Source organism: Mytilus galloprovincialis, chromosome 14 (assembly GCF_965363235.1).
Source record: "Mytilus galloprovincialis chromosome 14, xbMytGall1.hap1.1, whole genome shotgun sequence".
NCBI lineage: Eukaryota > Metazoa > Mollusca > Bivalvia > Mytilida > Mytilidae > Mytilus > Mytilus galloprovincialis.
The window spans coordinates 17816359-17887546 of NC_134851.1; the positions used below are offsets into that span (position 1 = coordinate 17816359).

The following is a 71188-nucleotide window of genomic DNA, read 5'->3' on the forward strand; positions in this document are numbered from 1 at the left end:
AAAAGTATAATATCAATACTAATTTGGTAGAGTTTTATGGTATTTTAAGCGCTATTCCAAATATATGGAAAAGTAGGATAGAAGGTAGTTCTAAACTTGATAATATTGAAAATAAATTAGTAGATAAAGTTAAAAAAAGAACCAAAATCTTGTAAAATTTTTTATAATTTATTTCTGGAGGATGGGAAATAGACTTAAATTTACAGATTGAAAATTCGAATGCTATTTATTCCACGCCCTTCATTTTAACCAAAAATTCGTTTTTACAAAATTTTCAATTTAAGATTGTTCATAGGATTTTACCATGTAATTCCTTTTTTATATAAATATAATTTAAAAGAAACTGAACTATGTACTTTTGTTCAGAAGTTAGAGAAAATATTTTCATATTTTTTGGGAATGCAATGTAACACAAAACTTCTGGTTATTCATTATAGATTGGATTAGAAATTATGAAATCCTCTTCCCTTTTAGTGCAAAGGAGGTCATTTTAGGTGTGTCTTAGGATTCTGTCAACAGTAAAACAGTTAATACTATCTTGTTGTTACTTCAATACTATATATACAAATGTAGATTTAAGAGTGTGTTGACTACAAAATATGGTGGGATAGAATTTTTAAAGTATTGGATTAAAATACTCTGTATGTTTTTTTAACCCCTACACAAAAAATAAAAATGGATCAGAAGTGGCAATTGTTAGAAGCAGCATTAAATTAACAAAATGAATTGTAATATTTATATCTTTTCAATTATACCATTATGTTTTAATCGATCTAACAAGTATTAATCAACCTTTTATACTTTGTGTCTAATAGTGTATTATGTAATTTCACATGTTTCATCTTGAAAAATAAAATAATTACCAAAAAAAATATTGTTGTCCTCTTCTCCTTGAAAACTTGAACTTATTCTGTCACGAACTTTACAAAAGACATCTTTTTGAGGTTTATTTAGTTTGTAAGGGACCCCTTACTCAATGTATAAGTTGAAAAACTAAAATATAATAACGTTAACACCTATATGATATAATATTGAATCTTGAAGAATTTATCGTAAATAATTATCAAAGGTACAAGAATTATAATTTAATACCTCAGAAGCGAGTTTTATCTACGTAAGACTCATCAGCATGATAAGTGACGCAAAGATAAAAACAGTTATAAAGCCAACCAAGTACAATGTTGAAGAGCATTTAGGACCCAAAATTCCAAAAGGTTGTGACAAAGATAATATTTATATATTATAATTATAATATTCCTGGGATAAGAACATCCTTAGTTTCGTAAAATTCAACATTTTGTAAACAGGAAATTTATGAATATGACAATATCATTGATATTCATGTCAACAACGAAGTGCTGACTACTAGGCTGGTGGTACCTGGATATAGAAACAGTGCAGTGGCGGATCTTATGGGGTGCCGGAGGTGTAATATTGTTACATTTTGGTAATTATATCTCAATTTGAGTTCAAGTTATACCCTATTGTATTCAACAAATTAGCTGCGGTGAATGAAACAATCTTTGTGTTAGTTTACCTTCATCACTAATGATAAAATTATATTGTGCACATGTGCATTATTTCACTAGCCTATCGACACTGAAGTTGTGAGTTCGAAATCCTGCAGCCTGAATTGTAAGTTTTCCTGTCTTAAATCGGTGGTTCTCTTCTGGCAATCCGGTTTTCTTTACAAATAAATCTTACCCAACAACATCACTGAAATTTTCGTTTAATTCCATATATCATTCAATCAAAAATATAACTATTTATTAGATATAAGAAGACGAGTGCCAATGGGAAAACTCTCCATCGAAGTCACAATTTATAAAAGTATACCATTATACAATGTAGGCTTATAATAATATATGTAAAAGATTAATAAAAAGAAAAATGGGTGTTCATAGGCAAAATTGTTTAATGCAATCTAAGGGATACAACCAGAGTATTTCGAAAATCTGATAAAAATTCCAAAACATGATGAGCAAATATCCTTAAATATGTGTTTTTTTCTATTTTAGATATCTGTCTGTCATTTATTCCCATGGATACACTCTTTTTATTACTTGATACTATCTAAAACCTCAATACTAAAACCATCACCACTTCTCAGTCGTGAATTTAATATTTATGAGTCTTTCTGTAGCCAGGTGTATTACGAAGTTTTCGAAGTGCAAGAAAAACAAAACAACTATAATAGAGATTTGCCATATTGTGCATATATATATAAACAGTGGAAACTTCGTTCAGAAAATCAGAACTTTGTGGCCAATATATTTAAAATCTACAGACTTGAATAAAGAGAATTTTATTATAGAATTTCAACCATAGTTTACTCATTTTTTTTTTATATCCTAGCGTTGTTTTATTTTGCACAAAGTCATTAACAACCATTCAAAAACAAAGCTCGTAATAAGTCACTAAAGTCGAGCGCACCCTAGAAGGGGTTCTTTTCTACATATAAGAAAAAAAAAAGATTGATTGTTGGTTGCTTAACGTCCAGTGGCAAACATGTCATACATGTTCAGGACGAGAACAAGTTGACAATAAATACACTATGTAGGTGTTGTCAAAATAGAGGCCATTTGGTATGAAAGTTGGGGAAATTTGGACTGCTCTAGAAAATGAAGGTATATTGGATAGGGACAGAAATTTTGCCTTTCAACAGGCCACCTTTGGACCCCTCAAATGGTTCTTAACGTGCAAAGAGCGTGGCACTCCCTTTACACGAGGCATCGGATTTAACGTCCCCATCATCACCGGACGTAACTGCGAACTTGGTGCAGTAATCAATTCGACTCATATGATTTGGATGGTTCAATTCCCTTTAGGGAGCTCAAGGGTACAAAACAAATATCAAAAAATTAATCATTTGTTTTTTTTCATTACAAATTTTATTTATTACGCTATTAGTTATTACTATTTATTTATTATGAAATGGTACAAAAATCACACAGACAAATCGATTTGGGTTGTCCGCTTGATGAACGGTTATATTGCAGGGATACATGCCATCCTCTCTATCTGGCAAATGACTTCATAACGGTGCGCATAATTGACAAGTTTTTGTCCCATAACTGACAAACTCGATAGTGGTCTATTGAATAATAACCCATATATACGTTAAGATACGTCAACGTTTCAGATACAGATACGATACGTCTTTAAATGTCCCAATTCTAGTTAGAGAATTAGCGCTATAAAACAATGTTCAATCCACCATTTTCTACATTTGTGAATGCCTGTACCAAGTCAGGTATATTACAGTGGTTGTCCATTCGTGTGATATGTTTATCATTTGATTAAGCCATTTGACTAGGTACTTTCCGTTTTGAATTTTCCTCGGAGTTCAGTATTTTTGTTATGTTACATTTTTTCACACCGAACAGCAAGCTTTAAAGGCCCCCCCCCCCCCCCCCCCCCAAAAAAAAAAAAACTAGCATAAAACCATACAAACGAGAAAGCCAACAGTCAAATCTATATAAAAAGACAAGAAACACTTATCAACCACATCAACAAACGGCAAACCTTCAGCCTTATCTGAAACAAAAGTGCAACATCACAACATAGAAAGACACACTATAAAATATCATCTGAAATGGCTTAACTCATTCAAAAGACATATTTAGTGATAATACTTAATTATCACATATAAGAGACATATTGCTTGTTTATTAATTACTCATTCTAATTTTATTAATGTTTTTTTACATCCAAAAAACATGTGCAAAATCATACAATGTGTACACTCATTATTCTTAAAATGTTATAATTGATAGAAATGTTACCCGATTTGGTCCGTATCAGAATACTTTCAACTGAAACACTACAGTGCATTAAATACAAACATTAAGGCACTTCACTTATTTTAAAAGCTGGAACAATTTCTTTTCAAATGAAGGAAACAAATCCATACAATACAAAATACGACCACATGAACGAGAAACGAATTCAACATAAAGAAGAATGATTTCAGATGCGCCTAGACTTTTAGCAGATGATTAATAATGAATCATAAAAAGACGATCAGTGAATGGGTCGAATATTTTGAAGGAAAATTGTAATTAACATCATCACATAATGTAAACGATTAAAAGGTTTGCCTTGCAACAGGTCATTTTCAAGCGTTACATGTATTTAACGGTTTTAGTTATCGTGGATGAGTGTTTGGAAAGTAACAAAACCTGACGTTCCTATGACAACAGAATAAACAGTTGAAATATGTTCAAGCACTCCTCTTTGTTCATACTATTTTCCAATTTTCGTTTCAGGATAATGATGTTAAGGATTTACTGACATCAAAATCGATAAACTTGTACAGTCACCTGTCTAAACCAAATCATGCCACATAAACCACAAACCTGTAGACACTAATCATATTATTAAGCCCCTTCATATCAAACTGTTTGCGTTGTGAATCTGATAAAACCAAACATCGGACAAAACGGAATCAAAATTTATGTCCCGAACATGTTCGGTTTAAACACGTTTCACTGTACAGTTTTACTTTTATAAAGCATTTCGTTAACATTTTCCCCAATAAATTTGATTTGCATTATTGAAAAAATGTATGCATGTTTATGATATAAATGCAGTATATGTAGTTTACTTGTAGGGAATATGTCTAACTAAAATGTGAGTGTAATAATTGTCAAAAATAAGAGAACAAAATCTGTTTTGGTTTTTCTTATTGAAATGAATCTTTCGAAAGGATAAGATTTATCTGACAGAATCTGCATAAAATACAAACGATAGTAAACATATAGTAGTGGCAAGGTTCTTCCAGTGTTTTATAGTTGATAAATTGTTTTTCAATGATGACCGACAAAGAACGCTAACCTTATTCCATGATGAGGACTAGGTTTAATTTACTTCCTCTACAAAACACAGGAATTGTCTTCTGTCAGAGAGTTTATAAGAAAATTAAATATGTATTCATTATTCTCAAGATGTAAAGATTTCATTAATTGCCAATGAGACAAATATCCACAAAAGACAAAAATGACACAGACATGAACAACTATAGGTCACCGTACGGCCGTCAACAATGAGCAAAGCTCATACCGCGTAGTCAGCTATAAAAGGCCCCGATAAAACAATGTAAAACAATTCATACGAGAAAACTAACAGCCGCATTTATATAAAAAAAAACGAAAAACAAATATGCAACACACAAACAAACGACAACCACTGAATTACAGGCTCTTGACTTGGGACAAGCACATACATATTTAAAATAATGTGGCGGGGTTAAACATGTTAGCGTGATCCCAAACCTCCCCCTCACCTGGGACAGTGGTATAACAGTACAACATAAGAACGAACTATAAAAATCAGTTGAAAAAGGTTTAACTCATCAGATGGAAAAAAATACAAGTGGACGTGGCCGGGTACTTTTTTTACTACTCACAAATAACATAATCATTCATTACTGTTTACGGTTACTACCTACTTACCCGTTTTGGAGATCATATGCAAATTACTAATTACTAATTACTAAGAATCAATCGTCATGATAGAGCAATAACCCTTTATATGTTAACACCCTTTTATACTCTATTCTTCATTTGTTTTCCCTCATTGTGAACTTTTTAATTTCTATTCTGTAAAACTCCATTCAAGCTCTCAGATGTCGTCTTTTTATGTAGCGGATCTTTACATTCAACGACATCAACATTACATTTGTCCCTAAGACACCAAGGCCAACTCGCTGTTTATCTTTTCCAATGATTAGTGAAATCTAGATGAAACCCATAATTTGGCATACCAGTATATACATTTGAAAAAAAAATCACACGATAAAGAACGTTGGCTCTTAGTTTCAAGTTAATGTGACCACAACTTACAGTTTTATTTCAATATGATATTTTAGCTTTGCATAAACAATGTGAATAAATAAAGATTTAATATCAAAATTTCAAATGTTGCAATATTTTCTCTACATTTTAAATCCACTACTTATATTAGCATGCAAGACTACATAAACAGCATACAGTAATTTCAATTTCAATGCTCCAATACAGAATTTGACACGAATTAAAGAGAACAATTTGGTAATATGTGAATTTTGTGCTTTTTTGTTTCCTTCAAAGAATAAAATTAAACTGATACACATGAAACCAAAATCATAAAGTGCTCCATAATTGAAAAGATTTGGAATAAAAGCTATCATTATATTCTAACTATACAGAATCTACTGGAGTGTAGCGTATCAGAACATCGGATTAATTGGAGTGTAGCGTATCAGAACATCGGATTTTTATGAGATTGATCTTTTCACAAAAAAATCTAACGATTGAAATTGATGGTTAGGTAAACTGAAGCTGATATGTGTATGACTGTTTTCTCTTGAGGATGTACTAAGTAAGGTTTTGGAATTAGTGTCAAATGTTCGGACTCCTTGGTGTTTTTCCATACGATACAAGTAAAAATATTTTGCTCCATAACACCTATTTATCTTTTAACAGAAGACTTATATAGCTCATAAAAGGTCATTTGACAAAATTTAAGTAGATACTTGATTTTCTTTCTTTTGATTTGAGACCCAAATAATACCAATGAAAATATAAGGTAAAAGTCCGAGTCAGCCTTTTCCCGCCATATTTTATAAATCAAATATATCGAAATGAAGCTCTATGACCTATAAGTATTTTTAGCTTATCTTGATCTTTAACTAAATCTCTTCCAGCCTAAAGTTTCAATTGTGAATTCTTGATTCATATAACTTTACCTTCGATCAACTAACTTCATCCTTACGGTGTTTTGTGAAAAGAGTTCGTCAAATATCACTTTTTATACTTAAAAAAAAAAATCTTAATATAAATTGAGACATTAATAATGTCATATTTTCTTAAATTCATTTACTCATCTCTTAAGAGTGTATAGACCATGAAACAAATAACTGTTTACCAGTCAAAGAAGAAAGAGGTTTATTTATGTTTCCAAAAACAAGACACTATAAATTGAAAAGACATAATATGTACATACAGATATACAGATATACAAATTCAAAAGTGTAAAACCTAATCTCCTCCAAAGAGATATTCCATCAGTATACATTCAAATATCACGTAAGGTATGAAATAACAAAAGTAACAAACTCCGAGGAAAAGTTCAAACGGAAAGTCCATAATCAAATGAAAAAAATAAAAACTCATTAAACACATCACACGAATGGACAACAACTTTCATATTCCATACAATGTACAGGCATGTTCTCAATAGAAAATGGTGAATCAAACCTGAACTTTAGCTACATAGCTCTCAATTGTACGACAGTCGCATTAAATTACATTTTATTGACAACAATGTATGAACAAAACAGACAGACATAACACATAGGTAGGTTAAAATGTCAAAAAAAAAAATTGTACAACAGTCAACATTGTGTTTAAATCTTAATCACTATAAAGCAAAGAAATATGTAGCAAAGAAGCACGAAAAGGCTTATAGACAAAGCTTATTAACAAAATGAAATACACTAAAACAGACAATAAGCATAACAGAATGACGGGATTGACAAGTACAAAGCCGATCGCTGTATTTCAAAGAGTTTCAAATCACTGCTGAATCTTTTTTATTCGTTGAGTACAAATTATCGTGGGAGGGGGATGGTGAACCACAAGTCCATGTGTTCCTAGAAATGCTGTTCCCTTTTCTCTTGTGTGCAACGGTACCAAAAAGTAAAATCACAAAAATACAGAACTCCGAAGAAGATTCAATCGGTAAGTCCAAAAAGGCAAAATCAAATGACCAAACACATCAAGCGAATGGACAACTGTCATATTCCTGACTTGGTACAGGCATTTTTAAAAGTAGAAAATGGTGGATTGAACCTGGTTTTATAGCGCTAAACCTCTTACTTGTACGACAGTCGCATAAATTTAAATAATATTAATAATGATGCGAGAACAAAAAAAAGACAATAGGTAAACATTTCACAAATAAAAGATAAAAAGTCTAATTTGGTAGGTTACACTCCTCTAAAGGGGACGGGACTGCAGTAACGACACAATGAACACATCCGATATCATCTTTATAACAGATATTTTATAATGGTCAATCAACTCGTGATGGCAAACGTAAAATTATACAGCAGTCATCAATGTGTTTCAAACTTTAAACAAACAAACATTAACAAAAAAATCACCCAAAAATCTATCAAATTAAAAAAACACATTCACTACTGTGCGTGTCTGACGTAAGAAAATGTAAACGTCAAATAGAAAGAAATGTTGTCGGTAAATGTTAATTCAAATCAATTATAATTTCACCGGGAAAATGGTGGTATACAGGTTTAAAAAATTAAAAGTTATGTTAGAATTAATTTCAGGAATAGACTGAAAATTGTCCATACGTTCTTCGGAATTTTTAAAAGTCCATATACGGTTAATACTTCTACGCGAGTACAATAGTTTTATAGTTTGTCGTTCAAGGTATTTTTCAATTTATGATAGAACAATAACATTATAAATTAAAAACCAATTGTTCAGAGAACAATTGAATGTCTTTCCATCAAAACAATGTATTTTGATATGAAAGTTGTGGAACTAAGTCATTTCAATCGTCAAATGATAGCTTCTAGTACGCTGATTCCAAAAATATATGGTTTACATACATTTTTTTTTTTAAATAAGAGAGATAATTTGTTACTTCCGGTTTGAAAAATGTTACTTCCGATTATATTTGAATATTTACTTGAGACTGATTCCAAAATTATCTGGTTCTATATTTTATATTAATAAATTACAAAAAATATCTACTTCCGGTTTACAAAAGGTCACTTTCGGTTGTTTTTTTCAAGGTTAAATGGTTTGATACCTTTTTCCAAAAGTTTCATGGCTTTTATCATGTATACATTTAAAATAAAAGCAAAGGTCAAAATCTAGAACGTCAAATTAAGCTATGACCTTGAGATGAATTTCAAGGTCATAAACCAAGGATCTTAAAACAAAATATCGTTGGTCTTAATTATATTTGGTTAATGAGTTATATTACTAAACGCATATTTTTAAATACAAGAGGGGAGAAAACTCCCTTTTACGCTCAACATACCCTTGCAATCAAAATTTACATGTTACGATATGTCGCAACTAACAATTTAGTAAAAATAATTTGCTGATATATTATACGGTCTTTGGGAATAGGTGAACATAAGCCAAATTCAAGTATTAAAATATTACCTTGACCTTTGACCTTGACCTAATTTTCATTTTTTTGGACCAATGATCTCAAATCAGAAGGTCCTAGATCTCTATTACTTATGGTTTATAAGATATAAATGCATATCACTTATATCAGATACATAAGGGGAAATAACTCTCCTATGGAGCGTTCATATTGATTCAGTCAAAATATGACCAAAAAAATAGCAAATTTGTAAAATAAATTTGTCATAATCTTTTACGGTTGCGAAGAAGTTGTGAACACAAGGAAAACAGTGTTTGGGGAGATAACTCCTACAAAGTTAGTATTCGGTTACGCAGGGTAAATATCAAAAGCGCATAAACTGTTCGATATCATATACCAAATATCTAAGCGACATATTGCGAAGCAAATGTATATCGCAAGAACAAAATTAGGCGGAAGAAAAAAAAAATCAGAAGAAAAACAATAGGTCTTTCCACAGAAAAGTGGAAAGACCTAAATATATTAGAACAATAACATAATGACAGGATATTTTAAAGTACAGAGTCACGTTATAAGAACCAAGGAAACACAAAAAGTCATAATGTTTGCCCTGTTACGTGTTATAAAAGAGGGACGAAAGATACCAAAGGGACAGTCAAACTCATAAATCTAAAACAAACTGACAACGCCATGGCTAAAAATGAAAAAGACAAACAGAAAAACAATAGTACACATGACACAACATAGAAAACTAAAGAATACACAACACGAACCCCACCAAAAACTAGGGGTGATCTCAGGTGCTCCGGAAGGGTAAGCAGATCCTGCTCCACATGCGGCAACCGTCGTGTTGCTTATGTGATTACAAATCCGGTAAATAGTCTAATTCGGTAGGTCAAATTCATGAAAGGGAAGGTGATTGTAGTAACGACGTAAGGAACATATCCGATATCATTTGTGAAATGGTTATTCCATAACGGTCAACCAACTCGTGATGGCGTCCGTAAATTTTACGAAGGGATGATTTCAACTTCACCATTTGGAACTCTTGATTTAATAGATTCCTTGTGAACAGTAACCCTCTATCAAGAAAATCATGATAGGAAATGCAAGCACGGGAATATCGTATCAATTGAGAGATATATACCCCGTATGCAGGTGCTGCTGGAATGTTGCTACTTAGAAATGGAAAGTTCACAATTGGAAAGCTGAAATCATCTCTTTTGTCGTAAAGTTTTGTCTTCAACCGACCCTCATTGTCAATTTCTAGATGTAAGTCAAGATATGAAGCTGACTAAACTGTATCTGTAGTATCCTTTATCTCCAATTCGATGGGATAGATGCGTTCCACATAGTCACCAAATTTTGAATTGTTTAGTGAAAGAACGTCATCTATATAGCGGAAAGTAGAGTTAAAGGATATTGCTAACTTCTTATATTTCTTCCTAAGAAGTTCCTGCATGAAGTCAGCCTCATAATAATAAAGAAACAAGTCAGCAAGTAGAGGGGCACAGTTTGTTCCCATTGGGATGCCGACAGTCTCTTGAAAAACACGTCCTCCGAACGTAACAAATATGTTGTCAATCAAGAAATCAATCATCTTGATAATATCGGTTTCAGAGAATTTTTTGTTTGAATCAGAGTGATTTTTACAAAGTAGGATTTATCCCTCCCTAAGACAAGATACTTGTATCTACGTTGGCCATTCTTTTTTATGAAGCAAAGTAATACCAACTCTTTTAATTTGTCTTTAAGTTTGGAATGTGGAATACTTGTGTAAAGAGTAGAGAAGTCAAATGTTTTAATACTGTTACAAGATGAAAGAGAGTTAGATTGTATGTACTCTAAAAGATCTTTGGAATTTTTAAGTATCCACAAAGATACATGCTTGTTCTATTTGGGTCCCAATTGTCAAAATCTTTGCTTTGTGTCGGGTTATGGACATACATTCCCTTTCTATTTGGGTCCCAATCATCATAATATTTACCTCGTGTCGGGGTATGAACATACATGCCCTTTCTATATGGATCCAAATCGTCATAATATTTACCTTGTGAAGGGTATATACATGCGTCTGCTTTCTTTTTGGAACCACATCGTCATTATCTTTTATTTACAAAACAGAATAGATTAGAAGATGTTTATACTCTTCAACTTCTTACTTTATTTGGCTTTTTAAACATTTTTTTATTCGAGCGTCAATGATTAGTATTTTGTAGACGAAAAGTCTGGCTTTAATATAAAATTTCAAACCTGGTTTCAATGACGAGTGTATCTACATGCTACATGAAAAATGATGTATACTGTCAAATGCTGTATTATAGATTGTTACATGTGTATAAAACGAAGGTTATTATTTCGACCTTGATCATTTATGAAGGACATGTATGATAAGGGAATTGCGAAATACAAATGCAATCACAATTGTTTATTTGTTCTCGTCTTGAACATGCCTTAAACGTTTGCAACAGAGCTTTAAGCAACCACCAATCAATCAATCATTTAATATGGTACATACTAGCAGCTACATAAAACCAGTATGCATACAATACATTTTCATCGTTATCATGAATAAATTTGTTGAGGACATTTCAAACACTGTACAATGAATAAATGTGAATACAAAACTAAAAACATCAGCGGAAGTATATTTATCATATATGATTTGTAACACGTTAGTTAATAAATAATGATAAAATTTCAGTATTCATTCCCGTCATGCCGTTTAACTGTATCAACTATCCGTATAATCACTAAAAGTCACACTGCATGAACAAAATCCAGTTTTTCCTTTTTATTTAGTTATTTCCTTTGATACATCAACGTTACCGGTGCGATTCGATACGTTTTCATTGACCCGAATTAATGTCACGAATCTTATTTATTTTGTTAACCATAATGCATCATTGATTTGAATATAAGTGTTTTGGTGAATGTACTTCTTGATGAAGATAAAATGGAATTATTGTTTTTGATTGAAATATTTCACATCATCTTGATACACGGTATGTACTTAGTTACCAAAAAAAAAATGGTCCTATAAACTGCAAGACAAATTTCTTTAAGAACAGTATGAACGCTGTCCATTCCAAAAATATTAATACAAGCCTGTCCACAAGGAGAAGTCTTTCAGAAGATAAATGTTGTTAAGGTCATACATTTACGACATACACTTTTACCTTTCAACGTTTTAACAATAATACCAATTAACACGATCAATATATAAAAGTTAGTTTTATACGCCCGTCGTCGACGGGACTTATTATGGTTTACCGTTGTCCGTCCGTCAGTCCGTCTGTCCGTCCGTCCGTCCGTCTGTCCATGTAGGTCCGTCCGTCGTCCACACTTCGGACAATAACTCAAAAACACTTTCACCAATTTCCATGAAACTTTGGTGAATTGTTTTTATCTATTGACGTAAGCTCCCTTTCGTTTTTTTTTAATTTCAGATTTTAAGTTTTGGATTTATGGGGCTTTATTCATAAAAAAGGTGGATTTTCAACATTTCGGACAATAACTCAAAAAGGCTTTCATCAATGTCCATGAAGCTTTAGTGAAGTGTTAATGTCTATTGAAGTAAGCTACCTTTTAATTTTTATAAATTTCAGATTTTAAGTTTTGGATTTATGGGGCTTTATTCATAAAAAAAGGGGGGATTTTTAACACTTCGGACATTAACCCAAAAAGGCTTTCACCAATGTCCATGAAACTTTGGTGAATTGTTTATATCTATTGATGTAAGGTCCGTGTAACACTTATCAATTCAAAGTTTTAAAAAGTTTTGAAATTTTAGACTTTTGGAATTTTGATCAAAGTTTTAAAATATCAAAATTTCAAATTGTGTAAAAGTTTTGAAATTTTGAAATTTTAACCAAATTATTAAAACATTAAAATTCTGAATATCGTTTATAAATTTGATAGTTTAGGAATTTGATCAATATTCTAAAACATTAAACCTTACGTGCAATTTTGATTTTTTCACTTTTTGAAAGTTTGATTTTTTAAACTTTTGATTAAAATATCAAAATAGAAAAGGGGCGAAAAGAGGGGTACCTGTAAACACTGATGTAAACACGGCTCCGATAACAATCATTCTTAGTTATAAATAAATAGCACGAAATATATCAAATCATTTTAAATTACAAAATAAATAATGAAAAGAAGTCAATTTTTTTTCTTAAAACATATTAGACATCACATGGGATAACAGTATCCTGAAATTTTAAGGTTGTGCATCTATATAAAAAAAAATAGTAAACCTATTTAAACCGGAATCAAATAAGTTGATTTAAAAGGCGTATTTGTTAGTGCAAAACCAGTTTTAGTTTGTTAACTTTTCATTAGTTAATGAGAACCAGTTTGAAAGTTCGAACCTAAACTGGTTTGCCGTTTGTTATTCTCAAACCCAAACTGGTTCCAGAAACTATTCAAACCATTTCCAAGGATGGTTTGTGGTTTCGGTTTAGGTTTAAAATGGCGGCAGAAATGTTGATGCAGTGTAGTAGTCGCGAAAATATTTATGCAGATTCTATGGTCACATTGATTTTTTTAGTGGATTTTCTAGTATAACCTTTTTGTGTTTGGTGGTTTTTTTTAACTTCACATAGTTTTTTATATGCTATTAGATCATTAATTTTAATTCGGAACACTACATGTATTTGTTTGGTCATTTATTTGTTGCTGTTATTGCTATTTTTCTCAGACTGGCAGTTGTCTTCTTGTTTTAATTGTAAATTGTTATTTGTTGTAAATTGGAAAATACTGAGATGACGATTAATGTTTATGAGATAACAATCCGATAAAAAAAAATTGTAAACATTACTAGAACTCATAACTGTGAAATAAATTGAAATAGCCTACGAGAACAAGAGCTTATGAAATTGTAAGAATTGTTAAAATTTGTGATTAAGTCGTCATTTCTAGGTCAGTGATTTTTGTAATATCTGTTGTTGCACAACTCATTGTGAAATTAAAAAAAATGGCTCCATTCTCGAATTGGTATGAACACTGAAACATTTGACAGGTACCATGTTGAACTTAATTGTGATTAGGTATGGTGAACCACCATTGATAATTCATTGATATTGGTATTACTCAAGTTATTTCACTTGACTGGGCGGAGTCAAATATGAAGTGGATGTAAGCAACTATATTAGGCAACTTTAAGGCCTTCAACAATGACAAAACCAGATCTGTAAAGCCGTTTTAAACGGACATGAGAAGTATGAAACAATTCAAACGAAAAAACTTACGGCCTAACTATACAAAACAAAACAATTTACAAAAAATCTAATATGAGTTGACACATGAACCAACGACAACCACTAAACAGGTTCATAAAGAATATGGTAGGGGTTGATATAAAAACGAAGTTGTGGTATGATTGCCAATGAGACAACTCTTCAAAGAGAAAAAATGACACAAAAATAACAGCCATATAGGTCACCATTCAGCCCTCAACAATAAGCAAGTTTCATACCAAATAGTCGGCTTTAAAAGAACCAGAAATCACAAATGTAAAACCATTTAAAGGAGAAAAAATAACAGCCTAATTAAAGTACAAAATAAAGAGAACGAAAAACAAATAAGTAACCCAGTAACAAACGACAACCACTGACTTGCAAGCTCTTGACTTGGGACAGGCACATACATACAGAATGTGGCGGGATTAAACATGTCATCGGGATAACAACAATCCCCTAACCTGGGACAGTGGTGTAACAGTACAATATAAGAACAACATGCGCTAATCATTGCAATTAGACAAAAGAAACCGGCCAACTAACATTAAGACAAAAGACTCAACGCATCGAACTAAGAGCATTTGCAATTACTGGAAGTTTATTCAAAGCAAGTGATACTAGTACAGAAATAAATCTTGTTTCCCCAGACTGAAGTATCATCAGTACATAACCAACTGTTTTATTAAAAAAAAATCTAGTAACTGCTAGCTTTATATATAGTCCTTTGTTAATTCATTATCATTGTCATTTTGATTAGTTTCTTTTGTTTCCTATTCTGACATATGACTTGTATTTCCTTTTAAAGTGCGTTTTACTGTTCATATTACTGTGTGTTTTTCATTCTTTATTTTTTTTTTGATAGATGCACAACCTTAAAATTTCAGTATACTGTTATCCCATGTGATGTCTAATATGTTTTAAGAAAAATAAATGACTTCTTCTTTTCATTATTTATTTTGTAATTAAAAATGATTTGATATATTTCGTGCTATTTATTTATAACTAAGAATGACTATTATCGGAGCCTCGTTTACATCAGTGTTTACAGGTACCCCTCTTTTCGCCCCTTTTCTATTTTGATATTTTAATCAAAAATTTAAAAAATCAAACTTTCAAAAAGTGAAAAAATCAAAATTGCACGTAAGGTTTAATATTTTAGAATTTTGATCAAATTCCTAAACTATCAAAGGAGTAGGTCCGGTAAGGCCCCTTTTTGGCCCAAAAAAATAACAGTTTTACAAAATTGTTAAAATGTAAACTTTTAGTTATTTATTGGACAGTTGAATGCTTCTGCTACATATATATGGGCTGTTTTTGACAATACAATGCACATATATCGGGTTGTAGCACCATTAAGTCATGCTAAATTACTGAAATCTTCAAAATTCTATCATTTTAGTTAAATTTTACACGGTTTCCGTGTAAAACGAAAGTGGCCGCATTCGTGTTCATCCTTAATATTGCAATGTAAGTTGTATTTTATGATAATACATAACATATACAAAGGTTGTGGATCAACACGGATGCGGCCACTTTCATTTTTGACAAAAACAATCTGAAAAGTGACGTATTTTGGCATATTTGAGAGATTTTTCATATTTGAGCTTCAATCGGATCGTTTTTAATGACTTAATCAGTTAACATCTTTCACATAAACTAATTGAATCAAGTGAAATAGACACTTAAGTGTTTAAAAAGTGGTCAAAATCTTTCTTCAGATGAAACTGAAATTTGAGGCCAAAATGAGTCCTTACCGGACCTACTCCTTTATAAACGATATTTAGAATTTTAATATTTTAATAATTTGGTTAAAATTTCAAAATTTAAAAACTTTTACACAATTTGAAATTTTGATATTTTAAAACTTTGATCAAAATTCCAAAAGTCTAAAATTTCAAAACTTTTTAAAACTTTGAATTGATAAGTGTTACACGGACCATGTAAGCTCCCTTTCAATTTTTTTAAATTTCAGATTTTTAGTTTTGGATTTATGGGGCTTTATTCATAAAAAGGGGGATTTCTAACACTTCGGACAATAACTCAAAAAGGCTTTCACCAATGTCCATGAAACTTTTGTGAATTGTTTATATCTATTGATGTAAGCTCCCTTTCAATTTTTATGAATTTCAAATTTTACATTTCCGTGTAATGAATTTTTATGCTTAAAAAAAGGGGGATTTTCCAATTTTGGGACAATACATTTAAAGCATAAAAGACAAGTTTAAAGAGCAACGGGCGTATCATGCGCCAAACCGCAGCCCTTTATTTATTTGTGTACTGTTCTTTTTAAATTCTGATAGCATTATCTGTATGCAGAATTTTTTTATGTTGAAATAATTGATCATGCATTTGGCCATATGTCAGTTATCAAAAGCATTAATGCATGTAAACATTTCTGAATATACAATACTAGCTATTTCAAACACGAATTATCGTGTTATCAACGTGTAAATATAAAATTGAGAATGGAAATGGGGAATCTGTCAAAAAGACAACAACCCGACCATAGAAAAAAACAACAGCAGAAGGTCACTAACAGGTCTTCAATGTAGCAAGAAATTCCCGCGACCGGAAGCGTCTGTACATATATTACAATTATAATGTCGATAAAGATACTAATCTGAAATGAGACAGCGGTTTTCCAGGTTGATTTAATAGACCGTTTTGTTTTTTCAGTTTTTAATATTTAATATTAGTTAATTCATGAGATAGTTTTCCATTACATGTAAGAGATAATTCGTGAAAGCCATAGATTTGTTGGAAATTTACAGATGGCCTAGGTCGTAATATTCGAAATTAACTAATATCACTACCCAGACCATGTGCAAATTCACATCAAATCTATGGCTTCCATGAATTATTTCGATTCTAGTAGGACAACTACGAAAGCCGATAAGGGCCATTCAAAAAAAAAAATTATGTCGTAATTACGACATAGCATGTCGTAATTTCGACATAACATGTCGTTATTACGACATTGCTATGTCGTAATTTCGACATAACATGTCGTTATAATGACATCACTATGTCGTTATAACGACATCATTATGTCGTTATAACGACATAGCTATGTCGTAATAACGACATCGCTATATATATAAAAGAATATGTATTGTGATTGCCAAGAGACTAAATGACACAGAAATTAACAACTGTAGGTTGTCATCACACTGCTGTGTGGCAGACAGTGTTATTAATTAATTATTAGCTCCCTTGGTAAAACTCCAAATTTCATATTTAATGTATTTCATTAATAAATAATTTACATGAATCTTAATAAGTATAATATATTTGTTTATTCCATAGCTTTTGCTATTTGAATTCATTGGTTAAAGATATTTATTTATATTGTAAAGTTTAATATTTGCATCGTCGCAAAATGTTTGGTTACCTTCTTTGGTTACCTTCTGTGCGAAACTTATATATTTTTATAGATCCCATAGAAGTGTAATAAGTAAGCAGCTGTATAGCTAGTCGAGGTGGATACAATATGTGAAAGGATAGGAGGATTGACATGCGGTCCTAGTCCAAGGCAAGCCAAGCTTTCCATCCCCTTTTAAATAAGCGCAAACTACATGGCTTCTTGTAATAAGGATGAATTGAAGTATTGATTGCTTTAACGTTTGGCACGATGTTCCTACAAAACGACGTTACATTTAAAATGCGGCGTCGAAGAGGGTTTTTGACTTTCAATTTTTTGATTAATTTTTGCAAGTTTTATTCGGTTTGTAATATGTTGGTTGATTCTGGTTCTGTTCGTTTTGTGATTTTATTTTATCATAAATTACCTCAAGTTGTGGAAATCGATTTAATAATGTTTACCCTTTTTCAACTAAAAATGCAGTACTGTCGCAAGTAATGAAGGAAGGAAAGATGGGGCGGATGTACATGTATACGGTTTCCCATAAAAAAAAATGTTTTTAGATGTACAAAACTTTGATCATAGGATGTTTAACTTTCAAGGTGCATATCATCTGCCATTGTAAAATTTCTATATCTTAATTCAACCCGAATACAAATATATCTGACATTCTGCAAGTAAATCGAACATTTTTACCCATGGTTAAATTTGAATAGAATTGTATTTTGCCTGACACATGAGTTGTCGAAATACACCCCTTCAATTACTTGAACCTTGGCTTGAGAATTATTTCCCAAGTCATCTATAATGTTTAACTTCTGATATACATTTTAAAATATAGTAATCTACTCCTGGATCGTCCGCGAAAACGGTTAATATAATCCCGGGTTTTTATTGATTCGATGAAACGGTTTTCGTCGCTGTTTGGGATTCGTCTTTCAATATCCGCCATTTCATGCACAAGTTTATATTGACGAAAAGTTCCGGCTTCGCTAGTACAGGAATTACTATCATCACGACAGTTATAACATGAATAGCAAGACAAATCTCGAAGTAAAACATTCCGTGAACTGGTATTAAGGTAGATGGGGTGTCTAAATTATAATCCATAGAATCCTTTAATAATTTGCCAAAATGTAGTTCATATCCTGCTTGTTTAAAAACATTAATAAAAAGAATGGGTCACCGGACTTATTTTCACGCTACAGGTTGTTCAAAATTGTCAAAATTTTGTATAGATTATGTATGGAAAACCCATTTTTCCGCCATAAAATGCAAACCACACCATAGAATTTTGAGATAAAATATGAGAAGATAGCTTCAATATTATGCTTTCAGATAAGAAAAAGAAAAAATGGGGTCACCGGACTCGTTTTCTTGCTACATGTAAAAATGGGTAAATTCCTAACACATTCTATTGTAAAAGTAACACTATCTGAATTATATGCCCTTGCATTTGAGTTGCCTCCCCTTATTTGACAAAGTTGGAAAAAAATGAATTAAACAAAAGAATTCTTATTTTTGTAAAATACAATCATAAATATGATCAAACAATGCATTTTCTATATTATAATGAAAATTCTTACACATAAATTACCTACTACTATAAAAATTTGCACATTTCATCAAAGATCTAGACCTTGTTTTCTAGTATTTCAAAATCCAAGATGGAAGAAGACACCCTATCTACCTTAAGTCTTTTAATATTGGTGATTGCACCTTACTGAAGTGACGACTTTAAATGGTCTATTTCGGAGTACTTCCGCAACATAAAATTCAAGTCGCATTTTACATTTAGAGGACTGTCTTGGTGTCTTTGCAAAAGTTGGACGAAGTTCATGTAATGATATTTTTCCCCCATTTTCCCATTCTTTTAAATAAATCGTTAAAAGCTGTAAACGATTAATAAAAATTGCAAAATTGAACTTGTGTCGAACCTTTGTCCCCGGCCGGAGTCTATAGCAACATGCACTATTCTTTTTTTCCGGCAGCAATCATCAACCTCTTTTTCCAAATTTCATAACACGATTTGTTTTAATTATCATGAACATTTATAATTGAAACTTTAGCACATGTTACGTCGGAAATTAGCGTCTTTCGGATGTTAGACGTTTTCAGACGTTTGGACACATTGGTTACCGTTTTGTAATGTGTGGATGAATTTTATTCCTTTAAGACCCAAAAATGTAGTTAATAAGAAAAGAATCTTGGCATTTTTTACTCTTCGTGTATTTAACTTTTGTTTTGCTCAATTATAGAAAATACGCGTTAACTGCTTTGAAAAATGAAATATCAACTTGGACAAAATGGCTACCGTTTGAAAAACGACTGTGTAGAGAAGATTTTATTAAATCAGCAATATTTGAACTCACGAACAATGAGGCAAATATTTGTACTTTTGTAAGATATATTATTGTCTTACTCTTTTTATTCATTTTCTGTTATATATACTTATAAATTTCACTTTCAGTCGTTGAGTTAACGGAATACGTCGTTGGACATTTTTCTTATTCCAGCTTAATATGCAGCCACCGAGTCAAATACAATTTGGCAAAATAACGGCTTTTAACGCCACAAAGAACCGACACATGTCGTTGTTCCTGCCAAGAACCAAGAAGGTCAGAGAATAAGAAATAGGATCACTATACTTAGAGTTAAAACAGTTTTTTCATAAATGTAACGTTGGACATCCGTTTTTTCACATAGCTTTGTTATTTTAATCCTCAAATATACTAGATATTACTTAGTATATGATCAAGAGCTGTAAAAACATAATTTTAAACATATATTGAATTTGTTTTAATATTAATAGTTTTGCGGATGAAATTTCGAAGATTCTGTTTTCAATCCTAGGGGTTAAGAAAGAAAGGGAAAATTCTGATTATGAAGATGATATACCATTAATGGAGTTATCTAAAAAATTAAGGGAGAAGAAAATTTTCTCAGAACAAGATAATGTCAATAATGGTCAATTAGAAAGTGATGATCAAGTCATGAAAGAAAAAGTAGGAAATTCGCCGTCTGATTATGACGTCTCTGACATTGATGATACAATGTCTAGCACTCATTCTTCGTCAGCAACATCTGAAAATTATGACATGGAAGATAGCATGTCTGTGAATAGTGTTAAAATAGAAAATAATCAGAAATCTACTGATATTGGGGCTAACGACACAAAATTGGTAACTAAGGAACATGTACAAAATTTAGTGAGGGCTTTAATAGGTATTATGTAGGAATCAATTGGCTTTATAGGTAGTAAGAAGGATGCAAATCATTTAAGAATTTCTAAAACTGATAAAATATGTAATAAAACTTGTAATTATTCTCAATTTACAGAATGGCAGACAAAGACAAAAGCTATGCCCAGCTAGAATCCCTTTATTTGTGGAGATTATTACCTGACCTATTATGGTGGGACATATATGTAATGTTTAAAATCAATTTTTTCCGGGAAATACTAGATAGAAATAAAGGGAAACCGCTATTTAAAGAATTCCACTGAATTCAGAAGCTAATCAACCTGTCAGATCCAGTTATTATCGACAATTTTTGTGGTTAACCCACAAAATTCGTAGAAATAATCGGACGCCGGAAACAATTTGCCGAAATACATAACTTATCGTACCAAGAGCATCTGAGGAAGTGGACGGTGGAGAACTTCAAAGCCATTGGATGGTTAAAAAGATCCAATCGCTTTGGGGTTTACCACCAAGAAGTGATCCTGAACAATGCAAGGAAAATGCACCGGATACGCATTTTTGATCTCATAATTAAATTCGAAACTATAATGGAAAACAACAAACCATTTTATTCAGGACTATCGTATGAGTTCCAAAATTGATAAGGCCAGATAACTAAAAAATATTATAATAAAATATTTTTGTATCATTATTTTTAGGAAGAACCAGTGATGAAGTGGTGGTGGTTCTCACTTGTTCGTTTTGGCTTAACCAGCCAATTCATTGTCAAGGAAAATGTCATGTTTCAAAAAATTAAGGAAATAGCCACTACCAGATCAAATTGGCTCATTACTTTTGTCGTAGACTTGGATCCTTTTGAATTATTTCTTAATAAAATAGAACAAGACTTGGACAAGGCCTTGCTCGCTACACAAAAAGTTTACACAACTTCTATGTTTTACACTCCGGAAAAAAAAACACATTTTGGCTACTATCTTAAGTTTACAAAGGGAGGTTGAAGGATTAAATCGGACTAGAGATTATCTACATTCACAATTCAATGATAACAAATCTTTATACTACGACGAAACGGCAAAGTTTAGAACTAAACGTAGTTTATTTCCTATTATAGGCAAGGCATTAAGTTTTCTATTTGGTACTGTATCAGACAGCGACCTGTCAAAAATTCGAAGAAATATCAAAACTTTGGCACAAAATCAAGACGCAATTCGTCATATTGTTCAAGATGGGTTAACTATCTTGAACACTACACAAACACATGTTTCTGAAAATAGACACAAGGTTAATGAACTGATTGAAAGTGTGGAAGAACTGGGAAATAGGCTACAAACTTTTGCCACAGATATAGAAAAACAAATTGAAGTTATGGGGAGTTATTTACAAGCTTATTTGCATATGGACATGGTAATAGGTGAAATAAAGGACCTGATGAATATAGCAGGGGATTATTTAAACCATCTGCAATTACAACTTAACATGTTGTCCTTAGGACACATGTCACCTAGTCTTATCTCACCCGGTAATTTACGAGTATTATTGACTGACATAAAACGACGACTACCGGCGACATTAAAAATACCTGGTGACGAAGTTAAAGATATTTGGAACTTTTATAAATTTTTGACCTGTAGTACAGTTTTGGACGAAAACAAAATAATCATTATCATTTCGTTACCATTACTAGATATAAGAGACACTTATGACATTTATAAGATTCACAACTTACCTGTTCCTACTAAAATAACTGATGGAGAAGGGGCTATAAGGGGCAAAATTGGCAACACTTCATAATCTATTGATATTTCTTTCAATTGATCTCTATGATATGGAGCTTATAAAACACCAAAAATTTTATAGTTATCTCTTGCGGTTTTCTTTTTATGACGTCGTAAAAATGGTAGGCCGACTAAGCTTAAATATCAGATTTTTACGGATTTTTTCCTTTTTTTATGTATTGTGTACATTTTACAAAAAATATAGATTACACCTTAAATAATTAACGTGAATACATTATTACTAGTAAACCATTGTATTAATACAACGAAGAACAAAATTGATATAAAGTTTTAACTATTTAATATCAGTAAAATAGTTGCTATGGTAACAACAAGTTAACATTCGTTCTATGTATTACCAAATTATAGAATTTTTTCACCAGAGAAAATCGACAGTTATTGTTTGTATAAAAAAGAAGATGCGGTATGATAGCCATTGAGACAACTGTCCACAAGAGACCAAAATGACACAGACATTAATAACTATAGGTCATTAAACAGCCTTCAACAATGAGCAAAGCCCATACCGCATAGTCAGCTATAAAAGGCCCCGATATGACAATGTAAAACAATTCAAACGAGAAAACTAACGGCCTTATTTATTTTTCTTTTAACTTGAATAACCAAAAATGAGTTTGTGTGTGTACTTTTATGTACTCGGCTGATAAAAACACAAGAAGGTTGGACATATTACGTATTAGTATATACATATTATATATGAATAAAGATCGCAATTTCATAAACTATACATTTCAACAATTACCGGGTAAACCTTAATAAAACTGAAATATTATTAGCACATTTTTTTATTTTTTGTTGTTAAGGTGTCTTTACAATATCATGATAATGTGATTTTAAACGACAAATGTAAAAAATTACGAAACGATGAAAAAACAATTGGATATGGTAAGACTCGAACGTACACCATCATACCCATTGCGCAGCGTGTAGGCGATTTGAACCACATTGCCACAGCAACAATTTGGTGTTAATAACTCATATTGATCATTTTGATTCATAAACGGTAGAAACAGTTTTTTTTCATTTCGTTACTTCTTATTCAACTAAATTGTTTATTTCAATAATACTAGAACACACCCGCGAAATCGCGGGGAAATAGAGCGTATGTAAACTGTAAAAAAAATATACTGACTGGAGAATTTCAGGAGAGATATCAAAAGGCAAAGGTACTTAGGGACTGGGCTCATTTTTTTGCCCTCCCCCTATTTTCCAAATACCGATTTTTATACCTTCTGTTTTTCTGTACTCTATGAACATGCATATATACTTTAATTACTATGCAGAGAATTTCAGGAGAGGTATCAAAAGTCAATGGTACTTAGGGACTGGGCACTGCCCCCCATTTTGTTTAAAAAAATTGTTGATTATATGGGGAATCACTGAAGCATGAGAGGAACCCCCCTCCCTTTTAGGTCAGTCAGTGCCCCCTCCCTTTATATGAAAAGTTCTGGATCCGCCACTGTAAACTAATTGATAGTAAAAATAATAGCAAATATTATTCATTTTCGTTTTCCTCCCAAAATAACCCAAACTGAAACACGTTAAGCAAGGATGATACATGCTAGAACTCAAAATGACAGCAGAAAGCAAATTCATATACTTTATTCATAGTCTTTGTATATTCAAAGTACAGAAAAACACAAACCGGAAGTTTAATCTGACTTAAAGTTTTGTCTAATGACGGGAAAATATCCGGACGCATTCTTTTTCGTTTTTATCCCAAAATAACCCAAACTGAATGATCATAAGAATGGATGACAAATGCGACTATACATGTTACCTATAGGACACAGAGGCATGATGATTAATTTATTGTGGAAGGAGGAGAAGCGACACCCAAAATGAGGTCTTCTCGTTTAATAGTATAGATGGCCATTTCATTATTGTTGATTATGTCATGGTCTAAATTATTTTTGTTTTACCAAACAGACGTTAATAGTGCAAAACTGAAGTTTTCGTCTGGGGCGTGTTTTATTGGTCTCTTCTGCACATCTCCAGAATGTCTTCTGGTGAAGAGTAAAATAAATATTAATTTTGACGTAGAATATAGCAGATTTTTGTTATGGTGGATGACATAAATTAAGTTTTCGATGACTTTTAAAAAAAAAATTAAGATACGTCCCGTAGACATGCATGACTGTAAAAGTGTGATCTGTTCGTTACAATTTTCTTTGTGCTTTCCTATATCTCATTTTTTCTAAACAAATCGGGTTTAATCTCCCGCTATTTGATTTTTAAGAATAATCTTAAACTGCACGAAAAATCGTCAATGTTTGTCAATATGACTGACCAAAATGTACATTTTTTTTTAAAAGTAACCGAACAGGAATTTTTTTGTATAAAGCTAAGATATTTGGAAGTTCTAAAAATCGATTTTCTATGGTGCTCTTCTGGTCTATTATTTCTAATGCACAATTTTGATGGTCAAAACCTTCGGACTACCATTTTTCTACAACCTTCATTGTATATGGATCCATATGTAAGTATACAAGGTATACCAAACATTTCTTAATAAATAAATCAGTTAGTTGTGTACTGATTGATACTTCATTCTGGGAGAACAAGATTTGTCTCAGTACTAGTTGCAACTAGTTTTGAACACACTTCCAGTAATTGCAAATACTCTTAGTTCAATACTCTATTGTCTTAATTCTAGTTTGCTGTTTTTTTGTGTTTGTCTCGTACATGCATATCCCCGCCAAATTATGTATGTAAAAAACTATATGCTTGTCCCAAGTCAGGAGCCTGTAAGTCAGTGGTTGTTGTTTGCTGCTGTGTTACCTACTCGTTTTTCGTTCATTATTTTTAACATTAATTAGGCTGTTAGTTTTCTTCTAGTGATTTCGGGGCCTTTTACAGCTGAGTATGTGAAATGTTGTCTCTTTGACACATTCCCCATGTCCTTTCTCAATTTTATTATGCTTATTTTTGAAGAGCATATGGTGATCTATGGCTGTTAATTTCTGCGTCATTTAGTCTCTTGTTAGAAATTGTCTCATTGGCAATCATACCACAGCTTTTTTTTTTAATATTAACCCCTGCCATATTCTTTATGAACCTGTCCCAAGTCAGGAGCCTGCAGTTTAGTGGTTGTCGTTGGTTCATGTCTCAACTCATTTTTGATTTTTTAAATTGATTTGTTATGTATAATTAAACCGTTAGTTTATTCGTTTAAATTGTTTCACACTTTTCATGGACTTTTATAAACGGCTTAACAGTATCGGATTTTGTCATTATTGAAGGCCTTACGGTTGCCTGTAATTGCTTACATCCACTTCATATTTGAACTCCGGTGGATAGTTGCCGTATAATCAATAATCACACATCTCTTCGTTTTTATATTATATATATCTGACGTTTAATCTCGTGTTTCCTGAATATGCATGAAATGTGTGTCACTGGGCGTTAAAAATTAGCATCAATTTAAAGTTGTATTAAATAAGAGAAAACCATCTGATATTTAATAACTTCGGTTGGGGTGGGGACAGGAGTATTTCGTATATGAATATGGTTGCCTGCTAAGAGTTGAAAAATAGGAATGTAATGTTTAGCGACATATTAAAATGATCAATAAGGCCCTCTTTCCTTCTTCATTCCTCATCTAATGATTTAAACTGACCACTAGCCAAATCATGAGTGTTAAAAGTATAGTTAAACACCAATAAATCAAAATCCCTTCCCTAGAATTTCAAATAGTTGACCCTTAACTGTTATTGTCCGTGTAGTTCTTATATTCATCTAGCTTATCATCCTACGGAGATGTCCTACTAAGGCTGTCTTACCATAAAAACAAGTATAACACAGCTCACATTCTAATATATCTACATTCATAATAACATTGAGAAAGGAAATGAGGAATGTTTCAAAGTGACAACAACCCGACCGTAGAGCAGACAACAGCCGAAGGCTCATAATCTAGTATAATATAAGAGCATAAACATTAAGCACGGGGAGGCACTCTATTTATTATTGTCATTTCGACTAAACAACGCCATGTTTGTTTTGTGCGTCTGCCGTTTAAACCACCTATTTAAAAGGAAGAGGTAGAAGAGAGCCAGAAGATCTTCCCAATGCAAAAAAAAAAAAAATAACCAACAGAAATGGACCTCTTCTGGCTCACTACCAAAGAACAAAAAAACACGCCCCTGCTGTGCTGTGGAATTTTTTACGTGTTAAGTTATATATTAAAAGTTCTTTTAATTCTGTCTGTTAATATCAAGTATTTTACGAATGATACACTAATTCTATTCCGCTATAAAAAGCTTCTTAACAACAAAAACCAGTAAAATTCTGTGTGTCAGTTCCGTAATTACTTACAATAAATATAGACGACAAGGGCTAGGCTGTACTTGAGAGGCTATGTTATACTTTAATATGAAGAAAAACACTTTATAATTTACTTTCTATAATGAAACTTTATTATTATCAACCATTGACAAAAAATATGTTAAAAAAATACAACTGTTCCTGGTCAACCTTAGTCCGATTACGGTTTATATGAAAAACGGACGAAAAATTTTGGAACTTTGATGCCGGTTATGAGCAAGTTTTTAATTAAAATTCAGTATGAGCGCAGCTTTGCCCCACTGAAATATTTCAACATAAGATGCTTTTTGTTGGTATTATTACTCTGACAAAATATTTCGTTGGGGCAAGAATGCGCTGGTACTTTTTTCGTAAAAAAAGTTAGTGAAAATGAGTAAAAAATTGTGAAAAGCCAACAGATATGCACGTGAAGTGTTGTCAAAACATGACGTCATAACTACAAAAAAACATTTTTTTCATAAAATGAATATGTCCAACGGAAAAAGAAAGCCATACACATACGAATAAGCAGAATTTGAAAAATTCTCGAAATTGAGGCCAATTTTGCCCCTTATAGCCCCTTCTCCTTAGCCGACTCAAACAATATGGTGGCTCAGTATGAATTAGAAGCAGAAGTTATTGCTGCAAACCAAGAAAAAACTAAATATATGCTGTTAAATACCAATGAAATTGACAAGTGTTCCAATCCTTTAGTTAATTTTTGTGAAATTAAAAGTCCAGTTTATCCAGTTAATTTAAGTAAATTATGTATCATAGCCTTATTTGCCAATAAAGAAAATTGGAAAACAAGATGTACAGCAAAAGTTCGACCAAATACAATTTTGCCTATGGCAACTTATTTGACCGATAGTATGTGGGCAGTTACTACCATTAAATAAATGAATTTAGAATCACAATTAGATGTGATGACAATACAAACATTTTGACGGATCAGATAATTAATCCTCCTACCACTATAATTAATTTAAAGCGAACTTGTACCGCTACGAGTGATCATTTGACCTTATTACCTACTTATCAAATGGAAAGTACATTTTTAACAGAAAAAAACGTTCGATAGATTCTTAAATACCTTTCAAGTATTGAATACAAGTTTATGGGAACCCTTTCATGCTGCTTTACCAAATTTTACTAAGCTTGAACTACCAAGAGAACTAACGGCTATTAAACAAATTCCTATATGAACGCTTTGATTGAAAAACTTAGAAATTTACGGGAAATTGAAAATGATGTTGTATTTCCAAATTGGGGAGTAGGTTTATCCATGGGTTTGGGTGCGATATTCATTGGAATAGCTATATTTTTGTACTGTAAGTTTTTTTAGAAACAAATCTTTGTTAGCCAAAAAGAAAGGTGTGAGTTCGGGTTCTAATGCCACGAACGATGGGTACCAAATGGTGACAACGCAAATGGTTGGGACAGAAGTACCTGATTCCAGAGAGAAGCTTCCCTCTGCACCATTACTCAAAGACGATGTAAGACCAAAGACCGATGCGACCAGTCTCTTGAGAAAGATGTACCCAGAGCTAGATACGTCGACTACTTCGTAAAAGGACTGGATTGTAAACCATACAACGTAGACGACCGAATCCACTAGCAGAAGACGAACCGTGTAAATAATTTCAAAATGACCCTATGAACTGTGTAAATAGAATTGTATAAACATTTGCGTTCCTAACCAGTATTGAGGAACAACTTACTATGGTGGTGATGGAAAATAAAACATGAACTATGTATACCGAATTATTGAACTTATGATTCTAATGAACTATGTGTAAATGTATCCAGATATTGGACTAGATGAATGTGATGAACTTATTATATTATGATATTGGACTTATAGAACTTTATAAACTTAGATATGTCAGTGGTGATGGTTACCGGAAACCCTAGCTATTGAAATAACCTACAGGAAGAAAAATACCGTATTTTATTGAACTTTCGTTCCATAAGTATGGGAGGCATATGTTACACAATCGTGTTGTGTCACATACATTAATCAGCAGGAAGCCTTTGGACACTAATAACAATCTGTTCGTATACTATGGACATATATACCCTGAAGCCAATAAATGACCATGTCTACTGTGAAATAACATTTAACCGTCAGGGGTTAATTGCTTAGTTTGACAATTAACCTCATATAATTATGACTCGATAACCAGACGACTATGTAACCGGCCTACAGCTATAGACATTTGTATGGACCATTGGACTATATAAGATACCTCAATGGACTACAAGGACACAATTCGATCACACCAGAATTCGTCACATCTCGGCCAGTGTCTCAGTGAAAAACATTTATTTGAACTTTGAATCGCTCTTTGAATATACTTGTAAATTAAGCAATAAATACTAATTGACAAGTATAGTTAACTTTCTTGACTTCGCAACACATCGTGCCCAACGGTTGAAAGTAGAAATAGAACAATCAATACTTCAATTCACCATTATTACAAGAAGTCATGTAGTTTGCGCTTATTTAAAGGGGAGGTGGAAAGATTGGCTTGCCTTGGTAGGACTGCATGTTAGTCCTCATCTAAATCCACATATTATGTTTCCAATTAAGTCGTCAGCCCTTCCACGGCTAATATCATGCTAAACTTAATTAGGATCTATAAAATATATAAGTTTCTCACAGAAGGTAACCAAAGAAGGTAGCCAACATTTTGCGACGATGCAAATATTAAACTTTACAATATAAATAGATATCTTTAACCAATGAATTCAAATAGCAAGAGCTATGGAATAAACAAATATATACTTATTTAGATTCATGTAAATTATTTAACAATGAAATACATTAAATATGAAATTTGGAGTTTTACCAAGGGAGCTAATAATTAATTAATAACACTGTCTGCCACACAGCATTTCGGGGACTCTCCCTCTGGTATCTTTCGTCCCTCTTTTACAGCTGACTATGCGGGGACTTTTCTAATTATTGGGGGCATTATGATGACCTATAGTTGTCAATTTTTGTGTCATTTAGTCTCTTGGCAATCACAATACATATTCTTCTATATATATAGCGATGTCGTTATTACGACATAGCTATGTCGTTATTACGACATGCTATGTCGAAATTACGACATAGCGATGTCGTTATAACGACACGTTTGTCGAAATTACGACATGCTATGTCGTAATTACGACATAAATTATTTTTTTTGAATGGCCCTTATCGGCTTCCGTAGACAAATAAGTTCATTCAAACACTGAAGCGAAGATTGGTATGCCGTGTGTGAATCTGTTCCTTTTTACTCCTTGTTCGATTAAGCTCAAATATTATCATAAATCTAAGTCCTCTTAAACTTGCATTGATTATTTTGTTAATAACCGCTAGTAAAAATATGTTTAATTCCCAAACCCAATATTTGCGATTTTTAATTTACATGTTTTCTCGTAAGCTTCCGTCAAGGAGCTGCCATTTGACTCGCTGGTACAATATGGTTATCAATTTGTCTAAACATGTTTTTGATGATAAAGTCATGGTCAATGGATATAATCAATCACAATAGCACTAGATTAGACTGTTGTGCTACCTTATAAATGTTTTTTTTTATCTTGTTTTTTACCTTTTTTTCCAATAATTAGAATCGTCCGTTTTATGTGTCATCACAAATGGTGCCCGCTTAGCCCTACTGGTAAAAATTTCATTACATATAGTCTCAACAGCCAAATTTTCAAAGGCTTTAATTTATAAAACAATGACACGGACAATGCATTTTTTTCCTGATTTCTTTGTTACGAATAGTCGTATATACTAGCAATTTATAGCAGTCTTAAAAAAGACTTATTCTTAAAAAAAAGTAGTAAACACTCTTTAATGAAGGAATTTCTTATCTAAGTAAAAAAGGGTGCCAAAACATTATATCTTAAGACGGTTTTGATAACATCAATTTCAGAGAAATAAATGCAAATTTAAAATTATCCGAAAGTTCTTTAATTTTTTTTAGAATCCATAAATGGGTATTGATACAACTACGAAAGTAAACAGTATCACAGTATTTCTGAACACACTCTTTCACTACGGACAATTTATTTTTTTTCAATCTTGAACAATTCTTATGTCAACAATTCAGTATGTATACTAAAGAAATCTATCCTGATGAACTTCCTTTAAATAAAGTTAATACTAACAATGACCACTGACCTTCCTTGATCTTGATATCTATATCACTAAAGGAAAGCTTAATGCTAAAATTTATGATAAAAGAGATGATTTTTCATTTCCTATCGGTAATTATCCATTTTTAGATTGTGACGTTCCCCTGTCACCATCATATGGTGTTTATATATCTCAACTTGTACGATTCGCTCGTGTATGTAACAATGTTTTAGATTTTAACGAGAGAAATTTATGTATTACTTAAAAATTATTACACCAGGGTTTTCGATATCACAAACTAGTCAAAACATTTACTAACTATCATCGGTATAAGGACATCAGTCGTAAATATAGCTCAATATGCAGACTTCTTTTACGTTTAGGTATTTCACATCCAATTTTTTTTATGGAAATATTCTTTATAAAGCACAAAAATGACAGTATTCACCGCAGAAACTAACAAAACCTTTAAATAGCTTTATTAAGAAGGGATATAGTTACGATACTGTTGTCAGGTCATTATAAATTGCATATTTTGGCGTTAATATTGATTCACTTATAGGGTCTTTGCATCGGAACTATTTATTTAAATACCAGTTGTTGGCATGACACGGGTTATGTTTTTCTCATATATGTTATGGTGGTATGATACTAAACCCCTAACGGGAAGGATTGTGCATGATATTCATATGATGAAATCCTAATATTTCAATCAGTTTATGAAGTCTGGAGCTGGCATGTCAGTTAACTGCTAGAAGTCTGTTGTTATTTATGTATAATTGTCATTTTGTTTATTTTCTTTGGTTACATCTTCTGACATCAGACTAGGACTTCTCTTGAATTGAATTTTAAATTTACGTATTGTTATGCGTTTATTTTTTTACATTGGCTAGAGGTATAGGGGGAGGGTTGAGATCTCATAAACATGTTTAACACCGCCGCATTTTTGCGCCTGTCCCAAGTTAGGAGCCTCTGGTCTTTGTTAGTCTTGTATTATTTTAATTTTAGTTTCTTGTGTACAATTTGGAAATTAGTTAGGCGTTTATTATCACTGAACTAGTATATATTAAGTTTTGGGGCCAGCTGAAGGACACTCCCGGGTGCGGTAATTTCTCGTTACATTGAAAACCTGTTGGTGACCTTCTGCTGTTTTTTCTATGGTCGTATTGTTGTCTCTTTGATACATTCCCTATTTCCATTCTCAATTTTATTAATGACTCGCCAAATTGTCAGACTTGTTAAATAATTTATATGTATTTTGTACGTGCTTATCTATTCTTAATTCTTTTTTTTAGCAATACAAAGAGTTAGAACGGAAAATGCAGGTAAGAAATTTTGGCCACATTATCGCTATCTTGTCTCAATTGTGAAATATTTTCATCGGTTATTATAGATTATCGATAATCATCTGAACGTGATTTATTTTCTTGATTGAGCCGGGACGGCAAAAGCGAGAAAGGCAATCAAGTTGAGAGGATCAATGATAATCTGTTGATCGCTATTTTACCTATGACGACGTTATCAAGTGAAATTCGTGTCAATTTTGTTAGCAACGCCAAGTGCCTGCAAAGTTTCTAGCGATAATTTTCCATCTCAAGCTAGAAGCATGATATGAAAAATGATCACAAAAAAATCAAAGGAAAAATGCACAAAAAAGCGATAATCTATGATATCGATTTTTTTTATGTGGAGAGTTAGGTATTGAAGCAGATCGTGAGGTGACAATTTCTGTGATTCTGTGAATTTCTCCTTGAGACTGAAAGAAATTAAAAGGTCAAATCTGCTGTTTCTTCTATGTTTGCAAAACAAATATACAACATCTTTGGAAGAATATCTTCATTCAATTAATGCAATGTATCTTCAGTTATTGTTATATCTTTATATAGTTAAGAGCCTCCGTCAGATTTTCTTCTTATTTCCTATAACCATATTCAATTAGAATGAATAAACAGTTAATTCAAAATCGGTGATGTTATGTTAAGTCTTTAAATGCCTGCAGAATTGAAAAACTTGATTTTTTCTAATTTAACATTCACACATTTTTATCATATGTCTTCATTATTTTGAATTAAATTATCCATTATATTTTTTGGTACAACAGCCGTCATATTCTGTCACTCCTGGTAACACTGTGACAATGCAGTGCCGTGTGACCTCTATATTAAATGTTACCTCAGTCTCCTGGAAAAGAAAGGGGGAATATAGCACTTCAACATGTATTTGACACATTATTTCATTGTGTTGATTTCTCATGTATAATGCATTTACATTTTTTAGGTATACCAACTGTTTCCGTGCCACAGTCGTCATACTCTGTCAGTCCAGGTAAGACTGTGACTTTGCAGTGCCTTGTTAATTCTACACTCCCTCTCATCAACGTATACTGGACACTGATGGGTGGTATGGATTCATAACTATTAAATTCACAACCAACACCAACAAATACAGCGGCACAACTACCACCACACCATCTCTGACCATCTTTAATGTAGGACAAGGTGATGTAGGAGTTTACAGGTGTTTTGCCACCAACAGTGCAGGAACTGGACAAAGTACAACTACCAATCTGTTTCTCAGTGGAAGTAAGTAGATTTGTTGCACAGTGATAAAACCGTGAAGTAATAATGATAATGCTATCGTGTCAGTGGTTTCTTTAGTTAGTCTAGGGTCGCTGTCGGGAGATATGGTAATGACTTCTCTTCTCGTCGTCCGTCCAAAATACAATAATACTCCGAGACCGTTTAAGTTTGACCATACTTAGTAGAAATATATTTCGACCTAATTTCATGACTGTATTTTGATTTTACAATATTTACTGAAATTAAATGACTTTGTCTATTTTTAATTTGTATTCTTACAATGACACAATTTGAACGCAACTCTTTCGTCTTACATTAAACTTTCATTCTTGGTAACATTGTTTGTCATAATGTAAAGTTTTCAATATCGTATCATCATTCTGTTCGACCACTGTAATAATATTCTTGTCCATTTAGAGTATTATTTAAGTATTGTGACAATAACATCATGTTAATATAGTAAACGCGTTTTATCTGAAACCCTTTTACAAATTGTCTTATACTTGGTATGATTGTTTGCCACCATACATAGCTGACCATATTTTTCTGTTTTTTTTTTATCAGACTAAATGTTAAAGAATAAAGACAACAATTTGTGAATATATTTCTTCGGTGAACGTCTTACAGTAAGCATTCATACTTTGTTGTATTGTTTGATATCATGTGTAGTTGACACTACAATATCATTTGTATTGTTTGATATCATGTGTAGTTGACAATACAATATCATTTGGTTTGTTTGATATCACGTGAAGTTGACAAAACAATATCATTTGTATTGTTTGATATCATGTGAAGTTAACAATACAATATCATTTGTATTGTTTTATATGTAAAGTTGACCATACAATATCAGTTGGTTTGTTTGATATCATGTAAAGTTGACAATACAATATCAATTGTATTGTTTGATATCACGTGAAGTTGACAATACAATATCATTTGTATTGTTTGATATCATGTGAAGTTGATCATACAATATCATTTGTATTGTTTGATATCACGTGAAGTTGACCATACAATATCAATTGTATTGTTTGATATCATGTCTAGTTGACCATACAATATCATTTGGTTTGTTTGATATCATGTGAAGTTGACCATACAATATCATTTGTATTGTTTGATATCATGTGAAGTTGACAATACAATATCATTTGTATTGTTTGATATCATGTGAAGTTAACAATACAATATCATTTGTATTGTTTAATATGTGAAGTTGACCATACAATATCATTTGGTTTGTTTGATATCATGTAAAGTTGACCATTCAGTATCATTTGTTTTGTTTGATATCATGTGTAATTGACTATACAATATCCTTTGTATTGTTTGATATCATGTGTAATTGACCATATAGTATCATTTCTCTCGTTTGATATCATGTGTTATTGACCATACCATATCATTTCTTTTGTCTGATATCATGTGTAGATGACCATACAATATCATTTGTATTGTTTGATATCATGTGAAGTTGACCATACAATATCATTTGTATTGATTGATATCATGTGTAATTGACTATACAATATCATTTGTATTGTTTTATATCATGTGTAATTGACCATACAATATCATTTGTATTGTTTGATATTATGTGTAATTGACCATATAATATTATACAATTACTGTCTTTTGATGAGGTAAATGTGTGGTTTTTAATTTTGCAAAAACTGATATTCACTGAGGCCAACGGCCGAAGTGAATATCAGTAATTCAAAAGTCAATAAAACCACATATTTACCGAAACAAAAGACAGTAAATGTTTTATTCCATATTCCGAAAGAAATGAATGTAATAGAAAATATTTACCTAAAGCAATTGTAAATCAAACGTTTTTTTACCAAAATTATCCACGAAAAAGCACGCGACGTTTTGCCCGGTGAATATCCTTTTTCCGCAGGTGAATATGCTTATTTATTGAAAATCCAATTCATATAGATAAACCTACTAAAAGTTTATAAATATGGAATAACATGTGTAATTGACCATACAATATCATGTGTAATTGACCATACAATATCATCACATTGGATCTGATGACATAAACGGAAGGAATTTTCTAATACGTTATGAATCTTAGATCACTGACGATATTTGGTGGGATTTATTTTGCTCACTTTTGTTTTGTTTTATGAAATGTTTTGTGTAATATTTGTCTTTTTCTAGAAATTTCGTTTTAGGCCATGACCTTGTTGGTTTATTCTGATTGATGAGTTTGAATATCCTTTTTTTCCGCCTCTCTTTCATCAGTGTCAACTTGTAAACACAATTGCCATTGGACAATTTGACAGAACGGCTGCATACTTGTAGAAATGTTCGCCATTATTTGTAGTTGATAACGCTGTACCGTCATATCTTATTGAACATTACGCACCTGGTGCAAGAAAATTGGTACCGTTAATTTTATTAATGTCAGTTATTGGGATTTTTGAATAATTTTCAAATCAAAAATGTATTTGGCCTTTTTGTCTTTTTCATTCGAGCGTCACTGATAAATTATTGTTAACTAAACATATGTATGGTGTCCTAAATTGCATTCCGCGTTTTTATGATATGTGTTAGTTCGAACAATGTTTCAGCAAGAAGTGAATATGACCCCTTTGTCAGTTAATAGACCACTTTCGAGGACATCCGTGACCAGAGGAACTCGTCAATTAGAAGCGCTTTTGTGACCTCATTTACCAGATAGAGGGGCTCGCCTGTATCCCTGCACTACAAACGTTCATCAAGCGTCTAAGTGTTCGTCATTTTGCAGTGTAAACTAGAAATAGTATTTGTTCCGTAGCTAGCTAATCACAATTCCCTAATGACAGCAGTGCAGATTATAAATTATGAGAGTTTGATTTGCCGAATTATTCGTGCAATATAACTTTATAGATTTTCAACCACTCGCTCAAAATTGAAACGAAAGTCATGACGCATCTACACACATGAGTGACTTTCACTAAAACCAAAGTTTTTGACGGAAATGCATCGAACTCGAAAGTTGTCTATTGAAATGAATTAACATAAAGACAGACGTTACTAACCAAGATATTCACAGAAAACCGAAATTCATTAGGAAAGACAAATTTTTAATGGGTTTCTCAGTATTTGTTTTAATTTCAACATTAACACGAATGCAATGCTTCTGTGAATTTTTTTTTAAATGGTATCGTTTTTGTGTTAATTATATTTTATCGACAAAACAACAAATTAAACAAAAATATTCACTGAAAGCAAAAACATTGATTTCTTAGATTTTCATTTGATTTCAAATTGCTTGATTTTTACAAGGATGGCGTTAAAGATAAATATAATGCTCCAATACATTAATGATTCATATTATCTTGCGATTTTAAACACAATCTTATATTAATTCAACAAAAAATATTAAAAAGATAAGATTACAAGAGGATGTATAAAAAAACTCAAAGTAACAAATACATTAAATTGCAAGGAAAATTCAAAACAGAAAGTTCCTGAACAAATGGCAAAATCAACAGCTCAAACGCATCAAACGAATGGAAGACAGCACATCTGTCGAATATCCCGACTTGATACAGGTTTTTAAAGACGAAAAGGGTGGATTAAACCTGGTTCTAAAGCTAATCAAACCTCTAACAAGTATTAACCTATAATAGTTTACTTTTTAAATTGTTATTAAGGTGAGAAATACAACGTCAGGACCTAAAATTAATATTTCAAGACCATCGTGTATCATTTGTGAAGTTGACACTGAACATTTATCAGCAAGGGCATTGTATCCTCCAATGACGTTTTGTGTTTAGCAATAATTTTATTCAATGTAACGCTTACAAACTCATTTAAAACATCAAAGGTGTGCGTAACTCAAAAATGTTAACTAGTTTTAACGACATCTGGTATAATATTCGCCAAATACAGTGGGATGTCAAGCCTAAACGCAAGTGTGTCAAACAGGGACTTTGCAATACGATAAATGATATTAATATTACATTGTACTTTCTTCCCTAACAAGAGGTAAATTACGATTTACAATGTAGTTAAAGTAGAGAGTAAAGTGTAACATATCCAGAAATCAACGCCACTTTGCTTATTTGAATATTATACTAAAGAAATCGGATACGGGTCACGGAAATTACATTAAAATGATAGGGAATTTTGAAAAAATGTATGTTTTAATTTTAATTTAAGTGATAGACAGGTTGCCGGGGCAGAAAATGAATATACACAACAATATACACCATTTAAACGAAACATAATGACTGTTGTTGCAAAAATACAGGTTCCTGAGCTATTTTAAAAATCGAAGCGAGAGGCTTTTAACATTGCAGTGTAAAATACAGGCTAAAATGGCTGAAACGTCAAATTTGCAAACTTCGTGTTGAAAATTGGCTTACAAGGTCATTACGAAAACAGGTTGCCGGGGTGAAATATGAAACTTGAATTTCCAAAGAATAAGCAAGTCCAAACCTTGTATGTGTAGTCGTTGAACTCTAGGTTCCCACGTAAAATTAAAATGTCACTATAAGAAGAATAAACTCACGAAAGCACGAAAAATTCACTAAATTCGCGTTCATTGTTTTGATTTTGACCGCCTGACAACTCTACGGAAATATCAAAGTGATTGTAAATAAGGACTATGTGACGGGCAACTTATAATATCCGTGTTTTAAAGATTTTAATGATATCAAGCCTATCAAGCCAGTCCAGTTCAAAGTACTATCACGTGGTACAATTCTCATTTACATATTATGAATATTAATAAGCAAAACCACTACTAATTTCTGGCTATGATATAAATCTTTCAAAATTTGAACAACTAATAATTCTTTTGATTTAACATTCATTGAAATTGTGAGCATTGTGCTATGATCTTGCACGGAACATGTATTTGACACATTATTTCATTGTGTTGATTTCTCATGTATAATGCATTTACATTTTTTAGGTATACCAACTGTTTCCGTGCCACAGTCGTCATACTCTGTCAGTCCAGGTAAGACTGTGACTTTGCAGTGCCTTGTTAATTCTACACTCCCTCTCATCAACGTATACTGGACACTGATGGGGGGGGGGTATGGATTCATAACTATTAAATTCACAACCAACGCCAACAAATACAGCGGCACCACTACAATCACACCATCTCTGACCATCTTTAATGCAGGACAAAGGGATGTAGGAACTTATACGTGTTTTGCTATGAACGGCATAGGAACTGGACAAAGTTCAACTACTGCTCTGTCTATTTCGGGAAGTAAGGACTATTTTTTGAAACATTACACTATAATTTATTTTTGTACGTAATATGTTTGCTATTTTGTCAGCATCACTTATATTCAGTTTGATTTGACTTCTTTTATATCATATTAATTGACCATAGTGTTCCATCATTATTGTTTGACCCCTTTTCAGTAATAACAGGACTTACATGTTGAAGTATTATTACAACTACACATTCTGATCGCAACTCTTCTGAAAATATTTTGCCTTAAAACCCTCATACCTGAAGATATTGTTTGTCATCATGCATGTTTTTTCAGCATTATTGCCTTTGAATATTGATTTTGACCCAGTTTTGATTTTGGGCGGTAACTATAGTAGACTGAAAACAATTTAAGAAGTGAAGATGATCATCACTTGAATGAAGCTTTAACCGATTGTTTGGTGTTTTTTTATAGAAACTATAACCAATTAAGGAAAATGTAAATAGCAAAAATTATCAGCATAATATGAAATTTTTCATACATCAGAATGATTGTAACCGTCAATAGACTCATACAAGACTATTTGCCCTGAATTCTATATTTGTTTGTCTCGCCTCGACGAATCTTTTTGCCGTTCTGTTTTTAGCAGCAGCGTCAACAGTATGGGAAAGTTGGTGATGATTTCAGTTAGAGAAACTATTTCTAATTCATGTTATTGTACCTCAATGATACTTGGTGTGTAGATGTTTAAGCCTTTCTAATTTGCATGCGGTTTATTTGGCCCAATCTCCTCAGTCTTTTGCAACTTTGGCATATTTTACATGGCAATATTTGTAACTATAATCATTTAATTGACACTTATACTACTATCGAGTGTTTTAATGAATTTATGTTTACGTAGTAAATAATTTTTAATGATAAAAATCATGTCACATCTCCCTTAAAGTCATTATCTGTTTTAACAGGCAAATCAAATTAAATGCCTTTGAGATTTCTTAGTCAAAGAGATACAGTTTTTAGTCTGAATATTACTGACAATTATGTTGTTGTTAAACAGAGATTAACAGAAAACGTTAAAGACACTTTTGTAAAATATACACAAATAAACTTCTTTTTTAGTGTTCGAAAGTGATCATTTTCTAAATGAACTGTGTTTTTTTGGTGAGAATCAACAGAAATTCTATGTTCCTCATTATGCTACATGTATGTAAGAGAATGCTAGATTTCCGAAAATGATTTAATATTACCTAACTTTCATGTACAATTTCAGATGATAACACAAGCAATCAATGAAACAAAAATAATATCTCATATAGGATTTATTTTTTTGAAAAGATAACCAAGACAAAATAATTTTTTTACGAAAATGAATAATTTTATAGAAAACAGGCAGCAAAAATATTTCTTATTAATTCAATGTCATAATTGTTTTTCTCAGTTTCTTCCAACTATTCATTTTTTTTTCATACATGATGATACTAGTAACAATTTAATTTTTTCAGCAGCTACCTAGTTAGTAGATCTTATATCGTAATATGATTGCTTAACACCATTAACACAAGAGGGTGTGTAACAAATAAGTTGGGAATATGAGCTAAGTTAAACTTTTCATTAAAGATGTTCGCTCCTCTGGCTTTTGTAATTTTTTGACAGATTTACGGAATTCTCCATGTTATGATATTAAAGTTTTGCCACTAACCCCTACTTTTTCGTTTCTCAATATCATTTCATATATTTAAAATGCCAAACATGAAAATCTTATAAAATCCTTGTTATTTTGTCATGATAGTAAAATTATACAAAATCTACATGATCTAGAGAGAATCATTCACTGCAGTATTTTCAGTGGCTTGTTTTTTATCTGTTGTTTTAGGTTCCTTTATTAATATACTATCAATCTAAAAAAAAAATCTACAAAGCTTTTTCTAAAGGAGTATTAACATCTTTACATCATAAGTTGAGTATTCAAATATGCCAAAGTCTGTCAGACTCGGAACTTCAAAAAAATATAATGACATTCTTTGGGCTTGAGTATTTTGTCCATCAGCATCAATTGTAAAATAACTCAAGCTATTTCCAGTCTTGTTTTAGTTAAAGAAAATTTGAATTTGTAAATGTTACGCTATAAAACAAATTCTGCACGGAAAATGTATTTGACACATTTTTCTCATTGTGTTGCCTTCTGATATATTTGTTTTAGGTATACCAACTGTTTCCGTACCTCAGTCGTCATACTCTGTCAGTCCAGGTAAGACTGTGACTTTGCAGTGCCTTGTTAATTCTACACTCCCTCTCATCAACGTATACTGGACACTGCGGGGGAGGTATGGATTCATAACTATTAAATTCACAACCAACGCCAACAAATACAGCGGCACTACAACAATCACACCATCTCTGACCATCTTTAATGCAGAACAAAGGGATGTAGGAACTTACATTTGTTTTGCAGAAAACGGTGTAGGAACTGGACATAGTTTAACAACAGTTCTCGTTGTTACTGGCAGTAAGTGGTCTATTTTCAAAATTATCCATTGGTTTCACCTTGCAGTTATGATGATATGCTACTTTGTCAGTGTTTTTTTTAAGTCAGATTCAAATCCAAATGCTCTTTCCACGTACGTCTTGCGATATGTTTAAAATGGTTTCTGTCCTGCCGTCCGTTAGTTCTTCTGAAGCACATCAATATTCAAAGAACGTGTGACATACAGATGCATATTTGGTACATTGTATAATTATTTGTCGTCACATTTCCATGTTTATCGTCAGTTCGATTTGTCATATTTTACTGAAGTTATTGGACTTTTCTCAATTGCAAAAAGACAAATTGTGCTAGCAACTTCTCCCTATTTATGAATGCTAGAAAAGCATGGTAGGAATGGTTACAGATATGCACAAAAAGAGCTTAATAAGTTCCGCACCAGACTTATATATTTTATTTTGACATTAAGTAAATACATTTATTGAAAAGAAAACATTATGTTTTAACCCTTCCGGAGCACCTGATTTCACTCCTGGATTTTTGTGGAGATCGTGTTGTTTCTTATCTATTATGTATAACTGTTGATGTAAATGTCCCTTGGTTTTGTGAATCTTTGTTTGCAACTTTGTTTTGATTCTTTTCGTCTTAATAACAACTAATACAAAAACAAAACATTGTCTATAAAAAAAGTACAAAAAATAATCAAGGAATAGAAATGACTGATTTCTTAAAAGTTTTAATATCTCCGTTGTAAGCTTTAACAAACAGTTTTTAGAATCTTTTACCCAGAAAACAAACAAATATAATTATTCTAAAAAATGACTCTTTGTTATATAGATGATTTTGTTTTTATTAATAATTCTTATATACTAGAACCATAGTTCATTCTTTCTCAGAATCAATCCGGACGATACCATGTTTCAATGAAATGTGTTTCAAGGCATAAAATAATGACCTGTGTGAGGTCATTATTTTCCTTTAAAGAAATGCAATCTACAATTTCTTTCAAAGTTGTATTCGTCTGGCCGTTTTTTGCTGCCGATTTGGGAATGTATTTTTTAAAGTTCGATCAATGCATATGATAGGTGTAGAAAAAATCGTCTTGCCCGCATTATAATTTAAGACAATATAACGTGAAATTTGTTAATTTATCGCTTCAATACAGAGACATTATCATATATGTGAGAAGAATTTCAATGCAGATCTTAAAATAAAGCCAAATTTAACATATTCGTGTGTAAGATTTAAAAAAATCTTATTGAGTCACTCTGAATAGTTTGATTGATTTGTGGTTGCTTGCTTAACGTCCAGTGGCAATATTTCATGCATGCTCAGGACGATACATACTGAATAGGAAATAATACTCTGACCTACATGTATTTATATTCGTCTCCCTGTGGTCAATCATTCATTGGACCAATCCTGACAAACCTCGGTGTGTTCTTCGACAAGAAAAATCTTAAAATATGCATTATCTATAACAAAATCTGGTGACTATGTTTGAACGGATATATCCCATCCACCTTTAAATAAAGATACAACAGGTACTGTTAAGTATGCCTCATATCGTCACATACGTCTAGAAAGTGACAAAGAGGTTTGGTTAAATACAATCCCGTCCTCTTTTACCTGAATGTGACCTACCACATTATAATGGTTACAAGGTCTGTACTTGCATTAGCAACATGACGGATGCCACATGTTAAGTATGTCTTATATCGTCACATACGTCTAGAAAGTGACAAAGAGGTTTGGTTAAATACAATCCCGTCCTCTTCTACCTGAATGTGACCTACCACATTATAATGGTTACAAGGTCTGTACTTGCATTAGCAACATGACGGATGCCACACGTGGAGTAGGATCTCATACTCTTCCAGAGCAGCTAAGAGCACCCACGTTAATGGTTGGCTTTTTTTAGTTTTCCATATTAAATTCTTAATCTGTGGTTTTTTGTTTGCATGTTTAGCCTTGACGTTGTCATCTTTCGCTTCTCTTTTCCCTATTTGAAATATTTGATTATCCTTTATCTGTTTTACGATTTACAATGTATTTAAAGTTAAATTAGGTTTATTTGAAATCTTGCAAATTGGAAAAATAGATTTTTCGTTTGATATGAACATTACTTAATTTTGTTAGTGTTGTTCTATAACATGGAAAGGGACATGTGTTTTGCATATTATTTCCCTATTGTGTTACCTCTTGACATACCATACATTTTATTTTACCTATTGCGTTGCCTTTTGACATATCATACATTTTATTTCCCTATTGGGTTGCCTTTTAATATATCATACATTTTATTTCTTTTAAAGATGTACCAACTGTTTCGGTACAACAGTCGTCATACTCTGTCACTCTTGGTATCCCAGTGACCTTGCAGTGCCTTGTTACCTCTACACTCACTGTTAACTCAGTTTACTGGCAAAGAAATATTGGTGGCGACATAAAACAAATTACATTCTCAACAAACACTAACAAATACAGTGGCAGTACTAAAACTACACCATCTCTGACCATATTCAATGCAGCGCAAAGTGATGCAGGAACTTACACGTGTTTTGCGATTAACAGTGTAGGACCTGGACACAGTGCATCTACTACTCTGACTGTAACTGGAAGTAAGTTCTTTTATTGAAGAAATTATCATTCGATTAATTGATGGATATGGTTAAGCGTTTGATTAATGAACTTTCCCCATTTTAAATTTACCTTGGTATGTTCTTAACACTTGTTATATTACCTTGCAGTCATGTTCAAAAGGTATAATTCCACTATATGAAAATATTGATAGCTAACAAATTTCAATGGTCGAGACTGTCCTACGTTGATCAAAACATCAAATTCCCCTCTGAATATCATATTCCTTTAAATTTGTCATATTCCCTTTATTCGAAGTTTTCAAGATTTTACCTCTTTGAACAAAAAAATATAAATAGAAAAGTATAGAGAGCTTCCGACATTTTTTGTTTGTACACAAAATTATCCCAACGGTTTCACGTGGCAGCCATTGATTAATTGTAGTAAAACAGAGACTCATTGGACCCTAAAAAAATAATTACAGTTGAAAGTAATTGTTTCTGACAGTTTCTTGAGGAGAATAAGATGTAAAAGGAGTATGAACGTTCTGAACTCGTCGCTGCACTGTAGAATCTCTTTTTTTCTGAAGTACAGCCTATCGCTCCTCAGGAACTTTGAGAACTTTTTTCAAATGATATGGAAGAAGTTAATGAAAATGTCTTGAATGACTTGATTCTAAGCTGTGAGATGGATTTACATGTAGTGGACAATACTGCAGCTTGTGAGAGCTTTCTGTAAGATGGTATTAGAGTATTTGCTTCACACAGTGTTTTTACCACAACTCTCGAAGAATGGTCAGATCAAAATCATAATAGCATATGGCCAATAACACATGATGACAAACAAAAGCACCAGTTAGACAGTTTTTTTTTTACAAACACTCTCAGATGAGTTCACAAGGTGTTATTCTAAAATAATACAAATAATAGTTAATAACCAATAACTCTTGTGGAAATGGTTGAATCAAAATGGCTGCATAATATGGTGACCAACACATGAAGAAACCCATCCTATTGTGCCTGAGAGCTTTCAGTAAAAGGTCTCAGAAAAGTTGCTTTCACATGGTGTTATTGACAGAAATGTTCTATAAGTATATTTCAGTATTTATTGCCCTTCAATTATGATGTTAATGTTTTGACAGAAACTTAAGCGAATACAAAAAAGTGTAGCTGAGATGAACATTCAACTTAAATCAAGATGGAAGAATTGGGGAAAAACACAAGCACAAAAACTATTTTATAATTAACGTTGTATTGCGAAACAAAAATGACGGTATAAAAATCATACTAAGAACAAAATCAAAATGCATTTCCACTTTTTGAAACTGCAAGAAATCGTTGATCTATCATGATGATGTTTTATCATAAATCAGGCTGTGATTCATGTTTATCATGTCGACTATGGATTTTCTCATCGTTGAATATCGTACGGTTGCTTATAATTTCTTACATCAACTTCGTTTGGTGGATAGTTGTCTCATTGGCAATCATACCACTTCTTGTTATTTTTATATATCGTTTATCAGTCATTATCAGTGGTTGCATGTTTTTTTCAAAAAGGCAGACTGTCGTACTACATATATACATATAGGTGTTGATACCAAGTGTAATCTAAATTGCAAACGTACAATACCTTTCTTTTAATCTTGTTGAACTTTAAGTCATCCCTTATGTTTTATACATGTAATGGTAAAATGAAATACACTAGAAAGAATGGTAACAACTCTTTTTTTAGATTGCAAGTGTCCGAATTACTTGTTATGCCCCACCTACGATAGAGGGGCATTATGTTTTCTGGTGTGTACAGCCGTTGGTCACGCTTCAGGTTAAAGTTTTTGCTCAAGGTAGTTTTTGATAAGTTTGACGTCCAATCAACTTGAAACTTATTACTCATGTTCCTTATAATATGATCTTTCTAATTTTAATGCCAAATAAGAGTTATGCCCCAATTTTTCACGGTCCACTGACCAGAGAAAATGATAGTGCGAGTGGAGCATCCGTGTACTTGGGACACATTCTTGTTTGCATTTACCTTCATGACGAAAAATCAGAGCCGAATATTTGCAAGTTAATGATGTATCAGAACCGAAATAGTCAAATCAATCTAAGTTCATATTTGTTTTTGTCTAAGTAAAACTTTCTCAAACATTGTTGGTCATATTTAACTGATTGTCATCATGTGAAGGAAATATAATATCAGATTATTACATGGCATTTTTCATATCGCATGTATTATCAGCCCTAGGTTCAATCTCAGCCCAAGAGCCGCATGGCTCGAGGGCTGATATTGACCGAGGGCTGATAATATATGCGATATGAAAAATGACATGTTATGATCTTTTTATCATATGCTTCAACAGTAGAGAAAAATAACAGATTCATATATTGATCCTTTTACGTGGTTCCAGAAAAGAATTTGAAAGAGTAAAAAGTGCACGGACGTCGGACTGAACATTTGATACATTCAATATGAAATCTTTCTATCATATGCCTCAACGGAGAAAAGAAACAACACATTTTAATATCATAATGGACAAATCGACACAAATAAAATTCAACAATATACGTAATGAACATTGTTTGGAATGAAAAAACTATCTAAATTGTATTTCAGAAAATCTTAAAAAATTAATTTATTTAATAATTATTTTTTTTTATTTTTTTTATTTAATTTTATCATTTTACACAAAATACTAGTATCAACGGAATGCCATGTGATAACGTTACGGAAAGGCATGTGATAACAATCGAAGCATGTGATAAACTTTTCATATTAGCCCGCTAAGCACCAATTCGAAAAATATGGAAAATACTTTAATTTAATGCTATTATCATACGGTAAAAATCATATGTTATTTTGCCTAAGTATATGATAAAATCTAATATACAATTTTGAGTTAAAAGTCAATATAATCATGATAATACCAGCTTTAATCCACGATTTTCTTCGGAAAATGCCTATGCCATTTCAGGAATGTAGCAGTTGTTTTTTCATTTGATTTGTTTATTGATAGCGTTTGATTTTGTCAGCTTTTTATGGACCTCCCCTTTTTTAATCCGGCATTTTAATTGACACAATAAATTTTGAACAATAAAAAAAGTAATATAATTGTCTAGAAGTATCTTATTTTTATCCATTTTAAATTTCAAGACTTTATAATATTAGAGTTCTTTTACTTGTAGTTTTGAAATATTATGTAGACACAACATGCACAATCCAAATACAGATTTAGTTGTAGTTTTTTTATATTTATTGTGCTATAAAAATGCGATTAACTTTATGCATTAGTGAAACTTTGATTTATGATGTCTATCTTTTGTCTTCCATTGTTATATTTTTATCTGTAAGAAATATTGTAAAAAAAAATTTGTTTTAGTATTGATGATACATTGATTATAAATGTTAAATCTTCTTCACGGAGAATTTTTTATAATTAATTGCATAGCTTGTGCCTGTGCTTTCATAATTTTTGTTTCTAAATTCTCTGGATTAAGGAGACTAATATTGTCCATGTTGTCTTTGCAGGTTTACTAACCGTTGATATTTCACCAGATTATGCTGATCTACTCGAGGGACAATCTCAATTAATAACATGTACTATAACTGGAGAACCAGCAGCTACGGCCATTATATGGTATTTCACTCAAACTGGATCTTCTGAACAACGAACTTTGAGCACAGGCAATACAGCTAAATATTATGGTGGTAACGTTCAATATCCTTCATTGACAATACTTAACTTTCAATCATTCGATGGTGGAACCTATGTATGTTCTGCTACCAACGAAGTTGGACAATGTAACAGTACAAGCTCAGTCCTTAGATTCATAAGTAAGTATACTGATAAAAAAAAAGAAACGCAAAGCTTTGATGAATGTTTGAAATCCAGAATACATCTTTTGAAATGTAAATTGAAAAGCTTAATTGCATCTTTCAATTTTCACAGGTTTAAACCTAAAATGCCCGTTCTTTTTATTTGGCTTTCATCCACATGATATTTTCGACTCACCTCAAGTGCATACGACTTTTTTCAACACGATATCTTGATAACGTTTTTCACGAGAATTAAGTGATAATTAAGACAATTATTAAGATTGTTCATTTATATGTATTTTAGCTTTATATAAACATGATTATTTTGTTTTTACAGTTTTGATTACGACGTAAAACCGAGATGGATATATGATACAAATAATTACACCATTACTGTTATATTCAATGTTATATCAATATGATTGTAATGGTTAGAAAATGCATAAAATAACACAATTACAAACTCAATCGCTATTTCATATCATGTTACTACAAATTTGCCTGTGAAGTTACTTTTTGTGGCGTTTATATATTCGTATGATGCAAAGTTCATAATTCTATCGTGGTGTAAATTGGAGATATAATATATTCCTGTCTCGTAATAAGTCATTGAAGCCGTATTTCTGTCATCGTCATAAACGGGCGGTTTGGTGGGTAGGCATAAAACCAATCCAACTCACTATTGTTTTTTCTTAAAATAGCATGTACCAAGTCAGAAATAAGACAGTTGTTGTCAAGTACGTAATATGTTTATATGTATATTGGCGTTTATTTTGTAAGAATTCAGTGGTCATGTTGTTCCGTTGTGTTTCGCTTATAGTTTCGTTCGGTTTTGGTTTGTGACCCGGATTTCTTTCAGTTAACTAGACTTTATTACTATTGAACAGCAATATACTCGTTAGTATTATCCTCCCAGTAGTGAAATCTCATTGATGTCACTATTGTCTGCAAATGTGATATTCATCTTTTGAAGCACTTATGTTTATCACCGGTTATATATTTTTTTATTATTAATAATTGACCTCCCTTCATTTTTGTTTCCATATAAGACTTTGTCATGAACAAACCTTGATTCAGGTGTAATGCGATAATCCGTGTCAATTTCAAAATTTATTCAATTATCATATACATGTACAAGTATATTTAGTGTGTATTTATTTTTATTAACAGGTGACCTAAGTATAACTGCCTCATTAACCACATATTCATCTATAGTAGGCGATTCTATAGCTACTATAATGTGTAAAATAAACGGAACACCACCTGCTTTTGAATGGGAATGGACGAAAACGCCGTTGGATGGAGGAGCTGCGGAAATAATATCTATGGGGACTAATAATGCAAAGAGACAAATCATTTCATCAGCCACAAATCCTAATCTTAATATATTTAGCATTACAAAAAACGATGAGGGCATTTATAAATGCCAAGCTAAAAATGGGTGGCTTCAATTTATGAGTGGACCTATCATACTTAAAGTACTAGAAGGTAACATGTTCTTACTTGCAAGTTTCACATTCGGTCATGTACCAGGGTGAAAACGTTTGCATATCCAAAAAAGTTTACTTTGAGATATCGTCTATCCATTTGTTATTTCAACGAGAAACAAATAAAAAGCGTCGACAAAAAGATCATTGAACATAATTTGTTACATAATATCAGATAGCTTTAGAAGCGAAAGGAGCATTCAGTGTTACATCGTCCGTCTCGAAAATTTGTTTCCGTTTTCTTACTTTATTCTGCCCCAACGAAATGTTATAAAACTTAAAAAATTCTCATTACCACTAACCGCAGATCAAAATTGAAATTGGGTGATGTCCTTTCTACTGTTCATGAGTTATGTACTTTTATAGACATACATATTGTTGATCTTTTTGAATCCGTGTCGAAATATGACAAATTGTGTCATTTGTTAAGGGTTTTCCGTTTTGAATTGTCTAACAGTTCGGTAGTTTTGTTATTTTACTTTTTGGTAGAACAGTTAAGTATTTTTGCAATAATTGCCTTTACGACTGCAATACATGTATTTCATTTGGGATGAACTTATTTTCAAAACGAATTGCTTTCTAATGTTTCTATGATTTTGACAAAACTTGTTTCGGTTATTTTTAACAAAGGAATGTGTTTACACATTTAGATATACAGTTTTAATCGCAAGCATTTATATTTTAGCATCCTTCAGGTTAGCTCCAGGTGAACCGGAAATAAGTAAACCAGTAGAATATGAGGTAGGAAAAACTGTTATTCTTACATGCAGTTCTACAGGAGGAAACCCCAAACCATCAGTGCTTTGGTTGATGGATGATATTGTGATTTTATCTGGTACTAGTACGTCTACCAGTGGTAATGTAACATCTACAACATTGATTGTAACAACAACTACCGACAGCGATCTAGAGGTATATGAATGTCAAGCATACAATGGATTTCTTCAGCGTCCACTTGTAAAGACAACTTATCTTACGCTTAATGGTTTGTATCATCACTTCCATAATCAATTAATTACTATTACCTATGCATATTCCATATATATTAGTATCTCGTTAAAGAATCTATATAGAAGCTTTGGTTTTTTTTACGTATTATTGTTGTCTCAATGTAGTTCACCCGAATCTTCTTAATTTTATATCTATGTCAAAATAAAATTCCAATATGACGTCCTTATTACGCTTTGTTAACACAGCCGTGTTCTAATGAGCACAAAAAATATGTTTGACACATGCGCACGGACTTTTTATATTAACGTTATTTCCGTCGTTATCCTTTTAAATATTTACAAATTAAGTAGCAAGCATCTACTTTTATTATGTATTTTTATCAAACAACATATATTTACCCTGGTCGTAGTTTTTAAACTTTTCAAATGTGAAATGTAATATACAAACTTCTCGGGGAGGAAATGGGAACAGCCAAACAGTCTTACGGTATTTTCGTACGCTTCGACCTATAAATATATTGTATTTGTCATGCTAGAATCGAAATAATTCCTTCATGTCATGCTCTATGCTCATCTTAACATGGGTAGGCATTATATTTGACCACATTTTACACCTCGCTAACGCTCAGTGTAAAAGATCGACAAATATAATGCCTACCCATGTTAAAATGCGCATAGAGCATGACAAGAAGGAATTATTTCTTAAATATGATTATTTTGATTTATCTGTAAGTTGACTTCATTGGTTATCTGAAATCTTGTTTTCTTGAGCATACTTTTGTTCAATGTTTTTATAAGGCGTTTATTTCCGATATTTTCAATTATACTTTTTTGTATGACGAACATGATATTCATTTCTAAAAAAATATCAAAGAAAGAAGAAGTACAAACTATGTATGGTTATATCTGAACCGTTTACAATATATCCCATGTTGACACGAAATGGCATTGATATGGTGATACAGGTATTTATGCATAACTGTATACAAAACCATTTATTGTTCGGAACACTAACTATAAGCAAGTTCTACCACAGAAATAAATTACCATAGCTGTATTTGGAATACAACTTTCGGAATTTTAAAGAGTCTTCAACGCTTTTCAACTTCGTACATTTTTTGGCTTTGTTATATATGTTGGTGATAAGGTTTGTTTTTTAAACTGCTGGTAGAAGTTTCCTCCCAGATGATTTCAACAGTCCATTAGTCAATAATTAAAAAAAATAAGATTGGTATCGTCATATTTATCAATTTTAAAGTAGATATAGAAAGATGTGGTGTGAGTGCCAATGAGACAACTCTCCATCCAAATAACAATTTAAAAAGTAAACCATTATAGGTTAAAGTACGGCCTTCAACACGGAGCCTTGGCTCACACCGAACAACAAGCTATAAAGGGCCCCAAAATTACTAGTGTAAAACCATACAAACGGGAAAACCAACGGTCTAATCTATATAAATAAAACGAGAAACAAGAAACACGTATATATTACATAAACAAACGACAACTACTGTACATCAGATTCCTGACTTAGGACAGTGTTTACAATGTTTGAATTGTTCGAAACAAGGAGGATTTTCTACCTAAGGAGCACATTACCTCAAGTGTACGCGGAAAACATTTTCGGAATTTTGGTATTAATGGTATTAATTTCTTGATTTATTCTTAAATGATATTAAATTCTCATTTTATTGGGCTTTTTAAAATTTACTTTTTGTATGCCCCACCTTCGATAGTAGAGGGACATTATGTTTTCTGGTCTGTGCGTCCTTCGGTCTGTTCGTCCGTTAGTCTGTCCGTCTGTTCGTCGCACTTCAGGTTAAAGTTTTTTTATAATTTTTTTTTTATTCATCATGGATTAACAGGCATTTACATAAAATATCTATAGTGGCACATAATAAAGCAAGCGAAAAAAATAAGCAAAAAAGAGTAAATAAAAATAATACTAATGATACCATATGATATAACGGAATATGGATGAAGTACAATATTTTCATTAAAAAAATATATAGTGATAATGGAAATTACATTTCAAGCACATCTATACATAATAATTCATTATTAAACCAATTGATCAATACGGTCATATTGATAAATTAACCCTTTACAAAACCAGAAACCACACACGTTTTATGAGCTTTTCTTAATGTATCAATCTGAAATTAGAAAATATGTTCGACAATATGTCGGTATCTCATGTTGCGCTATCAAAATCTGTCGTAAGAAATGCCAACTAGATTCAAACCTTAATAAACATGTATGTATAGCTTCAATACCGTGTAAATAAAAGGGAAGCGTTATATCTATTGATAAGTGTTAACTAAAAGTGCTAACTAATTTCGAAATAGTCAGATATGGCATTTTAATTTACGTAATACTCATCTGAGATCTCCAGGGAACCATACTGTGATCAAATGTTTCTTACAATAGGACCACCAGAAAGGGTTAAATTGTATAAGAATTAGAATTATGTCTATATACCAATGTGTCAGTTTGATATATTAGTTTATCATCACATATACATTTGTATTATAAGTACTTTTGTTATTTAATAGCTTCCAATAACCTCCCAGGACAACCACAAATAGTTGGAGCACAACGATATGAGCTAGGTGATATTGTAACATTATCGTGCAGTTCTACAGGAGGAAATCCTTTACCAACTGTAAATTGGCTTAGAGATGGAAACATCATCACTACTGGCATAGGTAGATCTACAAGTAGCGGGGTAACAACATCAACTCTAACTTTTATTGCCGGTTTGGATGACCACCTCGAAGTGTTTGAGTGTCAGGCCGATAACGACATTTTACAGAACCCACTTTCATCGACGATATATATTGAATTGTATTGTACGTATGAACTTTGCACTTTACATATGATGTTAACAGAACTACTATCACCGATCAATACAATCGTATCAATAAAATTACCAAGCCCGCCGGCTGTTACAATGTTGATTACCAAACATAAAGCTTCTACCATCTCATTGCATGTTAACTTTTGTTTTATATCATTTACTTATTACACACTTATCGTTTGATATTGCTTATGAATTTGAAACTTTAAACAAAAAATTATCAGTGTAAAGATTGTTTCAATCAAACAAACATATTTGGTTGCACTCATTCTTTACTTGATTTTTCGTTCTAAGATCAGGTGATTATATATTTAATCGTGATTAGCACTTTAAGGATGTTTGCAAAACTTTGATTTTTATATTTTTTAGCTATTCTGATTCCTCTAGTTTTATCCATGTTGTGTCGAAAAAAATATTGCTTGCTGACTCCTACCTCTCATTCAATAATTTTATTATATATAGTTTAAAAAGTCATTTTCAAAGATCTGATAAGTTCTTTTTTATTTTAACATAGTCTTTTCAAAGATAAAAAGGATCAATGTTAAATGTATGAAAATTCAGAGATAATCATTTACAACCAAATTCAAGGGACATTTTTTCTGCTTTTTAAGTTTCTTTATTAATATACCATCAATTTCTAACAGTCTATTAAACAGCTTGTTATTTTGAAACAGAGAAGCAAACATCCTTAAATGATAATATTTCAATGTTGTGTCATTTAAGTTACACCAACAGTTCCAATACTGACTGGACCTACCAACCTGATATCCGGATCGTCAGGAACATGGACTTGTTCATCAATGAATGGATATCCTGCTCCGACTATTTCCATGAGTATCCAAGAACAATATTACGATTTCATTGCAGTATACTCATATGATACTACTGATAACATGTATACAGTTGCTGGTACATTGGACTTGATTCTATCGTCAGAAAAAAGTGGACGAAGTCTTTGTTGTAATATTAGTCAACTGTTTGATAACAAAGAACCTCAATCAGTGTGTTTGCAATTGACAATTAATGGTATTTTATTTAATTATATTAATTATTTTTGTTTATTATCATATATTGTTGAAGTTTTTAATAATATTGCAAACTATTCATAATAAGCATATTTGATTAAATACATCGAATGTATTTTATGTTTGTTTTCGTGCATTTTGAATTATACCAGACACATGTTGAATATCTATTTTTTTTTACTTAAATACAGGCCAAATGTCTAAACAGTGAACTTAACGTTGTAAAAACTGACTACATGTACTTTCTTTTAGATAAAGAAGAACAGAACGTTTTAATGTATGTCGCAATAGGACTTATAGGAGGATTGCTTCTCTTCGTATTAATAATGGGGATAATTTGTTACAGAAATGGTAGGTTTAACGTCAGTGCAGCAGCTCTTCGTATATATTATTGCGATAATTTGTTTCAGAAATTGTGTTTTTGTCAATTTTATCATTGCTACACATCATATTATTCATAGCGATACTTTGTTTCAGAAAAAGTTTCGTTTAGGTATTCCTGCTCTTCATATTAATCAGTATTTGCAGTATTGCTTCTCTTCGTATTTAACAAGCCGATAATTTGTTCCAGAAAAGATATGGTGAATTGCAGTAGTGAATCTCTTCATAGCATAATACAATATAATATAAAATATAATATATAATATAATTTATAATATAAAAAAAACTGTAACTTTAAGAACTTTATACATGTGTAATCCCCGTATAGTATGTTTTCTTGTGTCTGTGTCTCTTTATGGATAACATGTAAATCCTGAATTATTCAAGTATCAGTTTCCTGTCTGACTCATTCACCCAAATACAGAGATTATACTGTAATCTTCTTCAAACATGGCACAGGTATAATTACCTGTTTATGTTTATGTATATACATGTAAATATTTGTTTTGAAATATTCGGATTATACTGTAAATTTTCTTCAAACACTGTACATGTATAACTACCTGTTTATTAATGTGCATGCAAATTATATTGTTTATCAATGGTGAGTTTAGATTTGACTGTATTTTCATACAACAGTCAACAGTTGTTTTGTTATATGTATTTGTTGTCATGTTTTTATGGTTATTACTTGTACTATATATTATTCGTCTCTTTTTGTTGTTGTCCACTCATATTTCCCCCCCCCCCCCCACTAGTTTAACGTTATCCAAGACATAACGTTACAATCTATAATCTGACAGAAATGACAATTACCTTCAATTGATAAAATAGCATCCGATTTTACTGTAGTCATATTTGGTAAAATGCATTTGCATATCAATCGAATATTCACAACAGAAAAAGATAACGGCATATCAATAATCCTTTCAAAACGAATATTTTGGAAACATTTCCTTGAATAAAAAGCACTTATTAGTTTGTATTCCATATATGCACTGCACGTGTTATCTACCTTCTTTGTAAACAAAGATACTAGTATAGAAAATCATTCAGGCAAAGACATGAATTATATCCGGATTTAAGAAAATTTGTGTACTAACATAATTAACCATAATTTTAGATGTTTTATACTAATGTTAACGAGGCCGGGATAAGGTACCGGTATTTGATGTATATATCAACAAATGTAAATATGTTAATAAAACTTAGTTTTAATGAAAAAAAAAAGTATCAGTTTCCAATCAATGTTTCAAGCCTTTTAGTGCTATTCTAAATGTCCGCTGTAATTCAAAATAACAATCTGAGGTTTTTTCTTAGATGTCAAAATTTTTGGGACAAAAAGTCACATAGGTATATGACACTGTAGCCTAAAATTGGAAGGCAATTAAACAAAACAGTAAGATTGGCTCGATATGATCAATATATATTTATATTGCTCATTTTGGGAAAAAAAAACTCATTCATGTCAAATTATTTACTAGTTTTTGTAATGTATGAAAATATATACACCCAATATTTACACAGTGCTGTTATAATCAAAAGAACACCTTTTAACACTTGATTTGCATATCAATCTTGTTTCGGTTTAGCGGAATTTATCCATTCTTTTATTGTTGGTTTGCTCATTTGAAATGTTGCCCTTTTTTGCTATCATGGGTTCGTTGTTAGTGGATATGCCCCATATGCCCCTATGTCAATCGTAGACTGGTTCCATACCGGACAAAATTGGTTTTTGCAAATGAAGAACATGATGAATTGAAAGTGATGTATCGGCGGTTTAACTAATTTTTCACAAAAAATAATTTCTGATGTCATTAGTATTTGGTTAAAAAGCAAATTAATGTTATTAAAAGATTTGAAAACCTTCTAAATTACTCACATTAGCACATATGGATTTGCTCTTTCTGCTAGCTAACCATTGCAAATTCAAATTAATGTCCCCCATAAGGGAGACAACTTTTTAAGGCATCTCTAATTACAGGGTCAATTACGGGTTTTGCAAAACGCCTATTAGGCCAATCAAAGTCTAAAGAAGTATAGTTTATATGGAAATATTATCAAAAATTTGATTGATGTTCAATTACATTCATTTGTTTTAGGTTTTACATTAGTTAGAGGCAAAGAAAGAGAAAACGTAGAGTGAGTTATTTCAAACATGTTAAAGGATGAGTTTACATATATATCACTTGGGTCTTTGATATAACTCGTTGAGTTTGTTGACTTGTCATTTTTAAAATAAATATATAAAATTTATATTAACTTAATCGATTCAAAGAGTGGCAAAACATCCGGACACGAAACTACTAGTATTTTGAAAAACCGCATGTTGACCCTAATGTGTGTTTCTTGTGTATTATTTTTTTTTGGTTTAATATCAATGATATAAATTTAAACTTTAGTTGATGAATTATCTTACCACACTCACAATTCAAATTTAACAATTCATACACGTGTTTAAAATTATAACATAGATTATACCATTTGTAAACTGAACTTAACGTATGGAACGTTTGAAATACATGCTCTTAAACTTATTTATTAAGTTGTCCGTCCAATTATCATGAATTGAGCACAAATGATAAGTCATGAGAAGAAGAAATGCACTTCTTAACTATTAAATCAAAGGTTGAAATATTTGACAAGGTATTTTGTTCAGTGTCGTCAGAGGTAACATGTTTCCATGATGATTGGATTCGATTAGAAGACTTTTTAAAGCGGGAGGTTTGGCATGCCACAAAATCAGATTCAACCCACCATTTTTTTATAAAGTGCCCGGTACCAATTCGGGAAAATGGCATTGTTACATTATAATTCGTTTCTGTGTGTGTTACATTTAGTGTTGTGTCTCTGTTGTGTCGTAGTTCTCTTATATTTTATACGTTTCCCTCAGTTTTAGTTTGTAAACCGGATTTGCTTTTTTTCTATCGATTTATGAATTTTGAACAACGGTACACTACTTTTGCCTTTATTTTATGTATTTATAATCATATTCAAATATTCAAATGTATTCATTTCAAAGTTCATTTCAGCAGTAAATATGAATCAAAACAGAATTCAATTTCATACCAGCATAATTCTACAGGTAAATAAATAAATTATGAAATACAGTGAAACCTGTTTTAAGAGGCCACTGGAGGGAGAGCAAAATTGTCTTGTCTAAAGGTTGCATTTCTGTAAATATTGACAATGCAATTTCCCATTGGAATTCCTACGAACGGCTAAAACTGTTTCAATTTTACTAAGAATTTTGAAAAAAATCTTATCCTAGAATTGAAAGTTCATATGCACTACAATTTTTTTCAAAGGTCAAAATATCGGGCTGTGCAGCATATTTTCAACGTTTATATGCCCTGAACATTTCAGAGTTTAAACAAACACAAATAATCTTAACTATCCCTACCTCGAACTAAGGGTTACCACAAATTTCAATGTAAATAATATGCACATGTATATTTACTGGTAACATTCCACAGTTATCTATATGAGATGGCACACAGCTGGGAACCAGTATGTAAACAAAATTAATTTCTTTGAATATTCTAAATCTCCCCAAAAGAGGCGTGGTTTAAGAAGCAGCTGTATTTACAAAGTGCAACCTTTAGACAGGTTTTAATGCAGGTTCAATCTATAAGAAATGTATTACAGATGGATCTAAAATAAATAGTCTTATAACACACTTTTCTGCTTTATACAGGTGGTCTCTTCAGCAGTTTTGACTGTACTTTCTATAATCATCAGAACATTTTTATTTTTTTTTTAAATCTCTGTACTTTGTGAAGGCAGTAGAGCTAGTGTTGATCTTTCAATCAGGTTAACGTTTTTATTGATCATCATTGAACATACACTTATGAACTATAAAGAACTGTTATTCACCTGCCATTGCTGTTCTTAATTTGTCGAGGTATGCAAAGTCTGTCAGAGTGAAGCTTCCTGTTTAAGTTCCTTTGAATAAAGAAAACCAATGCAACTGTAATTTATTCCATACAAGGACACTATATATATACTTTGTTGATATCATAAACGTATAAAATTTTATTTAATTATTCAAATAAAAATATGACCTGCGTCGGATAGACATCGACCTTATGCAAATGAAGATAGTTACATGTGTCACTAACCTATTCAGAGTAAAAATTTCTCAGAAATACTGTTTGATAAATGGGCTATTTATTTTGATAAAATCCATAAAACCGACCAACATTCATCTCTTATTTCGTCTATGAATGTTCCAAATCAATCAGATGTCAAAATAGGAAAATTTTGCATGATTACCAATCAGAAAACTACTATCCACAAGAGTTCAAATGACACAGAAAGTTTTATACATGTCAATGTATACATTGTACGTTCAGTATCATTAGGTTGATTTCTATCATACGCAGCTCATTTATAAGAGGACAAGGTTATCTCAATAGCGGTGCAAAAGTCATACATGTTTATCGTGTTTTTACAGGTCATCCTCAACACCAGAATGTTGACATGTAAGTTTATAATAAAAAAGAATTTGTTTTGATTGCCTATATCTTAACTTTTTCAAATGTATGCTATTGTTGTTGGGTTTGTATTGCTCAGTCTTTAGATTTCTATTTTGTGTTTTGTGTACTATTGTTTGTCTGTTTATCTGACGATGTTTTCGTTTGTAGTATTGGCGGTTTTTTTGTCCAAGATGATTGAAATCGTTCAGTAGCTGTAAAAGAGGGACGAAAGATACCAAAGTGACAGTCAAACTCATAAAAATAAAAAAAAGATTAACAAACAAACAATAGTACAAATGACACAACATAGAAAACTACAGAATAAACAATACGAACCCCACCAAAAACTAGGATTGATCTCAGGTGCTCCGGAAGGGTAAGCAGATCCTGCTCCACATGTTAATCTTGAAAGTGATCTGTTCTCAGGCACACTATTCAACCGTTTACAGTATATTATCACCATTCGGCTTAATAAACAATTTCACTTTAACATGCCTCATTTATTCACTCATCGTCTATTATTGATTTACTCCATATATCTGGTATGTCTTTTTTGTGCACTTCAGATCATCCCTTTTGCAATTTGGTCATTTTTCTCGATCTATAATTCCTATTTGTATTGTATGAATTTATTTCCAACATTTGAAAAAAAGATTGAATAATTTCATCGTTTTACAAGGATATATAATTGATTACGCAAACTTGGTAGTGATTTTGTTTGATTAAATGATTTGTTTGTAATTAGCGCCACTCTCATAGATATTGGTGATGTTGTTTCATTAACAATAAGTGCCACGGTGAAAAAAGAGAACCACCGATAATAGGAAGGAACACTGACAATTCAACTTCATTAAAATTGTAGTCGAACGCACATTTCACGCACAGGGTTCTACCTCACAACTTTAGTGAAAAATAATAATCATGTGCACAAAATAATTTTGTTCATACTGATGAAGGTCAAACACAAATATTATGAGATCCATTGCAGCCAATCAGGAACATACAACCTTGATTCATAACAAATAAACTATAACTTAAACTAATATATACTTACCAATTAGGGAAGTTCCTTACCTTGTACGATTAATAAATGATTAATATTGTAAACGTTTCAAAGTAGTTTTCAAAGGTAACAGGCTTATACTTTGATACGCCAGATGCGCGTTTCGTCTGCATAAGACTCATCAGTGACTCTCGGATCAAAATTTATAAAGGAAAAAAAAAGACAAAGCTGAGGTGCACTGAGGACCCAAAATCCTTAAAAGTTGTGCAAAATAGATATCAAAGCAAAGCTGCATAACAAATCTGTAATGGATTTCTTAAAAAATTAAACATTGCTCAAGTTATATGTTCTTTTTCTTATAATTCGAATTTGGTTAAATCATGAAAGACTATTGATCAGATTTTCACAAAAAAGACATTTATATCGAAATCGGTTGTGATAATGATATTCATCATCTTCAGAAATGATGAGGAATTAGATGACTACAGACAAGAGATGCATGACTATGACACATCAGAAGCCCATTACAGTACGGTATTTGGAGATAACACTGACTTAAAATCAATAAGTGGAAACTCTGTAAGATCAATACCGTAGTTTTTCTGACGTTCTAATATAAAAAGGGTTTCAAAACATTTTGTATTTGAAATGCGTAATACAAGGAACAGTTTCATTAAAGCAATGTTTTTGATTTCATACTCAAAAGGATAATTTTTTTCAAGACGTACATTTTTCTGAAATAAAAATACATGACAGTATTCTATTTTAGTTGCTTTTATACTTACGCAGAATAAATGGTGAATGGTAGATTATCTATGTTTGAAAATAAACTTGAATACAGTTACCATTAAACTGTAGAATTGATAATTGTATGTTCGAAATTAAAGAGCTTAATTGATTTACACGAACTTTTGTATTCTTTTACAGTTAAACAATCAGTAAACTTACCAAAAGTATAGATACTGCTCGTCTCTGGCTCTTTAAAGCTATATACAAACAAAAGCACGTTCAGTAAAAGATAGTAAAATATAACATTATACTAGTATACATAAATAGGGCGTTGATAAGTCAATCTAGGTAATATCACTTGCTATCAAGCGTAAAAGATCATCTACCTTATTTTTATAGTCATATGATTCTGTACATGTATCTTTTTTTAAATTTCAGAAATATATTGCTAGTGAATTATTGTCTTCCTGTTATCCAATTTGCCTTTTATTATTCTAAAGGACTATGGCTAATCTCATTGTTCGTACACCAAAATGAAAATAGCGTAACGTGATTGGATAGATTTCTATTGTTAATAAGGTTTTAAACCAATCCAAACGTTTTGGTGAACGTTTTTGAAAATATTACCCATATTGTATTAGATTCTGAAACGACGAATTCGCCGATAGGTTATCCGTTTGAAGTGAGGTAAATAACAAGACCTCTCGTTATGAGTTCGACAATGGCACAGCACAAGTGCGAGAGATAAACCGTGATGACAGAAAAGGCAAATATACACGAAAGTTAAACAGTGCTTATTGATTCTTAAAAAAAAATATGTTTGATACACAAAATGATTTTTAAACAATTATTACAAATTATTACAAATAGACACGCATTTAATTAATATAGTACATATAAATTTTCTCTCTTATTTTTAGCGTAAAATAAGTTCGCGTTGATTCTTTTTTTTATGAAGATGACGTTCGTAAACTATCGACAACAAAACACAAATGTTAAGTAGCAATGATTTTTTTCACTGATTACATTATGTTGTCGATTATATGTTATTTATCGTATTTGTTATAAAACAGATAGGATAATTCTTTCATGTCATGCTCTTTGCTCATTATAACATGAATAGGTGCTTTGTCAATATCGCTAGACCGAGCGTAGTGAGGTATAGAATGTTCACACATATAATGCTTACCCATATTAAAATTAACATAGAGCATAGACTTGTTTCGATTCTTTTCGGAAAATTACGGCATGTTGTACTCCGAGGCGGACCTATAATACACGTTCGAAAGACAACCATTTTGATTTGATGAACCAAACAGTTATTGAAAATTAACAGTTAAACATCAAAATATTAAAAGAGACGCGTTATATAAAAATAAGGAGATGCAGTATGATTGTCAATGATACAATTAACCATCAAAATTACACAAAAAAGTAGATGTTAGTACCGTATAGGTCACCGTGCGGCCTTCAACAATGAGAAAAAACATCCTGCTATAAAAGACCCCGATATGACAAACATGAAATAATTCAAATGGGAAAAGTAATAACCCTAATGCATACCAAAACAATTTACGAAAATATATGACAGGCATGAGCCAACAACAACCACTCAACTGCATGCAACTTACATTTAAAATCATATGATTCAATTTCCTTCAAAGCAACAGCAACACACTAATATTTATTTTGATCTCCGTCGTTGTTTATAATACAACTGGCTTTTCAAATTTCAGTTGTAAAATCATATACAGTACCAGTTCTATTGGACTAAGAACATTGTAGAACATGGCTTTTTCAAAATCAAAAGCAGGAAGTCATATAATTATCGTGCTAACATAACTTGGTTCAGCATATATACATGGATTGGTTTAATAATTTCCCTTTCATTATCATCTCCACAATAAACAAAAATCGTCTGATATGACTCTTAATTTCCAAATATTCTACGTCTTCTATATTAATTTCTGAGATAAATATAATGAAGTATGATTGATATCTATTGATATAAAAACGACCCCATTGTTCAAAATATTTTTTTTAGAAAATAGTCAAATTAAACAAGTCTATGATTGAGAGGTTTACGCATAGACTTAAATAAGTAAAACATGTGTATAAAAAAGTCAAGCTCTTATGTTCCTTAAGGTTAAAATAAAATCTGTTAATTTAAAATCTTCAAACATACCTGAATAGATGATAAATATATCGCTAAAGATAACAGCTAACAATGCCCGATTTCAGACATGCAGATGATGAACTGTGATGACAGAAAAGGCAAACATACACGAAAGTTAAACAGTGCTTATTGATTCTTAAAAAAAAATATGTTTGATACACAAAATGATTTTTAAACAATTATTACAATTTATTACAAATAGACACGCATTTAATTAATATAGTACATGTTTTATGATGCAACTTGTTTTCAAATCAATCAATCTTGTATATAGTCTGATGAATTATTACACAGCATGAAACGACTATGATATATTTAAAGTTTTACATATTGAAAAGGGACCCGTAATTTGTTGAAACCCGTATTTTGATCTTTAGTTTTTAATAAATTAATTGCTATCGCTCGGTATGTATACGGATGCGGGAATTCTCGCTACATTGAAGACCCATTGGTGGCCTTCGGCTGTTGTCTGCTCTATGGTCGGGTTGTTGTCGCTTTGCCACATTCACCATTTCCTTTCTCAATTTTATTTATTACACATACGCTTAACTTTACTTTGAAGACCAATTTCGATATAAGTGTCAAACGTCCCTTCAATATTTGTCTCAGAATTCACAAAAATAATTAAACTCCAAGGAAATTCAAAACGGAAAGTCCCTAATCAAATGGCAGATTCAAAAGTTCAAACACATCAAACGAATTGAAAATAACTGTCATATTCCTGACTTAAATTTTCTTATTGAACCTGGTTGTATATCTAGCTAAGCCTGTCACTCTCACAAAAAGATTAGGAAATCCTTTAAAGTCAACCTTGCTATAGCTGATTGAACCAGCAGTAACGATCAATTACTAGAAAATAGTAATAACACAATATTAATTTGGTGAATTTTAATCGCGTTCCTGAAAATAGCTTCACCTGCAGCACTCTCACGAAAAGATTTATAATAGCTTAAATACTAAGGAAATGGCATTGGATGATCAATATAGACCGAAAGAAATAACCACATCCATCTAACATCTTTGCCTGAAGGAGATACAATCTTTATTTCTGAGTGTTGTTGGGTTTTGTTTTTTTTTAATTTTGCTACAGCAAATTAACAAAACATCTGTTAAGTATCTAGATACTAAATATGAGAGGCGAAAGATACCAAGGGAGCATTCAAACTATAGAATAAACCGACAATGTCATGTCAAAATGGAAAACGAAAAAAAGACCACAATACAAAAATAAAAACAGCTGAAACACATCATAGAAAACAAGACTACTCATCACGAACTTAACAAAAATGCAGGGTGATTTCACAAAGGTAGATTATGTACTAAATAAAAATCCTGTGATCAGTCTAACTTGGTATTTCATATCCGAGAAAAAAAGGATGAAATAGTAGTTGTGAAATAACCGTCGTCATCTATTGGACCCAAAATATCAACCAACTCGAGATGGCGTCCATGAATTTGAAATATGAACAATAATGCATTCAAAAAGTAACGACGTTACATATCTTTTTTCTGATATTTTTTTGACTTGATATACAAAGTGCATTCAGTTATGCCCTTACCAAAACAGCCTTATCCACAACAGTCGCTAATGGTCCGAGACCACAATTGTCGTCCCTTGATTTTCGTTGTTCACGAATATAGTCCCTAGTGTTAACAGTGGGTTACTTGCCAACAATTTTTATACCCCTTTCAAATTTATTACTCCATGTTTAATGCCTCAAATTGTAAGTAGGGGGGGTGAAATTACACTGTAAAAAAATTTGGGTCCAGAATTTTACAGGAAAGTAGTGATTTGGTCCAGCTGAAAAAGGTTAAAAATTAGCACTTCGGAAGCTGTCAAAAGATTTTAAGACACCCTAAACACAAAATTGTCCATATTTTGAGTTAGAGGCGATGAAGTTTTCTATAATTTTGATATAATTTGTCCCAAAAGTAGTACAACACACTATAAAAATTTCATTGAGAAAGCGCAGGTGGGATTTTTTTAATTTTCATTTATGTTCTAAAAGAAATGCACTACGAATTAATTGAATTCTCGGACCTAATGACCACCATCCACTTACAGCAGATTCCACTGAGTGTTTAGCGAAAGGTAATATCTTTGGTTAGCTTGCTTGTTAGCTGAACCGTGAAGTCATTATAAGGTCAGGTGTACTGCCCTCCTATCGAAGTAGTATAGGTCCAACAGACAGATCAATCGGTTTCGGTCGGACTAGTCTATTCTTAAAGTAGGGTAGTTTACCTAACCTAACAGTGACATCACGGTTCAGCTAACAAGCAAGCTAATCAAAGATATTACCTTTGGCTACACACTCAGTGGAATCTCCTGTAAACAACTCATTATATATAACACTTAATTGCTATATGCATGCTATAAGAAGACTTGATAAAGATGCAGATGCAACGTGTTAAGGAGTTTTATAGCATTTCAAATGAAAGAAAAATTAGTACCGTAGATTAGTATATGTATATGCTGTTGAATAAACAGAGAACTTTGGCCGGCTATACCCTCAATGATAAGCATTGTTTATGTTTAATCTTACTTTTTCAAAGATATCTGACTTAGTTTCGTAGAGCATTTTACCAGATATATTCTCTAAATGTAGGCACTGCTAGAAACTGCTAAATAGAAAATGGAAACAATTATGAAAGAGGGACGAAAGATACCAAAGGGACAGTCAAACTCATAAATCTAAAACAAACTGACAACGCCATGGCTAAAAATAAAAAAGACAAACAGAAAAACAATAGTACACACGACACAACATAGAAAACTAAAGAATAAACAACACGAACCCCACCAAAAACTAGGGGTGATCTCAGGTGCTCCGGAAGGGTAAGCAGATCCTGCTCCACATGTGGCACCCGTCGTGTTGCTTAATTGATTACAAATCCGGTAAATAGTCTAATTCGGTAGGTCATATTCATGAAAGGGAAGGGGATTGTAGTTACGACGTAAGGAACATATCCGATATCATTTGTGAAACGGTTATTCCATAACGGTCAACCAACTCGTGATGGCGTCCGTAAAATTTACGAAGGGATGATTTCAACTTCACCATTTGGAACTCTTGGTTTAATAGCTTCCTTGTGAGCAGCAAACCTCTATCAAGAAAATCATGATAGGAAATGCAAGCACGGGAATATCGTATCAATTGGGAGATATATACCCCGTATGCAGGTGCTGCTGGAATGTTGCTACTTAGAAATGGAAAGTTCACAATTGGAAAGCTGAAATCATCTCTTTTGTCGTAAAGTTTTGTTTTCAACCGACCCTCATTGTCAATTTCTAGATGTAAGTCAAGATATGAAGCCGACTTAACTGTATCTGTAGTATCCTTTATCTCTAGTTCGATTGGATAGATGCGTTCCACATAGTCACCAAATTTTGAATTGTTTAGTGAAAGAACATCATCTATATAGCGGAAAGTAGTGTTAAAGGATATTGCTAACTTCTTATCTTTCTTCCTAAGAAGTTCCTGCATGAAGTCAGCCTCATAATAATAAAGAAACAAGTCGGCGAGTAGAGGGGCACAGTTTGTTCCCATTGGAATGCCGACAGTCTGTTGAAAAACACGTCCTCCGAACGTAACAAATATGTTGTCAATCAAGAAATCAAGCATCTTGATAATATCAGTTTCAGAGAATTTTTTGTTTGAATCAGAGTGATTCTTTACAAAGTAGGATTTATCCCTCCCTAAGACAAGATACTTGTATCTACGTTGGCCATTCTTTTTTATGAAGCAAAGTAATATCAACTCTTTCAATTTGTCTTTTAGTTTGGAATGTGGAATACTTGTGTACAGGGTAGAAAAGTCAAATGTTTTAATACTGTTACAAGATGAAAGAGAGTTAGATTGTATGTACTCTAAAAGATCTTTTGAATTTTTAAGTATCCACATCTGATTCACGCCACCTCTAGAATAGGCAGTTTCACAATAACTTTGAAGCCCGTCTTTGATTGCTGATAAAATAGATGTTAATAATTTAGAAAGAGGTTTCGTGGAGCACTTGGAAGACCCAGCAATATACCGTTGTTTGTAAGGACACTTATGTAGTTTAGGTATCCAATACAGTGATGGAAGATCCAGTTCTTCATCTTTGGTTGAAATTCCAAAGGAACATAGAACAGACCTATGATTATCCAGGATTTCCTCTTTGGTAAGTGTCGTGACGGTATATGTTGAGTTACCAAGTGAATTGTCAATACCTAATTCGTTTATCAAGCAGTTGATGTAGTGACTTTTACACACAAACACGATGTTATTTGGGGCTTTATCTGCAGGGACAACAACATATTTGTCATGGAGGTCGGATAGGTGTTTTGCAACATTTGGGTCTTTAAAGATTGACGTAGCATGGTTATTGATGGACCCATTCAGTTTCTTAATTTTGATTTGTATCAACGACCTCACTGCCTTAATCCATTCGGAAAGAGTGTCTACGTCTTCCTTCTCGCGCTTAGCCCATTGCCTGGCATAATCCTCGACTGAATCCATCAAAATTTTAAAGTTGTATTTCCAATTGATGGATTTAGGCTCACGATATTTGGGACCTTTCGATAACACATTTCGTAGAGAAGTGTTATTAACAATGTTAAGGTCACCGGTAATAACGTGGCCAGCAGGATTATATGTGAATTTGGAACTAGCACAAGTGCAATCAGGAGGTTTAGACTTGAAGTCGTCAATATCGAGATCCTGCAAAACGCGTTTGTAATTGAAAATTTTAGTTGCAATAGGTTTGGTATAGGTATAAGAAATTATTGGTACAGACTGGTCTTTGAAATAAGGAGGTATTTTCGATTGCACTAATTTATGATGAAGGATATTGCCTAGGTTGACGCCATCGAGACCTTTGTTGGCAAAGGAAAGATTAAGAAAAGATCTTTTCTCTTTTTCATCTTTTCCAATGCGAACTGGCTTGAAAAGTCTGTGACTTGCAATATCCGAAATTATAGCTTCAAGTTTGTATTGGTTCGAATGAGGGTTTGTAACAGTGGATTCCAAACATAAATTGAACAGAGAATGAAGTTTCGAAAGGGGTAATGAATAAAGTTTCGTGCGAATGTGATGAATACCTAACGGCTTTTGTATGAATGGCAGCAAGTCATTAATAGAGACATCATGCAGAGAAGGTGATGTATAATGACGATGACCATGACTGCGTCTACGTCGAGGAGTCGAGTTGAAAATATTCATCACATTCACCGAGTTACACAAAGGACTAGATAGAATACCTATACCATCAATTTTGTCATTGCAGCCATAAGGTGTTGCAGTTCCCAATTGTCTAATCCAGTAGTCTTCTTTTTGTCTACGGAGAGTCGTTGAAAGATTAGGATTGTTAGAGCTATGGTATATCTTTTCGATAATGCGAACTGTCATAGAAACGATGGAATGATCGGGCTGATTGAAATGCTGGTATAGAATGTCGTTAGCATTAAGGTTAATGTCTGATCTATGAAGCTGATTTGTCAACAAATATGAAGCTGATTTGTCAATTTTAAATAAAAGTTAGGTATGAGGTAGACTTACATGTATTTGTTGTATCATTTCGACAGATCAACATAGTCACAAAACTTAGCGGAAGGTTTAAGGATGATGCTAACTTATTTTAACGACTCAGAGCAAGATTGGTTCTTCGACTAGAAATTTTATAAAATAGAAATAAATAGTAATGTCAACGGAAATATATGCATAAAAATTTGAATCTGTCGAACGGAAATTGTTTTCAATTCGTTTGATGTGTTTGAGCTTTTAATTTTGCTTTTTAAAGACTTTCCCGTTTTGATTTTTCGGGATTTTATAAAATAAAAACATATTGCAACTCTTGAGCATTTGTCTTTTTAACGTAACAAAAATAAACAATTAAGAGAAACAGGTGTAAGAAATTTACGACTTTGTAATGCAATAAATAATAAGACAGTTTTTGACAAGATATTCTTTAAGAAAGTAAAATGGATTCAGATAATTATCATACTAAAGTTGTTAATGCAATACTACAATATAAATTAATGTACAGACATTGCTAAAAATGCCCGTGAAAATAGAATTTAAAATATTTTTTTCAACGATCGGATTAAAGTATATATAAAAAACGCTTTTAAAGTTTTTAACAAATGATTTTACTTTGAAATATAAAAAAATACAAGCATTTATCACAATAAGCTTACCATATCTACTGGCTGACCCAAAAGAAAACATAACTTGTTATGTTCAATTAAATATTGAATGTCAGTTTTTAAAATTTTCTAATTTTGTGGAATAAAAACTAATTAAAAAAGTAGGCAGAAATAAGCTTAGCCACCCAGAACTCGAGTGGCAAGCGAGTAATGTTACTCTACTATGAGCATGTTCAGAAAAATTATTGTTTTTTCTATATTCCTTATCCGTTGATTATATTTTTGGGAGTAAAATCGTGCAAGGGAGTTATTTGAGGTATCTCTTGTATCCAAATTTCATTGACAAACCTGAAATTTATGTAGCCAAATCATCTGACAAAACCAACTTCCACGTTTATATTGCATAAATTTTGAAACAAATCAAAAATATATACTCTTTCACACTCAATAAGAGAAATTTTATATTCACCTAGAAATTGAAGAACACCGTACTATCAAAATACCTGAAAAACACATTTTTTTAGACAAATTATTAAAGTTCAGATCTAAAAAGACATTCTAGATGTGTTTTTACCGACTGGGATATTTTGACTTCGTGTATATATATATATATAAATAATTGCTGGTCATCGAATCTTCTTTGAAATACTAGAATGAAAATACTGAGTGCAACGGAAATATTTAATTGTCGAATTAACGTTCGCTATTTTTCTACTATTTTTTTACTGTAACAGATATACGGAATCTTCTAGTTTTATCCACGTTCTGACAATACAAATTTTACCCGCTTATTCGTTCGTTTCTATTTTATACTTCTATTACATACAAAATAAAATAAGATGTTTAAAAAAAAACATGAAATCCTTTTTATATTTGCATTGTTTTTGAAAGAAAAAAAGATGCAAATGTTGAATATATCAAAACAAATCTACAGAAAATAATTTCCAGCTAAACTCTGCAATTGATTATATCTAAAAAAAAAAAACAAGGACGCATCCCTTTCTTGTTTATAAAAAGTAAGATGTGGTATGATTGCTAATGAGACAACTATCCACAAAAGACCAAAATGACACAAACATTAACAACTATAGGTCACCGTACGGCCTTCAACAATGAGCAAAGGCCATACCACATAGTCAGCTATTGTTTGCTTTTTAAATTCAGCTTTTCATATGGGCATCAATTCATAAAAGTCTTGTAAAAAGTTTGTTGTTTTGAAACAGCGTAGTGAACATCCTTAATACATATAATAAGATGGATGCAATATTGACCCAAACCATCTATTTGTCGTATAATTACTTTCGATAATTTTTTGTGTCTCGAAATAGCGATATTTAAAGTTCTTATTCATACAGGATCTTTCATTGAAATTTTTAACCCTGATACACATCGTCGATGAAAATTTCGGTGATTTTTGAAATATACTTCCTCATGAAGTAAATATGGATATCTCAGTTTTTCATTTGATCCTTATACATGGTATGTACTTATTTACACATACAACCGAATTTAAGTAACAAAATTTTCGACAAATTCAGTATTAAATAAATGCTACCCACTGTTTCATATGCGCCTCTCCCTAAAATGATAAGTTAACGTTCCATAACTTAAACTTTTCAACGTAACAACATTGATGCCAATTATATTTTTAAATCTAAGTTAATATTTGCATAGTAAATCTCATTAAATAGCCATAGTCCTGAATCGTGTCCTTGTAAAATATAATTCAAGTGCCAAATATATGATGGAGGCAAACAAATCGTAAAAAAAATGTAGTAGAATTATTTATGTAAAATATTTCTTTTCAAATATAATAAGAATACTAAATTCTTATATATATTAAAATGTCACATTTGCATCCTTTTTTAGCCAATACTATCGATGACATTAATCGCAGAGCAACACTGAAGACAATAAGTTATTTAGAATAAAGACATTGTAACGATGCATATTATTGCTTTATATTTCCACCGGGACAGATGTCACTCAAATGAAATCTCACATTTCCAACTTTGAATCAATTATTTTTATGCATGGTTTTTGAAATCCCAATAATTGATCTTGCATCTTCCGACCATTGATTAACAATCACAAGAAAAACTATTTTTGAACGAAAATTTAGAAAATATCTACTTCTTTGCTTATGAATATACTAAGCATGGTTAACTTCAA

At 32.0% G+C, this 71188-nt stretch overlaps 2 protein-coding genes across 2 annotated transcripts in view; both read left to right on the forward strand.

The window, feature by feature from the left end:
• Positions 1–12049: 12049 nt before the first annotated feature.
• On the forward strand, positions 12050–60748 carry LOC143058756 (hemicentin-1-like). Its single transcript, XM_076232203.1, has 16 exons — positions 12050–12131; positions 32465–32494; positions 33447–33751; positions 38670–38978; positions 41129–41434; positions 43726–44031; positions 47516–47821; positions 48974–49291; positions 49976–50275; positions 52796–53092; positions 53824–54126; positions 54378–54476; positions 56609–56648; positions 57539–57591; positions 58963–58990; positions 60449–60748. Exons 4-16 carry the CDS (start codon positions 38786–38788, stop codon positions 60582–60584), a joined length of 2685 nt encoding a protein of 894 aa, XP_076088318.1. The 5' UTR covers positions 12050–12131; positions 32465–32494; positions 33447–33751; positions 38670–38785; the 3' UTR covers positions 60585–60748.
• Positions 60749–70418: 9670 nt separating this feature from the next.
• Positions 70419–71188, forward strand: part of LOC143059378 (uncharacterized) — a 6829-nt gene continuing 6059 nt past the window's right edge. Inside the window, exon 1 of the mRNA XM_076232869.1 lies at positions 70419–70495. Coding sequence (XP_076088984.1) covers positions 70459–70495 — 37 coding nt within the window. The 5' untranslated portion in view covers positions 70419–70458. The remainder of the gene's footprint in view (positions 70496–71188) is intronic.

What these genes read in the sequence shown, in the direction of transcription:
- LOC143058756 (XM_076232203.1), top strand. Translation starts at nt 38,786, where the DNA reads ATGGGGGGGGGGTATGGATTCATAACTATTAAATTCACAACCAACGCC. An exon ending in AACTTATCTTACGCTTAATG is followed by an intron (nt 50,276 to 52,795) that starts GTTTGTATCATC and finishes GTTATTTAATAG; the next exon opens with CTTCCAATAACCTCCCAGGA. An exon ending in CAACACCAGAATGTTGACAT is followed by an intron (nt 58,991 to 60,448) that starts GTAAGTTTATAA and finishes CATCATCTTCAG; the next exon opens with AAATGATGAGGAATTAGATG.